Here is a 72089-nt window from a genome sequence, read left to right on the forward strand (position 1 = left end):
GCTCATGGCAAACTGCCATTCTTATTCCTGTATTTAAAAAAGGTAGCCGCTTGGATCCTAATAATTACAGGCTTTTATCCATGTAAGATATCTCTGGTAAGCTGTTTGCCTCACTGCTACTCAGTGAGCTGCAGAAATGGGTAGACAATTCCAAAATACTCAGCAGATTTCAATGCGGGATTAGGCAGGTTTTTTCCACCTCACATAACCTTCTGGTTATGGATATACTTTGTACACGGGCACTTAGCAAGGGGCAGCCCCCATTGTACGCTTTGTATATCGACTTTAAGGCCGCATTTGACTCCATCCCTCGAGGGAGACTATGGACCAAGCTAGACAAATTGGGATGTCCGACAGGCTTGTTATATTATCTAAAACTACTCCATCACAATACTACGGCGTGCCTTAGATTGAATCAGGAAGGAAACTTAACTCGCAATGTGATTCAAGACAGTGGGGTAAAGCAGGGATGCGTCACAGCACCCCTCATTTACAATCTTTATGTGTACGACATCCCTGCAGCCCTGGCCGAGGTTGACAATTACCCTCCTATAGTTGGCGAAGCATCATGTACAGTATTAGCATATGCGGATGATTTGATTATCTTTGATAATACCATATGTGGCTTAAGGCGCTCCGCTACCTCTCTATGGGATTATGCCAGAATAAATGGCTTAACCATCAACCTGGACAAGACAAAAGTACTAAGATTCACGATAAAAAGAGCAACATGCGTGAATCTGATGGTACATGGAAATCCTTTACCCTATGCTCCATCCTATCGTTATTTGGGAGTTGACATTGAGCCCCTAGGCGATTATTTACTCTGTAGACAGGGGCGAATCACAAGAGCTATGCAAGTCACCTCACTAACTTCCTCGTTTACAAATAAGCAGGGCGGTTTCACCTTGTGGGGGACGCGTCATCTTTATATCCAAGTATTTGCACCCATGATCGTCTATGGTCTCGAGTCACTGCATACTATGCATCTAGGGTGGTTACAAGTACTGGAGGGCAAGTTCTGGAGATGTATCTTGGGGTTAGCCCCGGGGGACCGATGGCTCTGATCAGACTTGAACTGGGTCTTCCCTCTTTCAAAACTATGGTATTGAGGAAAAGAAAAAACCTTAAGATGATAGGTGACTCTGCCAACCCCCTACTATCCGTGATCCAGCAGGAGGTGACCAAAAAATATTCTACCTCACCCCTCTATAAAGATATGGCTAAATTTCTCATAGACATTGGATGGATACATAGAGGGACTATGGTCACAAAGGAAACCTTACATGCATTAGGTAAAAAAGTAGAACTATGGGACTCGCTAGAGAACTTTGCCCACATAAGTAATCTTAAGACATATCACTTTGTTAAATATCGATTGTATAACTTCATGAAGCCTCAAGCTGACTTATCCCTCTGCCCCTCCAGAAGACTTAGACGCTTCATCATCCTGTTCAGATTAGAGCAATTGCCCACCTTGTATAGCAGAGGGGCTTGGGAGAAAATCCCGGTGGATAAGCGCATATGTCGTCTCTGTAAACCCCCAGATTGTCTAGAGACAGCTAGACACCTTCTCACTGAATGCCAGACACTGAGAGACACAATTTTACGCCATTTGGGCGACTTTGTACATGATTGTGCAACAATACGCGATATGTCTTTTTGGCTCTATTGCACCAATACCAGCAACATGCACTTATTTATTGCACTCTATAACATCTGGCAACAAGTTGAACTTGGACTGAATGGTGGGTTGGAATTATCCCGAGATTGAGGAGTACAAGGGAATATATAGAGTACCTCAGTGGAGATGGAAATTAGTTAGCTATGTAGTTTATGCAATGGTTCTTTTCAGTTGTAGTTTTTATATTGATATTCATTCATGGTTTTATTTGTATATTTGTTTATATTTTTGAATTGAGTATAATGTTTTGTGATTTGAAATGTGTAAAAAATTGTATGTGTAAAGTTAGTTTTGAAGTGGATGAATTACATCTGGCACCTTGCTGGAGGTAAATCCTCCACTTCAAGGTCAAACTATGAAGTTGCACTGCTGTAAAACTGGCAGCACTTCTGGTACTGCCAATAAAAGTGGTGTTCACAGAACACATCCACACATTAATTGCGTCGCCAAACTCGCAGTGGGGCCCAGTGCAATTTTGTAGAACTATTTGTCTCAACTGCTACTATTATCTTCCACTCAAAAATATTTCTATTGAACAAGATAAACCAACTGCTATGCTGTTAACATTAATTTGAAAATGTTGCTGTACATAGACCAACGTTTATTCATCTAAAGAGATAACAAATGGAACATTCATTTCCCAGGAAAAGGTAATAGGCTATGTATGTATTTAGTCCCCCTGGTATTTTAGTTTGTAATCAAATTGCAAATCTAGCCTCTAATTGAAATTGTAAATATATATATTCATTATTTACTTAATTATTACAAGAAGAAAGTATATATTTACCTGAAGACGGAATACATACATTCCAAAATGCCTAGTGATTACGAGAGTAACAATAGAAGACGCATCAGTTTGATGCCCTCTTGTTGTTTTGTAATACTGTCAATTAAGCATATTAATGGCTAAAAATGCAATAGCTTAACAATATTATGTATTAAATTCAAGGTTTAAACAGTTCACATGTGATGTCACATACCTTACCACTCCACTTCCTTGACCTCAATGTTCCCCTCCATCCTGTCCATATAAGATGCGCAGTCATGGACATACTCCCCCAGCACTGCTGGTTCTACTATGAAGGTGGCTGGGTTTACCACACTACACCAAACAACCTCAATGGGTTGTCAATATTATCTCATAACCCAAAGCCCTCTGTGTGGTCAGGGTAGATTTTGACTTTTCCAATATGGCAAAAAGTGAGTGCTCCACGTACAGATCTACTGGACACCTCATTGTGATTGCTGCTGGCTTTTCTATGGCAAACGCTGCAGCCGCAAGTGCTTGCTTGCAGGTGAAGTGTCCCTGCATCACTGGGTCTAAGAGACTGCTGTACTGGGCCTGGGGCTTATGCCGCTGTGGTTTCTTCTGTGTGAGGAATGCCATCATCACTGAGCCATTTGAATTGGAGAACAGATACAACTTTTCCTTGTAATTGGGTGTTGTCAACACTGGTACGTGGGCCAGTGCCTTTTGAGGTTGGAAACATTTTCGTTCATATCTGAAGTTTGTCTAGGGAGGCCTACACATCTGACAAGAAGCCCTTAACTAATATATGGTAAAATAAAGGTATGTATTCACTGCAGTCTTTCTGTGTCTCCAATGTCCAAGGATCCCGGATCTGTTGTATATACTCTGCAGAGTCCTCATCCGGTTTCATACTACAGGCCATTACAGCCGCCAGATCTGAACTATGCTCCCATATTGTGCCCTCTCACTCCCCTATTATGACTGAGAATACACTTTTCATGTCCCCTATTGCTAGCTTTACCCCCGCTGTCTCTTTCTCAGGAGCATATATCCACATGCTAAGGGAGGGCAAGCTACAAATGAGATTGTCTCAGTTCATTGTCTGCCATGGTACATATTGCGCATCTCCCCTCCATTTCTGTAATAGTGGCAACTGTGTTGCCCATGACCCTGCTTCGAATCCCCCTCTCTTTGCCTGTGGCTTTCCTGTCTTTGTATTTCCCCTCCGGTGGCGGCAGATCGTGGACCAGTTTCTACTTGGCTCCCCCTTGTCTCCCTTCCTCCTTTGCTTTCATCCCTTCCCCTTTCCTTTCCACTGCCCAGAGGTTGTCATCCGCCGTACTGGCCTCCCTCTTCTTCTTCATCGGTGACAATGATGTAATCGTCCCACATTTCCGTCTCCTCCACCCCCTTCTCGTTCTCATTATCCAATTTAAATGTTATCCTCCCTGATGTCCACCCTTGCCCTTTGTCAGTGTCCCCCCATTTCTTTTCCTTCCTCCTCACCTCCTCTATGACCCTCTGCGCCTCATGAAACAAAGCATCCACCTGTTGACGTGTGCTCTTTTCTAGTTCCGCCAGATACTTCCTATCTCCTCTATTCTGTAATTGCCCCTGCCCACTCCCCCTGTTGCTTTTTTTCCCCTTCTCTATCTGTGGACGCTCGATGTGGGTTTGTGTACCCTGCGATAGGTTTTAAGTCTGGGTACGCTCCGTAAAGGGGGGTCTGGGCACTGAGTGGTCTGGTCATATTGTTGTCCTGGCCGCCCTGCTTCATGGGCTCTTCCCTTTTCTCTTTGTAGAGCTTCCAAAGATCTGCAATATTTTTTCTGTTCTTAAGTTTAGAACCATTGTACTTCGTTAACAGGTAGTAGAACATGTGTTCTATAATCGTACTGTTGAATGTTCCCTCTCCTGGTCAAGCATGGAACCACTGTCCTGCAGTGTCCTGGGCCCATTGAAAATTATATTTTAAGATTTTATTGCAATATTGAGGTAACCTATCACACAAATTATCTAGGGACTGTCCCGAAAAGCCATTATACTTCCCTATTTTTGTGTCCCCTCCTGTTTATGTTATAGCACAACAAAATGGGTGATGGCTGGGAGGTTTTGAATTAATCCTAACCTCTGGCATTGCTCTGGGTAACCCTCCGGACCATCGTTCTTCACCTGCCAAGCAATTGCAAAAGAGGAAAGACCAAATGCAAATCAGGCTTGGTCCATCCTCAAAAAGGGCAGTCCAGACTAAACTGATTGGTCACATCCCTACTGCACGAGACCACAAGCATCACACAACCTGTTTCGGTCTCGTTGGGGATCATCAGTGAGGAGTATTTTGGGTCTCTAGGCCCTGCAGGCATGGGACCACCTCTGGGCATACCCGTCCCACTCAGGGTAACTAGAGCAAAACAAAAGCAGTGATGGCTTGCAGTTTTTGAATTATCGTAACCTATGGCATTGCTCTGGGCAACCTTCCAGACCATCGTTCTTCGCCTGCCAAGCCATTACAAAAGAGGAAAGGCCATATGCAAATCAGGCTTGGTCCAACCCCAAAAAGGGCACTTCAGCCCGAACTGATTGGTCACATTCCTCCTGCACAAGACCGCAAGCATCCACAAACATGTTTTGGCCTTGTTGGGCCTCATCAGTGAGGAGTAATTTGGGTCTCTAGGCCAAGCAGGCAATGGACACACGTCTGGGAATACCCGTACCACTCGGGGTGACTATAGCAAAACAAAAGGGGTGATGGCTGGAAGGTTTTGAATTAATCTTAACCAATGCATTTATCTGGGCAACCCTCCAGACCATCGTTCTTCACCTGCCAAGCCATCACAAAAGAGGAAAGACCACATGCAAATCAGGCTTGGTGCAACCACAAAAAGGCAGTCTGGCCCAAACTGATTGGTCACATCCCTTCCACACGAGACCACAAGCATCCCAAACAGGTTTTGGCCTCCTTGGGCCTCATCAGTGAAGAGTATTTCAGGTCTCTAGGCCCTGCAGGCATGGGACCACGTCTGGGCATACCCATCCCACTCAGGGTAACTAGAGCAAAATAAAAGGGGTGATGGCTGGAAGGTTTTGAATTATCGTAAACTATGGCATTGCTCTGGGCAACCTTCCAGACCATTGTTCTTCGCCTGCCAAGCCATTACAAAAGAGGAAAGACCATATGCAAATCAGGATTGGCCCAACTCCAAAAAGGGCAGTCCAGTCCAAAGTGATTGATCACATCCCGTCTGTACGAGACCACAAGCATCCCCAAATTTGTTTTGTCCTCGTTAGGCCTCATCAGTGAGGAGTAGTTTGGGTCTATAGACCCAGCAGGCATGAGACCTACGTCTGAACATACCCGTCCCACTTGGGGTGACGATAGAAAAAAAAAAGGAGTCATGGCTGGAAGTTTTTGAATTAATCTTAACCTCTGGCATCGCTCTGGCCAACCCACCAAACCATCTTTCCTTACCTGCCAAGCCATTAAAAAAGAGGAAAGACCTTATGCAAATCAGGCTTGGTCCAACTCCAAAAAGGGCAGTCCAGTCCAAACTGATTGATCACATCCCCTCTGTACGAGACCACAAGCATCCCCAAATTTTTTTTGTCCTCGTTAGGCCTCATCAGTGAGGAGCAGTTTGGGTCTCTGGCCCTGTATGCACTGACCCACATCTGGGCTTCCCCTTCCCACTCAGAGTGACTATAGCATAACAAAAGGGGTGATGGCTGGAAGGTTTTGAATTAACCTTAACGTCTGTCATTGCTCTGAGCAACCCTCCAGACCATGGTTCTTCGCCTGCCAAGCTAATACAAAAGAGAAAGACCATAGGCAAATCAGGATTGGCCCAACTCCAAAAAGGGCAGTCCAGTCCAAACTGATTGGTCACATTCCTTCTGCATGAGACCGCATGCATCCCCAAACATGTTTCGGCCTTTTTGGGCCTCTAGGCCCAGCAGGCACCGGACCCACGTCTGGGAATACCCGTCCCACTCATGGTGACTATAGCAAAACAAAAGGGGTGATAGCTAGAAGGTTTTGAATTAATCTTAACCTCTGGCATCGCTCTGGCCAACCCATCAAACCATCTTTCCTTGTCCTGCCAAGCCATTAAAAAAGAGGAAAGACCATATGCAAATCAGGCTTGGTACAACCACAAAAAGATAGTCCAGCCCAAACTGATTGGTCACATCCCTTCCGCACGAGACCACAAGCATCCGCAAACAGGTTTTGGCCTCAATGGGCCTCATCAGTGAAGAGTATTTCGGGTCTCTAGGCCCTGCAGGCATGGGACCACCTCTGGGCATACCCATCCCACTCAGGGTAACTAGAGAAAAACAAAAGGGGTGATGGCTGGAAGGTTTTGAATTATCGTAACCTATGGCATTGCTCTGGGCAACCTTCCAGACCATTGTTCTTTGCCTGCCAAGCCATTACAAAAGAGGAAAGACCATATGCAAATCAGGCTTGGTCCAACCTCAAAAAAGAGGACTTCAACTCAAACTGATTGTTCACATCCCTTCTGCACGAGACCACAAGCATCCCCAGACATGTTTCAGCCTTGTTGGGCCTCATCAGTGAGGAGTAGTTTGGGTCTCTAGACGCAGCATGCACAGACCCACATCTGGGCATACCCTTCCCACTCTGAGTGACTATAGCATAACAAAAGGGGTGAATTAACCTTAACCTCTGGCATTGCTCTGGGCAACCCTCCAGACCACGGTTCTTCGCCTGCCAAGCTAATACTAAAGAGGAAAGACCATAGGCAAATTAGGATTGGCCCACCTCCAAAAAGGGCAGTCCCGTCAAACTGATTTGTCACATCCCTTCTGCATGAGACCACATGCATCCCCAAACATGTTTCGGCCTTGTTGGGCCTCTAGGCTCAGCAGGCACGGGACCCACGTCTGGGCATACCCGTCCCACTCAGGGGGACTATAGCAAAACAAAGGGGTCATGGCTGGAAGGTTTTGAATTCATCTTAACCTATGGCATTGCTCTGGGCAACCATCCAGACCATCGTTCTTCGCCTACCAAGCCATCACAAAAGGGGAAAGACCATATGCAAATCATGCTTGGTGCAACCCCAAAAAGGCAGTCCAGCCCAAACTGATTGGTCACATCCCTTCTGCACGAGACCACAAGCATCCCCTTGTTGGGCCTCATCAGTGAGGGGTAGTTTGGGTCTCTAGACCCAGCAGGCACGGGACCCACGTCTGAGCATACCCGTCCCACTCAGGGTGACTATAGCAAAACAAAAGGGGTGATGGCTAGAAGGTTTTGAATTAATCTTAACCTCTGGAATCGCTGTGGCCAACCCATCAAACCATCTTTCTTCACCTGCCAAGCCATTACAAAAGAGGAAAGACCTTATGTAAATCAGGCTTGGTCCAACGCCAAAAGGACAGCCCAGCCCAATCTGATTGGTCACATCCCTTCTGCACATGACCGCAAGCATCCCCAAACATGTTTCGGCCTCGTTGGGCCTCGTCAGTAAGGAGTAGTTTGGGTCTCTATGCCCAGCAGGCACGGGACCCATGTCTGGGCATACCCGTCCCACTCGGGGTGACTATAGCAAAAGAAAAATGGTGATGGCTGGAAGGTTATGAATGAATCTTAACCTCTGGCATTGCACTGGGCAACCCTCCAGACCATCGTTCTTTGTCTGCCAAGCCATTACAAAATAGGGAAGACCATTGCTCTTGGACACTTCTCTCTCCCCGTTTATCCCTGTGGCCCCTTCTCTACTTTTAAAATTGCCCTTGTACCCATTACATGAAACTCCCCACTCATACCTTCACTCCCACTCACTTCTCAAACATGCATATTTACCCTTTTGTCTCCTTGCACCCTATTCACAGCCACTGGCCCTTCACAGGCCTGCCCACTCACACCTACCATGCACACCAGCCTCTTCCTCAAATCTGCCCATTAGTTCAGTGTTAGTATACTATCGGCCCTTTCCCCAGGTCCACCTATCCCTATGTTAGTGTGCAAATGCCAGACCAATGCCAGACTACGGTGACCGCTGCTGTGCAAAGCACAGTTTTATATACACCTCACTTTGGGTACCGACCATTCCACCTTCGCTGACCCCACATAAATCAACTAATACTAAACACAAAGGTTTTACCACAATGAACCCCACCACATGCAGTATTCTACTGCAAAACTCCTGTCTAATGGGGTCTGCCACTGTCTAGGCACTATTCTGCTCTAATGCAGACGTGCCTACCACACATTAACTCCCTATCGGGTGAATGGAACTAAAATCTACAACTACTAAGGCCAATTGTCCTACCACCTTGAGAATGCGTCTTTAACACTGTAAAAGAAAAATATCTGCCCCTCCTCTGTGGGCATGCAACCACGGTACAGCTCGTTTATGCTAGGGTACAGTCACGTGTACTAGACATCCTCGAGCCTTCTCGACACCAAGCTTTCGCTACTGGCTCTCTCCGGCACCTGGGCACGGGCAGTGCTAGGGACCAGGCAGACCTTCGTGAACTCAGCGTCTGCAGACCTCCTCAGTGGTGCGCATAGTACTGGTATGAGGTTGCCAGACCCGTGCCTCCCAGGAGTGCAGATCGTATTCCCTCAGCTGGCTGAGGGAACTGAGGATCTCGCTGGAGCCTCCAAAATGTATCAGAGGTCCTCCAATGGCAGATAGTCACTTGAATACCAAAAGCAATCCAAAAAGGAGCGTACACCAAGCAAGAAGTAACACTATTATTACACTCCTTCTACACCAGCTAGTGGCAGAGGGTGCCTGGCCCCCTTTGTACACTGAGGCTCGACTTGGGTGTAAAGGCCTTTCTTTTATTTCACACAGAACGTGAGTTAGTCAGCAGTCGGTCCTCACTGTTTAGCCATAGTGGGAGCGGATTGGCTCTGGTAATACTGCTTCTGCCAATATATGCAGATGCAGCAGAAAACACAGCGGTTGAGTGCAGCGTGATAGAGCCCATTGTGCTGAAGTTGCCCCTACATCAAGCCCGTCTGTGCCCATCTGGGTCGTGGGTGGGGCTAGCAGGTGGAACATCTGGTTGGTAAGCATTACTCTAGGGAAGCTCTGCTAAGGCTACAGCCTTTTAATACACTGCTGCCTTACTATTGTGATACTGTTCTGCTACTTGATAGCATCAATGTGCATGCAGAGGTTTTACTGAATGTCTTTTTAACGAATTTGCGCTCATTGGTTGCTCAGGGCTTATTTGTGCATGAACTTTTGGCTGATGGCCTGTTGAATGTACGTTTTTGGACTGAGACATGGCTGACGTAAACGTCTGCCCCGGCCCTTTCCTTGGATTTGTAAATTGGCAACAACATCATTCATCGATCAGAATTCTGTCGATCCTGGTGGGGGGGGGTTGCAGTCTTTTATAGAACAGCTTTGCAGTTTTCTGCGATCCAGTTGGACCATAAGCTGCAGATGGAAGCGCATTTGACTGGTACACAATATCTGCGTCAGTGGCCTGGCACTTTTTGGTAGCCTACCGGCCACCTGGCCCATATGTAGCTTTCCTTAATCCGTTTTTGGATCTGATAGCGGCTCTCCAGGTGAAGTTCGGGAACCTAGTGGTAGTGGGAGATCTCAATATGAGGTTTAACACACCTTTGAATTCTACACTAGCTTAAATTTAAGATTTGGGATTTACTCAATCTATTTCTGCACCTACACATGTTCTAGGTCGTATCCTTGACTTTTTGTTTTTTTCAATTGCGGCCAGTATAACTGTCACCTCAATTGAGCAGGTGACCTGGTCTGATCACACCCTAATATATTTTACAGTATAGGCTTCTGCAGCTATGGCTAAAATGAACCCATTGAAGTCCCTGAGGTGGAACTAGTGAAAAGTTGATTCTCAGAGGCAGCAGTTCTGCTAATATCAATTTGTCTGCACTTTCTTATATCTGCAGTGAGGCAGCGGATCAGGTTGCTCTGCTCAAACTCATACAAGCACGGAGGCACACCTCTGAGCCATGTTATATGGCTCAATTGAAAACCACCCGATCTTACGGCAGGGGTCCGACCGACTCAGGCCTTGTGTAATTCCCTCTCTGTCTTCTTCATTGCCAAGGTGGAAGATATTTGGAAAATCATTTCTATGGTGAATCCGGGTAGGGCCGTTCCATCGCCCCTGATGGATCAGAGGGCAGTGTTAAGGTATTGGGCACATTTCTAAAATGTTCTGACGAAGATGTGGCACAGGCGATCTCACGACTTAAATCTGCTACCCCTTCAGATGTGATCCCGTTGGCCGCTCTTAAGGAGATTATGCCTGGTATGATTCTGCTGGTTACTGAAGCTATGAATCACGCCTGTTAGTCAGGCTCTATTCAAAAGGAATTGAAACAGGCTACCGTTATTTGCCTCCTGAAGAAACCATCACTGGATGCATCAGTTTTGGCTAATTTCTGTCCCTTCTGCCTTCTTCCTTTCTTTATGAAACTGTTTGAAGCTCTGGTTTCTCCTCTGCTTTCCTCTTTTTTGGAAACATCTTTATTCTTTGACTCCTTTAAATCTGGATCCCATATGGGGCGGGGCATGGAGAGTGTCCTGGTGCCTGTGGTCAACGATCTGACCATGCTGGTTGACCGTGGTGGAGTGGGGGCCCTGATTTTATTCAATCTATCAGTGGCCTTCGACATTGTCGACCACTCAATCCTGCTATCTCGGATAGCAGCAGCAGGCCTCTCCAGGCACATCCTTTCTCTCTGATAATAGCCAATCAATGTTCCTGTCACCCTTCTTGTCTTCCTCATGTGAACTTAGTTGTGGTGCTCCCCAGAGCTCAGCCTTGTCCCCCATGCTCTTCAATGTTTATGTTCAGCCACTACTTTGCCTCAAGTCGCTGCCACTGGTACCGCTATTACTCCTATGCCGACAACACCCAGATTCTGGTCCAATTAGATCTGGACTGAGCAGGGGTATCATCAAGGTTATGTGACTGTCTCACGGTGGTGGGGGGCTGGATGAGTACAAACTGGCTGTAGCTGAATGGGGACAAGACTGAAGTCCTGGTGGTGGGTTTCCCTTCTGGCTCTGCTCTGTGGACATCTTGATTTTGGCCCCTCATGCTTGGTGATCTTCCAACTCCTGTGACAGTGGTCAGGAATTTGGAGGTATTTTTGTCATCCTCATTGTCTATCACTCCTCAGGTGAGCGCGGTATGCAAGATGGGGCACTGTTAGCTTAGGGTACTTCAGAAGGTGCTCCCCTTTCTTCCATACATTTTGCAGCCACTGGTTGTGCCATCTCTTATCACCAGTTGCATTGATTATTGTAAGGCTCTCTATCTAGCGCAGCCTCTTGGCTCTATTCACCGACTACAGATGCTGCAAAAGCTGGCAGCTCGGGTAGCCACTAATTCTCCATATGCAGTTCATGTTAGCCCGGTTCTCTGGGCTTTACACTGGCTTCCAGCGGCTCAGAGAGTCAATTTAAGTCCTTGGTACACTGGGCCTTTTATGGCCAGGGGGCTGAATATCTTAGGGAAAAATTCTGTTGTTACTCTCCTGGCCGCTCCCTCTGCTCCAGTGGAGCCAATTTGTTGGTGATGCCTAAAATCTGTCTATCCCAGGTTGGAGGTCGAGCTTTTTCTTATGCGGCTGCAAAATTGTGGAATGCACTTCCCCCCTCTTTAAGCGGGACCGAGAACCATCTTTGTTTTAGTCAGGCTTTGAAAACTCTTTTGTTTTAGTGTATTGTGGAGAGGCTTTCATCTGGAATCCTTGTGCCTGCCATTTGGTGAACGTGCACCCTACAAATAGCCTTAACATAACATAACAGCTAGTCAAGAACAAATCAAACAACACAGTGGAACAGAACTGATTGATAGGAGCTGACAAAACCGGCCACTGCGGTCAAATTATTTATACTGTTATATGTTATTTGCATAGTCAGAAACACTTGCAAGCATTGTGGCAAAATATTAGACATCCTACAAAGGTGATTGGCGAGACTACGTCAGTCCCTTACAGCTAAACACAGGTTGATGAAAAATGATTGGATCAAACAGTCCTGACCCCTTTGTTCATTGCCACCCCTGTGACGTCACAAACCTTCCCGCTCCATCCAAAATATTACTTTTTTATTAGCAATACGTAATCGTGCTGACCTCCAGAACTTTATTATCCTGCCATCGGTCAGCACACATGAAAAACACAAGACACCCTGAGCTTGTCGGAAGGGAGACATTCACACGGCATTCGCCAATGGGGTGTTTTGCCGGCATCTGCGAGGATGCAAAACATTGTTGCGTCTGAGGGACACCAAAACTCACCTGCTGATTGGCTGCCTCCTGTCTTGTCCCTTCGACCCACAGCCTTCTTCCCAGGCCCATCTGTTAAGAGGCAATTTGAAACCCCTGGCCCCACTGTGGCTGTACCTCCCAGAGCATGCATTTATGTGTTTCATTTTCTCTTTTCCCAGTGACTCCGCCGACCTTGTATGTATCTGCTGGTCCACTTTCCCATTGACTGCCATCTCCTGGTAACAGCTGCAAAGTACTTGTGAATTTCATATCTGCCCGCTATGCAGGGCCTATCAGTGTGACCCAAAGTAGTTTATTTACCTGTGAATTCTCACCTCACGAGTGCTGTTAAGTATTATGCTACTCTTTCTACCTCTCGCTTCTGTCCCAAGTACCCTTGTCCTCATGTGTCCCCCTTGAGTGTTCTCACCCCTGTCTTGCTCCAGACTTCTCGAGCTGCACGTGCGCACGCAGCACATATATTATACATTGCAGCTGACAGCGATGTCGATTCCCCCTCTATGGATACCCCATTCCCGCAACCATCATTCCGGCAGCTGGTAAGTGTGCCCCCTTGACAGCGCTGAATCAGCAGCTTCCCAGCATTGTTATTGATGAATATAAATTTCAACCCAATGTCAATGTCTTATCAAGTAATGCTTTTCCTTTTTCTGATCTTAAAGGTTATTACAGATGTATTTATTTGTTAAAACACATTTTGGAGGAGAATGTATTCCCTCAAGAGTGACTGGGTAGCTCTTCGATTATTTGATGAGCTGATTGTTTCAAGTTTTTTCAGTCTTTGTATGCAGGGGCTTACCCAGAGCACCAGAAACTATGGTAAATCTCAGGAATGTTCTCCTTTTTTGAATGTTACACTAGAAACGTATTTGAGTAGCTCACACCCAGCCCCCATTTACACATTTTATTTTGTCATCCCATTCCTGAATTTCACTTTAGTATGTTTTCGCTGCTTCCACTTCCTTTCTTTTGTTTTTCTCTCTTTATGTAGACCATCCTTATTTCTACTAAAACATCACATTGTGTAGTGTTTGTATCCCTAAAAACTTGTTGCTCACCTTCATTTATAAATTCCACCTCTGAGGAGTATGGTTTTGATTCCCAAGTCATTGCTATAGTTATTATTTTTGATTCTTTTGAGGATGGTGTTGATTCCCTATAGTTAATGCTTTAGTTGGCTCTTCCACTGCATCTGCTTCATTTTTGGTAACGATGTCCTGTAGAATAATAATTTTCAATATTGCTGGAACTTTATCCTTTAGCATTGGCAAAGTTCTTCTTCAGGTTTTTGTAGATTTATTGTTTTCTACAAAAAAATGTCACCATAGTCGTATCTTCCTATGCATCCATCTATTGCTTGATTTTGTTAACTTTGTCAGATAAATTAACAGGTCTGATTGTTGCATGTCTAATCAATATGGGGCTGCTGTTGGTACTATTGTTCAAAGGAACATTGTCTAGCATTTCAATGCTGGACTGCCCAGGTGTGTGTTACAAGACTGATATGGAAATTAATATTTCTTCTTTGTGATAGGAACAGTGTGATAAAACATGGTTGAAGACCCTCGTGAATGGGACACGTGCCATAGAACATGTTATTTTAGCTGTGTGCATCCTTAGTAGAGGGGCTCCCACAGTATTGTATATGATATATCTAGTATCGTGCCTGCAAATTGCAGTGACACAGTAGAACTCTGGAGTGGACTAAAGGAGAGTGGAATGGGCAACACATCAGTACACGGACACTTAGTTGTAGCTAAGAACAATTATTTATTAAATGAAATATACATATATATATATATATATATATATATATATATATATATATATATATATATATATATACATCTATTATTTTATTATTTTTATTTATTTTATTTATTTGTTTTGGTTTTTACAAACCTTTACAAAAATGTATCACACATAAGAACCATTTTAATTAAAAACCTATGAACAATAATATTACCATACCTTACAATACTCTATGCGAGGTTTAGATTAGGAATTTTGCCCATCGCTGCCTTTATGCACACCTGGAAGGGCTCATATTCTGAAAAATGCCCAATGAGCGGTCCTGGCAAGGAGACAGTCTCACATTACCTTCTCCTCTGCAAGGTAACCCTGCGGCTAAGACAAATGTATTTCAGGCCTGTCCTGCTAGAGGCCGTTATCCACACACTTGTTAATAACACACTTGTGTTATTTACACATATGTTAATTTTCTAGTACTATTTTGAAATCACCAAGTCTCCTAGGCTGCGAGCATAGTTCTCCTAGCATTTGTTTTTATCTGATTTTTAAGTTTTACTAACACTGCTTGTAGGGGACATTTGCCAGCCCAACAGAAATCCCTTGCATCACAAAACTGCATTTTCAGCAGTTACCAATAAATGGCTGTGCTGTGTCTGCTGAGCACATATGGGCGAGAGTTCAACACAGCCCCCGAGAAGGGCTGCATTTTATTTTCTTCATGTGAATTCAAAGAAAAGAATTCAAAGGCAGAATGGCTCAGAGCTGCTGGTCTGTCATCTCAAAAACTCAAACTGCACAAGGAAATGTCCTGTATTTAAAACGACCTCGCACTGATGCTACTTTCATCTTTAAACATCACACAGTTTTGTTCTAGTAAAACACAGCCATGTCCATCTATTTCATGTTGAACACCATAAAATGAGGGCCATCCCTCCCTGAACAACACTGTTTTATCAAAATAAAGTCTGTGAAGAGCAGGGAATTTCATTTCAGTCTGCAAGGCAAGCATTCACTTTGGAAACAAATTAACCCATGCAAAGTACTTCAAAAGAAAGCTTTCTCTTTCTTGCTATATGTTAATTACACATAAACCATTTTCCAAGTATATCCCTGTGCTTAGAAATTGACCTGATCTGTAAAAGCCTTTCAGAAAATGAATGCCAAAGAAAACCGCATCTTGTGAAATCCCAATGTAAAATGAACACCTGTAAATTTGTTTTTTTGCAAAGCAGGAAAATGACACTTTGAAAGCTAAATGTGCAATTATCCCAAATACTCGCACAGAAACAGTATTTTATGTACGGAACTGGGGTAGTTTAAATGTATATTATATTTATTTACAAAAAGACATGGGTTCTGGGGAAGAAAGAGAGAAAAGGGAAGAAAAAAAACATTTGAAAACAGCAGAAACCAGTTTGGCAAGGCAGGCACTTCAAAGGTGCCAGCCCCCATGGGAAAGGAAGCCCCTTTACAAATATGAAAGGGCCAGCGGTGTGGAAAGTCACAACCTCGTCATACTGGTTGGCATTTTTGCAGCAGGGGACAATGGATCAAGGGGAACTAGCCCTGTTACAGAAGTGTGAATTCCTTTAACACCTCTCCTCAGCTTCTCCTGCCTGGGATCAAAGGGTGCTATGGTAACTCTGTGGTTCAGAACTGACACAGAGGGGGCAGGGTGGCTGTGGAGATTTGAAGGACCACCCTATAGTGACAAATGCCATCCATTTTTACATTAAGACATTTATTTCAATGCTCCGAAAAAGCAGTAATGCGAAATGATGACAGTTTTTATGGGATTTTTAGATACACAGAATGAGACTGGGTGTGTTTTATAGCCCCTGGAGACCTGGAATGGCAGAGAAATTGTATTTCGGTGTGAATCATAAATGGTACAGACATGAAACTTGAGGAAATTATGCCCAACACTATTATGCATATATGGAACCAGTTGCAGAATTTTGAGTGTTTTTTTCCCGTAAAACAGTAAAAGTGTGCCCAAAGGGCAATGCAGCATTATACAGTCTTGGCGTTTGACCCAGCATATTCCTTGCGAAATATCTGATTTGTATAATGGTGACTATTGTAAATATGAAGTTGTATTCCATAACTCTTTTTGTGACAAATGTGGTCTGTGGAACAAAAGGGGTCATAAAATGCATACACTTAAGTGGAGGTCACTTCCTACAGTCCAATCAGCTCGGAGGGAGGTGGCAACACAAATAGCCGGAACTATCCCATCCAATAGGTATGCCCAGGTTACTTCCGCCCACATATTACAAATTCTCTGATGTCATCCTGCTTACATAAGAGGGAGGCATAGGGAGAGTGAGGACATTCAACATCCAAAATCCACCGTGCAAGACTCAAGACTCCAGACCAGGTTCAGAGGTAGCTGATCAAGACCTATCCATAACCTCCTATCCAGGCAGAACCACTTATCCAGAACCAAATCCCATAAAAATCCCAACAATTCAGGCAGAAAGGAGGAGAGTGTCATGATGCCTACCCCCGGAGCACCAGGCCAGGCCCAGCAGGCATCATGCCCCCGGATAAAAGCCCAGCGGCCCCTTATAGGGGCCGTTGGTGCCAGGTTTATGTTGGACATCAGTCCTGGCGTCATAGGCGCCAGGCTCATAAAGGAAGGTGTTTTGTACACTTACCTGATGCAGACCATGCTGCAAGATTCAGGCCTCCCTGAGACCTGAAAGGGACTATTTTTTCATTGGGACTATTTTGCCACTCGGGCGTGGCCAGGGAAGGATACTTACCTGGAACTACTTTGGGGGCTATTTAAGCCACGCCCAGACAGTAGCTCACGCTTCGCGTTGTTCTACATCGAAGCAGCTGAACGCTCACCGTGTCTGCTCCTGCATCTGGTCTGCAGCCACGCCCGCCTCGATCCTGGAATACCTGTAAGGAAAAAAGAGAAGAGAAAGGTGAAAACCAAGAATTTTATCAAACTTCTTACCTGCATCCGGAACCTTCATGCCAGCGTTCCTGAGAAAAGACTTTCATTTAAAAGCACTGCTTTGCTCGCTGCAGCGCCGCGCTTCACTCACCTGTCCTCGGGAGTTCTTCTGGCTCCACCGCGACTGCCTGCTCCGGTCGCCACATCTCTGCGCCGAGGGGAGAGAAGAAGAGACAAAAGGTGAGCAGAAGCAACATATGAGGAAAGCCTAATTTTCCGCCATAACACTTACCGGTCTTCTGTTGGTGGACCATTCCTCATTTCGGGTCGGCGCCGCTTCGTTGGCAGGTACCGCACCCCGGCCCCTATGGGGAAAGGACAAAAGACATTACTGGATATAAAGACATTAAGAGGGATTGCCCCCATCGCTAACTCACCTGAGTTTACCATCGGCAATTCAATCCCTCAACGCATCGCCTTCATTCTGCACCTGAAATAAAGGACAGATCACAGGTTAGGAAGGCAACAGAAAAGGAGGCTCAACACTTGAACTTTTGTAATCTTCATACTTACGGCGTTCCGCTCGGAAAAGTCAAGTGGATTTTGCCAGCGCCATTCTGAAAACCAGTGAAGTAACTGGACAAACACACGCCCCTGCACCAGAAGCAGGATGGAGAGTTCATCCTTTCAAACCATAAGGTGAGCTTCAACCGGGGATTTCGGAGGAAGTTAGAGAAGAACGAAGGGGGAAGGGGGAGCAAGCACACTGTTCTGCAGACTGTTGATCCCCTTTCTCATCTGCAGAAGGATATTCCTACAGGCCAGACAAGCAAGATTTAAGGGTCCTGTTCAGTCGGTGTTCGGAGTTCTGCGCATCACGCTCGAAGAGGCCACAGCAACCCAGACTAGACTAGCGCCTGCGTGGGAGTCAGGTGAGCGTTACAGAACGCGAAGCCTTCCTACAAATTCCCACCCAGGCACTATGGAAACTTCTGAGACTGATCAGTTGGCCCAACTACTGGGGGAATTACGGGCCGAAGTACACGCCGCTCATCAAGAGACTAATGCTCTCAGGAGGGAAGTGATTGTATCGAAGGAAAGAACTGATGACCTGGCTAGACAGTTTTTGCAAGGTCAAGCTGGACACACTCCTCTACCCGGTTCCGGGGGGAACTCCGCTCCTGTGGTTCCCAGTAATCCTGTGCAGATTAATCTACCTGGAGACATGCCGCTGGCCCCACCCGAACGCTTTGCTGGGGACACCAAACGATTTGCCGTATTCATGAATCAGTGTCGTTTGCACTTCCTATGCAGACCTGGGGCCTTCCCTAATGACCAGACCAAGGTAGCCTTTGTATTGTCATATCTCAGCGGCTGTGCTGCCGATTGGTCAGTTCCACTGGTTACTCAAGATGACCCGATTCTCCGTGATTTTCAAGGATTTCAAGCAAGCATGGAAAGGTTATTTGCTCGACACTCTCAGGGGCAGGCTCTGGATGACAAACTCCTATCCCTGCAACAGGGCAATCAGGACCTCCTATCCTACATTGCAACCTTTAATAGACTAATTGTGGAAACTGGGTGGCCAGAGGATAAAAGAATCACGTTATTTTATCGAGGTCTACGCGGAGAACTTAAAGATGTCCTGGCCCAAGTTGTAAATCCGCTCCAAGAATGCACAGAATATATAGACCTAGTGGTCCAATTGGATCACAGACTTCAAAACAGAAAAGCAGATCGGTCCACGTTTGAGACCCGGTGTTGGTCAAGACCCACGCTAACCCCAAGGGTGCTGATGTCTCTGAGCCTATGGAAATTGGAGGGGTTAAAGGACCTTTAACTCAAAAAGAACGTGAAAGAAGACGGCAGATGGAATTATGTCTTTATTGTGGGTCCTCTGGACACTTTCTACGAGATTGCCCGGCAAAACCGACCAAGAAGGTGGTAGGAGCCGCTGATAAAAACCATGAAGACTCTGTTTTGGGAAACGACCACGCCCGACAAGCGTAGGGGTCCGCTTGCCGAGCTTGAAAACTAACTCTCAGACCTGGCATTTCATTGTGCCAATGGTCCTCGTAGATCCGGAACAGCCTAAGCGGTTGCATGCAATAAAGGCATACATCGATAGTGGGGCTATAGGAAATTATGTGGATCGTGAATTGGTCTCTAGGATTAACCTCCCTCTGCGTCCTAAAACCAGCAAAGATGTCATCACCACAGTCGATGGAACCGAAATTGCCTCTGGACCGGTAACACATTCCACTGCTGAGGTGACACTTATAGGTCAGGACGGCCATTGGGAGGCAGTTGTGTTTGATGTAATCAAGGCTCCATAGTTTCAGGTTATTCTCGGAATCCCTTGGTTAGAGACACATAATCCTCAAATTGATTGGCGAGCGAAGAGAATAACCTTCCCGGATTGTGCACAAACCTGCTACCCAGAAAATCTGAAGATTAGTCTAGCGTCTGTAACCTCTGTCTCCATGCAACTACCTCCAGAATACCAAGACTTTCAGGACGTCTTCCAAAAGGAACAGGCCAACACGTTACCTCCCCACAGATCGTACGATTGCCAAATCGATCTAGTGCCCGGTGCACAACCCCCTTGTAGCAGGATTTATGCCCTTACTGAACCTGAGAATCTGCATTTGAGACAATATTTAGATCAATACCTAGCCAATGGTTTCTTTCGCCCGTCAAAGTCTCCGGCATCCTCGACTTTGTTCTTCGTGCCCAAAAAAGAAGGCGACCTTAGAACTTGTATCGACTACCGCGCATTGAACCAGATAACTGTTAAAAACTGTCACCCTCTGCCTCTGATCCCTGAACTCCTTGACCAGGTGAAGGACGCTTCCGTATACACCAAGTTAGATCTCCGGGGGGCTTATCATCTGGTGCGAGTAAAAGAATGCAACGAATGGAAAACGGCCTTCCGTACAAAATATGGATTATTCGAATACCAGGTGATGCCTTTCGGGTTGTGCAACGCGCCTGCTGCCTTCCAATTCTTCATGAACGATGTCCTTCGGGAACTCATCGATGTTTGTGTTGTCGTATATATCGATGACATTCTTGTGTACTCCTCTTCGGAATCTGATCACAGAAAGCATGTCAGGGCCCTCCTTGAGAAATTGCGCCAGCACAAACTGTTTGCAAAGCTGGAAAAGTGCGTTTTCCATACCACTGAGGTTGAGTTTCTTGGATTCATCCTGACACCTAAAGGGGTCCGAATGGACTCACGAAAAGTGGATGCCATCCTCAAATGGCCATCACCTAGTTCGGTGAAAGGTGTCCAAAGCATGCTTGGTTTTGCTAATTTTTATCGCAGATTCATCCCGCAATTTTCACGTGTGGTACAACCCATCACTGCACTCTTGCGAAAAAATAAACGCTTCGAATGGACCGAGGAAGCCGAACAGGCCTTTCAGGAATTGAAAGCTAAATTCACGTCCGCACCTATTTTGAAGCACCCGCGTCCCGATCTCCCTTATATAGTCGAAACCGACGCGTCCAGCTTAGCCATGGGAGCTGTCCTGTCTCAGAGAGACCCTGAAACCAACTGCACCCCGTAGCATTTTGGTCCAGAAAGTTTTCACCGCCTGAGGTAAATTATGCAATCACCGACAAGGAATTATTAGCCATTAAGTCCGCCTTTAAGGCTTGGCGGCATTATCTTCTTGGCGCCAGGCATACCATCACCGTGATCACTGATCACCGAAACTTACAATATTTAAAAACTGCCAAGGCTCAATCGTCATGTCAGCTCCGATGGGCTTTGTTCTTTGCTGAGTTCGATTTTGTAATCACTTACCGCCCCGGCTGTAGGAATGGCAAAGCGGACGCGCTATCACGAATAGGAATGGGAGGAATAGACACAAACTCAGAACCTGTGCCGATAATTCCCGAACAAAGAATTTTGGGGATAACCTCTTTACAAACCCTTGAAGACATTCAAGCATGGGTAAAAAAACTCCTGGACTCTACAGCCTTGCAGGATTGGATCCAAAGGGGGTTTTACTTTTCGGTCAACGATGGCCTACCTTACTTCCAAGGACGCTTATTTCTGCCAGAAAAGGAATTGCAAGAACTGGTTATTTCCCATCATCATGATACCCTGATGGAAGGACATCCTGGCATTGCCAAAACTGAGGAAAAAATTAAACGACAATTATGGTGGCCTTCCTGGCGAAAGGATATTAAATCTTTCGTGATGTCCTGTGGAGTTTGCGCCCAAAACAAAGGCCGAAAGACAAAACCCGCCGGTCTTCTTCAGCCTTTAGACATTCCACCAGCACCTTGGCACACCTTGTCACTAGATCTTATCACGGACCTGCCCCCTTGTAATGGATACAATACTATTCTGGTTGTGGTGGATTTATTTTCCAAGATGGCCCATTTTATTCCGTTGAAAGGATTACCTTCAGCTTCTGTCCTAGCCAAGGAACTCCTCGAAAATATAATCCGTTTGCATGGATTCCCGTCCATACCTGTCTCCGACCGAGGAAGCCAGTTTATTTCTCATTTTTGGAGAAAGTGTTGTCAACTGGCACAAATCGACGTAAGACTCTCAACCAGCCACCACCCACAGACCGATGGTCAGACGGAGAGAACAAACCAGACCCTTGAACAATACCTATGATGTATGTTGCACCAATCGGAGGGTAATTGGAAGGATATTTTATGGGTGGCCGAATATGCATACAATAACTCGGTACACTCTGGAACTGGACAAAGCCCCTTTTATACCCTATATGGACATCACTCTCGTACTTCAGACCTGGACTCACCTCTGAGCCTTGAAATGCCCGCAGTGGACCATTTGCATTCCACAATAACTCAAGCCTTCAAGGATGCAACTGCACATTTGCAACAAGCGAAAGGGAAATACAAAAAGAATGCAGATCTGCATCGGAGTGAGGCGCCTCCATACCAAATAGGGGATCAAGTATGGTTGGTACCAAACACTTATTGCTCAAGGGACCTCAAACTTTAAATCCAAGGTATTTGGGCCCTTACTCGATCAAAGCTATAATTAACCCAATGGCAGTGAAGCTCGATCTACCAGCTAACATGCGGATTCACCCCGTTTTTCATGTGTCACTTTTGAAACCAGTGCAACCAGGAACCAGATTAATAAAGCCACCAGAACCAATCAAGATAGATGGGGAGCCTGAATTCGAAGTTTAGAACATTTTGGATTCTAAGATCTCAAAATCAAAACTTTTCTATCTAATTGATTGGAAAGGGTACGGGCCTCAGGAAAGGTCTTGGGAACCCAGCCACCACGTACATGTGCCTCGGCTGGTAAAAAGGTTCCATCGGAATTTCCCAAACAAACCGAAACCTCCAGAGGCAACGACCTTGGGAGGGGCCTTGGGGGGGGAGTGCTGTCATGATGCCTACCCCCGGAGCACCAGGCCAGGCCCAGCACCCCTGGGAGCAGGCATCATGCCCCCGGGCAAAAGCCTAGCGGCCCCTTATAGGGGCTCTTTGGACTCTGTCCTGGCGCCGTTGGTGCCAGGCTCATGTTGGACATCAGTCCTGGCGCCATAGGCGCCAGGCTCATAAAGGAAGGTGTTTTGTGCACTTACCTGATGCAGACCATGCTGCAAGATTCAGGCCTCCATGAGACCTGAAAGGGACTATTTTTTCATTGGGACTATTTTGCCACTCGGGCGTGGCCAGGGAAGGATACTTACCTGGAACTACTTTGGGGGCTATATAAGCCACACCCAGACAGTAGCTCACGCTTCGCGTTGTTCTGCATCGAAGCAGCTGAATGCTCACCGTGTCTGCTCCTGCATCTGGTCTCCAGCCACACCCGCCTCGATCTTGGAATACCTGTAAGGAAAGAAGAGAAGAGAAAGGTGAAAACCATGAATTTTATCAAACTTCTTACCTGCATCCGGAACCTTCACGCCAGCGTTCCTGAGAAAAGACTTTCATTTAAAAGCACTGCGTTGCTCGCTGCAGCGCCGCGCTTCAATCACCTGTCCTCAGGAGTTCTTCTGGCTCCACCGCGACTGTCTGCTCCGGTCGCCACATCTCTGCGCCTAGGGGAGAGAAGAAGAGACAAAAGGTGAGCAGAAGGAACATATGAGGAAAGCCTAATTTTCCGCCATAACACTTACCGGTCTTCTGTTGGTGGACCATTCCTCATTTCGGGTCGGTGCCGCTTTGTTGGCAGGTACCGCACCCCGGCCCCTATGGGAAAGGACAAAAGACATTACTGGATATAAAGACATTAAGAGGGGTTGCCCCCATCGCTAACTCACCTGAGTTTACCATCGGCAATTAAATCCCCCAACGCATCGCCTTCATTCTGCACCTGAAATAAAGGACAGATCACAGGTTAGGAAGGCAACAGAAAAGGAGCCTCAACACTTGAACTTTTGTAATCTTCATACTTACGGCGTTCCGCTCGGAAAAGTCAAGTGGATTTTGCCAGCGCCATTCTGAAAACCAGTGAAGTAACTGGACAAACACGCCCCTGCACCAGAAGCAGGATGTAGAGTTCATCCTTTCAAACCATAAGGTGAGCTTCAACCGGGGATTTCGGAGGAAGTTAGAGAAGAACGAAGGGGGAAAGCGGGGAGCAAGCACACTATTGTGCAGACTGTTAATCCCCTTTCTCATCTGCAGGAGGATATTCCTACGGGCCAGACAAGCAAGATTTAAGGGTCCTGTTCAGTCGGTGTTCCGAGTTCTGCGCATCACGCTCGAAGAGGCCACAGCAACCCAGACTAGACCAGCGCCTCCGTGGGAGTCAGGTGAGCGTTACAGAGAGGCTGCTGATCCCTTGGGGAGAATCCAGCAACTAGACCCTCTGCCCAGCTGATGCATCCCGCAGTCCACAGTGACCACAGCCTTGTTGCCCAGCCGTTCCAATAAAGGAGAGCCCAGCCGCTGTCCAGAGACCTGGTTAGCTGTCCAAACTGCACAACTCAAGTGCATTTTGTAAGTATCACCCTCCCCAGTACCAACAACTGCTATACCCGCTCTGTTATCTTGCATTCTGTCCAAATCCTATAAACATCCTATGAGAAACCCTAGTAATCCCACAATGTGTTAGCGTAATTCTTTTCAAATTTTTTCCGCTATCTGTGTGATTCCCTAGTACCATTTTGAGATAAAGTAATTAATTCCCATATAAACAGGAATACAGCACAACATGGTTAACATTGTAGATTAACCTTCTTGCATGCAGTGTTTTTCTTTAATAATCTAGCCACTAAAATATAGTCTCAGTAGAACAAATCATTTTGTTAACATAACTGATTTTTGCCCATGTTTGTGCCTTTATTATAAAATCCGATTTTCATTCACATAAAGAAACCCATACTGTCACCCCATAAAAGTCATCCATTCACTTCAGTATCCTATCTGTTATGTGCCTTTCGACCCCATCAGAAAAAAACAATTTCCGATTTTGACTGTTTAGTTTAATTCCATAGCTGTTTGCTTGTTTTCAATCCATGAAAAATAAGAAAGTGTAATTATGCCACGTGTGATTTTTGCTGCATTGCTTTCCTTCCCAAGGTCGATTTTCATACCTGTATTCATGTTGATTTAGTTTCCTGCCAAGTAGCTTGTAAACTTCCTTGCCTTTTTAGTACAGCCACAATAATTACTGTCCTATCCATTCTACCGCACTTGTAAACTGACCTCTAACTATACAGTGAATTCCGAGTAGTATTTTGCTCCTTTTTTAAGGTTTTCATTTCGTTTTGGTCTCCCATTCTGGGGTGGTAGGTTAAATTTCAAATCTGATTGTTCCCTCTAATTTCTGACCCCTTGCTACTCCTTTCCACCAACACAAAACTTGGTCAGCAGGTGTTTGGGGAAGTGTTGCAGGGGGAATGCATAACAGTTGTGCCATCTAAAAGTATGACAAAGAGTGATCTTGCTTTGATCTCCATTTTGAACTCCTGTAACTGATGTTATAAAGTTAAAGTAATTGTATCATAACATTTTGCTGTGCATTATCACCACACTGGTGATTGCTGTTCTAAAATTGATTTGTTTGATTTTGCATTTGTATTTTAAAAATAAATACATTTTTCATTATAACACACCGTCCTGGTTCATGGTCCATTGCGACATGGGGTGTTTGTCAAGGGGTGTGCGAGACAGGTTGGGTGCCTTCTCAAAGCAGAATCCGAAATCAATAAAATTACAAGCTTTTTTATTGTACGCCACATTCCTTGCCAGTGGAAAGAGTCCTGGTCTGGAGTGTGCCGTGTCTTTAAATCTGCTACATACTTCTTGTGTACAAATGTGAGTTATGGACGGTCCCTCACTTTTTAATGTTCTTTAATGTAATATTATGTATTTTATGATGTTTTGAACCTGATGACTTTTTGTCTAATAAAGGTTGTTCAACAACAATACCTTACAAGACATTACAGTACATAAGACACCTTTAAAATCAGATTAATACTACTTTGTGTTTTCGTAGAAACAATTCAAGAAATAATATATTATGTAAAAACAGCTAAAGAAATTTACATATTTCTTCTAAGAATCTAAGCACCATCAAATCTAATGAGACACATATATTATGCATGATTTTCAACCAAAACAAATCAAGAGACACCCAATAGACACAGGGCACATGTTAACTAAAATATTCTATCTTCTGCGATCTAAGAGCTAAACAATGAAGAATCAAATGCTGAAAGGTTTCCTTTTCATTTAAGCAATTACAATAATGACAATGATCCATAACTTTGATTATACTTCTAATAGACAGAATTTCATTAGTAGGCAATACGTGAAACCTGAATCTCATGAAATTGTTTCTCATCATTCTGTTCAGAAAATGTTTCAGATAAGGTTCCAATTGAGATGATTAGAGCATGGAGACGAGATCTTGAGACTATGGGCCTCATTACAGGTCGGGCGGTCCGGAAATAACAGTGGCGGTAAAACCGCAGCCACTGTTAATTCCCGACCGCCCGATCCAGAGTCCTGCAGGTGGGAGGTGATGTTCCCGCCAGTCCTATAGGACTCAATCGGAATGGGGATTTACCGAATTCCGCCTCCGGAATTCCCGGGACACCAGGGTCGTAATGCCCTGGTATTTCCGGGAGTCACGGAGGCGGAATGGTAATACGAGTCCGGCGGTAACCAGGCAGTTTTACTGCCTCGGTTACCGCCGGACTCGTAATGAGGCCCTATTTGATTAGCAGAAGCTCAATCATTTCCTTTAATCAAATTTACATGTATTATACATTATTAGATTCAATTAAAAAACTTTGTTAAGGGACATTATGTTTAAGTTGTGCTACTAAAAACCTATCAAATTCAGTGAAGAAATGTTGTTAAAGGGACGTTATGGTTACAAGTAAAACTGAAAAACCCCTGAAATTCACCAGTTATGGCAAGCTAAGCAACCATAACTCGCGCCACCACTGTGCACTGCTAAGAATAACACCCATGGCATCAATGATGAAATCACACATATGATTGATGACATCACTGATGACATCACATGTCTAGCCCCTTCTTTTTTTGTTCACTGACATATCTAGGCCAGGTGAGTTTATTCACTGACAGCCAAAAACTTAAAATTCAAAAGGTATTACATTTGTAGACGTTGCTGTTCTCACATGTTCTTACAGTACTTTCCTTAGAATTCAATCGCATCTTATGATGCACAAGCATAAGGGAAGATGCAGGCCTGAAACACATCAATCATTTCGATCAAATTGCACCTCATTTATAAACCTTTACATTATATTGGGACCCCCTCTAATTTTGCCCCCTCTTGACATATCCCACCAAACTTTTTTTTTAGGTCAGGAATAAAATTGCAAAATTTCACGCAGTTTTATTAGATGGCGCCAAAGTTATAAGCCATCCAACACTGCTTTTCACCAACTCTGTAATGCTGAGGTGTCTGTTCGCGGACTTTCGCTGTGAAAACACCTGTTTTTGTTGCTTATTGCAGCCATATCCCATCCCATCCGCATCACCCCTCACCTCCCCAGAGATTATATGATAAGTTTGACAAGGGCAATGTTGTTTTTGTTAATATTTTTTACTGGTCGCTGTCTGCGAATCCAAGATGGCGGGCCTTTCCAAAAATCTGACGCACTTCACGCTTTTCACCATCCAATCAGCGGGTGCATCCCATGTCTGCGGACACCATGTTGCCCTCTAGGCCAATCGGTGTCCTGTCCCCGGAGTGAACAGGGAAGTATATCCGCGGAGCGGACATAGATATCACAAATTTTTTGGGACCTACTTTTTGCTCGTTTTAAAATAAATGACTGGACGGATTCCACCAGCTCTTGCCGCAAATTTGGTGAAAATCCGTCCAGTAGTTTGGGCTGTAGGCATGAGCAACGTTTTTTCTCCATTCAGTCCATGGGAAAAAGACATTTTGGCACCCCCTATAACTTTGCCCCCATGAACCTCACCTAACTGTGTAAAAATATTCAGAGTGGGCCACATACTTTTATTTGCAAAGATTGGTGAGGATTCGTCCATGGGGAGCTAAGTTATAAGCCGCCCAAAAAGTGCTCTTCCTATGGGTTTAGCAACTAAACCATAACTACATGGCCACTACCGCAGGCCATGTAATATCTGTCTCTCTCCAACCGTCTTCCTCTCACTCATTTCACTCTCTGTTATCCTGCTCCAGAGTTATATCATGTCACTGCATTCTGCAGGTATGATACTACACATCCCCCTTCCTTAACACAGGCTCTACTTTCGACTTTCATGACTGAGTATAGTCATTTAGATATCTCGGTCTTTGGTAACATGGTCCAAATCTTGATGTTGCAGGTGAAATGTCTGTCCCATCTGACAAGGAAAATCCACCACTGCCTCCTTTGTTCCCACTCGCAGCCTTTCTTCCACTCATGACCTCATCATGCCTCAATCTCTCAACCATCACTATTTCTGTTCCATACACTTCGATCCTTCGTCTTCATGGCATGTTTGCAAACTTCTATCACTTCAATTGGTCTAGACCACTGACAACCATCTCCTCTCAACAAAGCAGGCAATTTGATTCTGACCCAGCCTCCCACTTGCGGGGAACTGAATTTCTTGAAATGTCTATTATCTTGCAGCATTTTGTTTTTTTATCTGCCTCGCTCTGATATTGCCCTTCACATCATCCAACACCACTCCCATAACGGTCACATCACCCATCCAACCTGGAAATGACTTGGTACTGGCGAAACTGCATTTGTGCTGTGCTGCGTGAATCTATGAGCTACAACCGTCCTTTTCACAGCTTCCTTCTGATCTCTCCCATTAGAACACGCCCATCTAATGGCCGGTTTGATTACTGTGTTATATAATCTCCACAACTCCATTTGTTTGGGTATGATATATGGCACTGGTCTTGTTGACAATGGCCCTAACCTTAAGGTATCCTCCCATTTCCCTCGACTTGAATTGAGAACCATTGTCGGTAAAATTACTTTGGGATAACCTTCACACCCACACAACTCTTCCAAAAACTCAATCACTCTTCTAGTTGTAACATGCAGAGTCATTATCAACTCAACCCATCTAGTTGGCATATCAGCAACTACAATGCATTATGTCTGGCATCCGCCACTCCATATAGTTCCAATCACATCAATCGCCATGTTCTCTCATGGCCTCCCTGGTATATCTGTGAGAGCCATTGGACATTGCTCACTCAGACACACTTTGTCAGAGTTGGTACAAAGGATACAATTCCTAATGATTCTTTGGGTGTCAAATGTCGGCCGCTGTTCATTATTCTGTGCTTAGTCTTCACTATTCCTTGATGGCCTTCATGTCCAAGATGTATCACTTTCTCCTTTGTTCCTTCTGGCGGTATGAGCTTATCTCCTCTCATAACAATGCCATCACGAACACAGTTAATTTTTTATGTTCCAGAAACCTTCCATTGCTAATCTTTGTACAGTCTCTTTATTTAATACTCATTCCTTTAAATCCTTGCTGGTGATACTTATTTGGTTTCTTTCACCATTTCTTCACACCATTCCTGCTTTGAAATTGATGATTCCGATATTTTGCAAATTACATCTTGATCTTCATCATCACACTTGGTCTCTACATTTGTTGTCATCCAAGATAGACAATCTGCAGCATAGTTTCTTACTCCAGGGTGTATGTCACTGTAAAATCCAATTCCTGTAATCTGGACACCCATCTTCTTATTCTACCTGATACTTTGTCCAGGCCCTTCGTAGAAAATACTTCAACCAGTGGCTTGTGATCAGTGTGCAACTCTAACTGGTCCCCCAGACAAAGCTTCTGAATTTGTCTGCAGCCCATCTCATAGCTAGAGCCTCTTTCTCTATGGTCGAATACCCCTTCTCCGGATATTTCAACACTTGTGATGCAAATGCTATCACATGCTCTTTTCCTTCTTTAAATTGCATTAGAACTGCTCCAATTTCAGCATTACATCCATCTGTCATAATCACTACATATCTTGCCCTCTTGCAGTTTTGTAAGGCTGCCGCAACTGCTAACTCTCTCTTTATGTATAGAAATTAATTCTCGCTGCTGTCATCCCATGCAACTTTTTTGTTATTTTCATCATTCATCTCAAGGCAACAGTGTGATCAGCAAATCCTCGAATAAACTTTGAATAGTATTGTGCCATACCTAAACATTTTCTGACCTGAGCCGCCAGGGGGTGCACAGATATGTTGAAGCATTTCCGTCAGTCTCTTCTGCAGCCGTAAAAGGGATTTGACCCCCCTTTACCTCCCAGGAGTGACCATACGACCCCCCCACATCCTGCCTAAGCCCCTGGAGCACTGAACGGGACAACTCCGGAGTCTCTAGCCACCGTACAGACAGAGATGCACACTTGGTTAGAAGAGGCAGAGCTCATGGGTGCCGAAGCTCACGCTTCGGCTCCACACCATCATCAAAGCCTGACTCCTGTAAGCTGTGAGGGGTCTGATGATTCCCCCAGCCACCACCCACATGCCATTTTGACCAGATGGGGAAGGTGCACAATCCTGAGCACCCGGTGGCGCGAAGAAGCTCAGGACTATAACTACCCCGGTCTCCAACTTGCCGCCCCCTTCCTTCTGGGCCTAAAGACTACTAAACCCGCCACTAAGAGGGCCTTCTCGTGAGGACAGACATAGAGGAGCGTTGTGCTGGGGAGGTTTATCCTCCGGCCCCCCCTCCCTTCCCTCACAGCTCTCACCAACACATTCTCCCCTCACCGAAGAACAGAGAGCGGGAGGCACTGGTGTAGCAGGGCCTGCTCCTGCGGCGGATTGGGAGCTCCAGCCCCCCCACACCCTCCCATCAAGACTGAAAAGACATTTGGGGATGACAGGGAACCAGAGGGATCTGAGGAGAGAAAGAACTCCCAGCTCCCAAGAGACCCCCCAGTGGTCTGCCGCCTGGAGACTGGGATGTTACTTTAGCAGGAGGTAGCCTGCCCTCCCTCACCAGACACTTACTGGGGTGAGCAAGGACACCCTCCACGGAGTCTGAACCTGAATACCCTCTTGAAAATCTACACAGGCCTACGACCCCCCACCCAGGCCCAAGGGGTGCAGCAGGCCAATCCTGCATCAACCCTCAAGTGCATTGCCGACCAGTAAGTTTAAGACCGACCCCGCAGTCCCTCATTGTGGAGCGGGCCCTGCTTTACCCAATGCAGTGCCGGTCGTGGATCTCCAACCTGCAAAGAAGAATGAAGATTCATTAGAAGTTGTGCGTAGCCAGCACTCCCCTGCTTATACTGGATACTCACCTCTGGTGGTCCGGGCTTCTCATCAGTAGACCGCTCCGACTTTGCCTCCTGGTCTACAACCGGCTCACCCTGCCTCTTACCTGCAACTGCAGGCCATCTGCACCCCGCACCACCCCAGCTCTGCATCGCCTGAGAGAAGAGAGAGAGACAACATTAATTCAATGAACACAGGTAACCATTCAGCGCACATGTAAAGCGCTAACAAGAACAATAAAAGAAAACACGCAACGCAGTTGCAATGCAACAACAAGCATACCAGACCCACGTTCTGGCAATCCTAACCATGGCACCACACCGTAACCAACTAACCCCCCGACAGAACGGCAGAGATGCTTACCTGAATAGGACACGCCGCAAACAGCTGACGTTAACACAGCTCACCTGTGGACAGCTGTGCACACCAGAGACGAGGGAGAGAGTCGACTGAATCCCAGAAAGCCAATGGTTTTACTGAAAGGCGCTGCATCCACGGCAACAGAAAATTCAGGAAGTTGACCCCGACATCCCTGTTATCTTTCAACGATTAACTTTGCCTTTCACAAAGCTGGTGGAATCCTGGGGCCTTGCAACTCCCCCGGCACCCCTGATAGTAGGAGTATTGGTGATGAGACCCTGCGGGTATGGGTCCCTGATTCGCTTGGGTGGATCCTTGGCCCATGCGCTGCTTTGGAACTGGGCCCTGTCAGAGGTCGTTTCGGGGTCCTGGAATTGAGGCTAGGGTCCCGAGAATTGTTTTATTACTGGAGGGGAACTAAATGTGGTTTGCTGTCTGATATATTGGGGGGAAAGGTTATGGGTGATGGTCAGTAGTCTTCTTTGAGCAAATTGGGGGGGCTCAAAGGCGGTATTGACTTCATGAGGAGCCCGGAGGTGGTAGAGACTGGTGGCCTGGCCCAGCTGCAACTGCTATGTCGCAGGCAGTCCAGGCTCTCAGGGGCTGAGGGGGGCGAGTTGGGAGGTTTATTTTTGTTTATACTGTTTCTTTTTTCATAAGCTACCAGGCCGTAATCCGACCTACAAGGAGATCCGCGTAATTGCACTGAGTCTGAGCCAAACGCACCAGGGTGGGGGCAAATATAAAAGAGGTGACCCAGGAGGGATCATGAGAAGGGTTCGTCTACCCGATGGATGATGCAAAACAAGCTCTGGCGTTGGGTTCGCTAAACATACGCTGTCTGAATTCTCCCCATAAAAGATCTCTACTACTGAGGGAATTCAACAGGTTAAAATTGAATTTCTTATTTCTACAAGAGACCCACTGGGTGAGGAGGTGTGAGCCTTCCCTGAGAGCAAGATCCATAAAGAATGTGTTCCAGGCATCGAGCTCAGTTAAGAAAAGAGGAGTAGCGCTCTTGTTGTCTCCCAGGGCACACTTTACCCCGAAGGCACAACACAAAGACCTGGAGGGCCGCTATTTGATGGTCAAGGGGGAGATTAGGGGAACCACAGTTACAGTGATCTCTATCTATTGTACGAATGAGGCCCAGGACCACTATTGGGAAGGGATAAAAGCTAAAATTATCTCATTTGCGGAGGGGGCCTTGATTGTAGGTGGCGATTTTAATATGGTCTTGCATCCCGAAAGTGACAGGAAGACAGAGGTTGGCCGCCCGCTTCCAAAGGGTTAATGAGGAATTAAGGATCTCGGACATTCACATGTCACAGCAGGGCCACGGCCCCCTATTTACATTCTTTTCTAAATCTCACGCCACGTTCTCGAGAATCGCCTATATCCTGGTCGATTCCTCCTTGCGTGAGTGAATAGCTGAGTTCACGGTGGAGGTTTTTCCGTGGTCAGACCACGACCTGTTTAAGATCCGAATAGGGGTGCCCCTGAAATCCTCAGATAGTCCGAGGTGGTTGTGCAATGATTTGTTGTTGCAAGATAAAGAGTTGTCCCAGACCCTCCTCACTGCAAAAAAAAAAAAACATTTTGAATTCAAGGATAACAGGGAGGTAGGGGGGCGTGGCCAAGAGGGCCATGTGAAGAGACGTATGCTGAGGGAGCTCCTCTAATCCGGCATTGATCCTGTGGCAGAAGTGCTTTGATAAATGCTTGTGTTGCCTAAAATCCCATGGGTGGGTCTATGAATGGTGCGGCCGTGCTTTCTGAAGTTTGCTGACATAGAAGTGGAGCCGCGACAAAGATAATCACGAAAGAAAGAACCGTGAGTCGGACGGACAGAGGGAGCAAGATGGCCGCCCGACATCGCGGACAAAGGAATCGGCTGATTACGGTGTGAAGAGGCTGTAGCGAACTGGAGGGTTGTGGCGGTGCCCCTGATGAGAGCCCATGTGTTCGACATGGTTTGAACACTTGCAGCGTGACGGAATGTTTCTGCCTGCCCTGCGGCACTCCTGCTGCATACGCCGATCAGAGATGCCCGAAAATATGCATATGTACTCTGGTGGCGGTCGGAGCGTGGGAGGCTTGTCAAGACTTTCTGTGATCTGAACGGGCCAAGTGAAATAAGAGTTGTGTAATGCTGGAGGCAGGACCGGCCCTGTGACGGTGGAAAAGAAATGGTGGACGCCCGCAGACAAAGGCGGACATTGTAATGAAGGGCTGCGAGTGGGCAATGAAGGCGGTGCTGCACAAGTGAGACGGGCGAACCAAGTCGCAAACTGCAACTGTATCCACAGTGGGGAACAGTTGTACTCCGGCTTCCTTTAGAGCCATGTGTACTGTAGTGACTTGGCATTACGCGACGAGGCCGTGTTACATTGTTGCGTGCGTCAGACAAGATCCCGGCAGAGCAAAGCCGACAAAGGATTCTTTACAGCGTACCAGAGGACACTGTATTAGACAGCCCTGACATACGATCCGACTCCATACCATCGCGGATAAGGAGGGCATGGGAGACCGACACGAACAAAGGAAGTGTTCGAGCCAATGCTGGCTAATGAAGTAGACAAACACGCATAACAGGAGCTCCCTGGACCACGGGGGTAAGGGATCACCTGTACACAGGCAGTGTGCTATTGTGAGCTGCGCCATAATAACATCTGGGACAGTGTCCCATGATTAGGGGCAGTGCTGCGCATAGTTACTGGCACGGACTACGGCAGTATGAAACTGCGTGATTGAACTGGTGCAGGTCAATTGGAAGGCATGCAAAATAGTGCTGGGGTAATCCTAAACATAACTGGGGTACTTCAGGGGGTACAATTGCCTCGATGATGCATGGGTCTTGTTCGTGATCCAGATGAGTGTCGAAAGATACCCTTGTGAGGGACTTGTTTACCTACGTGGGAGAGCACAATCCATTGCAGCACGCTGGGAATAGGCTTGGGACGCTGATGTGGGGATCGCCTCAGGTGCGGATGATAGCAGCGGGCCACCCATCTGGGACTGTGCAAACAACAGTGAGTCCTCGCTGCATTTAGGGTAAAGGCGATGGTGGATGCTAGACATTGTAGACTATAAGTGAAAGTGGGCGTGTCAGCGACTCTAGCGGAAGGAAACTACAGATACATTGCACATTGGTGTGTATGGTGGCCGAGAGAGTGTGGCACGGAGGAGGCTAGTGGTGTTCTTGAGGTTCTGTGGCCCCTCATGCGGAGGTAGGGCATTGGATGTTGGAACGGAGAGTATGCCCTTCTGATTGCAGAATAACAGAGGTGGGTGGACCCACAACACATAACTATTGCGCCATGTCTAATAAGCCGCCACGACAAAAGGTGAAGCAACCTACGCTAGATGAATTTGCCAGAACTCCGATGGGCCCAGAAAGTGCCGTAAGTAAAGACAAGCCGCCCGCACGTGGCATGGCTGCTGTGGGTCCAAATCAGGAGGTTCTGGCTGCAATAGTGGACTTAAAAGCAGATTTGAAAGCGGCCTGGGAGGCCAAGCTCGAATTAGTTGTGGCTGAATTGAAAACTGTGTTGGACCTTAAAGTCGGTGAAGTGCAGGAGGAAGTGAACCTACTCCGGCAGGATGTGAGGTCCCTGTCGGAGCGCACAGAGAGCCTGGAGAAAGAGGGGAACTTGAACACAGCAGACTGTGCCGCACATAAATCAGATCTACATGCCCTAGTGCAGAGAGTGGTAAATCTGGAGAGCAGAGCGGAGGAAACGGAGGGACGCAACCGAAGGAATGACGTCCGCATCGTGGGTATACCGGAGGGTACAGAGGGCTGCAACCCCACATAGTTCATAGAAAATATGTTGTTACAGGAGATCACCGGTGGAGCCCTATCTCAGGGATTCGCTGTGGAACGAGCGCATAGGGCTTTGTTGAGGAGGCCGCCGCCAGGCAACCCGCCCAGGCCAGTGATCGCTAAGATCCTTAATTATCGGGACCGGGAAAGGATTCTGGAACATTTTCGCAAAGGTGGAACAATCAAGCGAGGAGAGGCAAACATAACAGTTTACCCGGACTATACCTTGATGGTACAGAGGAGCCGAATGAACTTCGGGGCGGTTAAGAGGAGATTGAGGGAGGCGAAATTGAAGGTTTTTCATAAAGACAGAATTTTATTCTTCGACACCCCAGAGGATGCCATTGGATGGCTTGATGCGCAGGGTTGCCCTCAGGAAGCGGACGCCCAGGCCGAAGAAGGAGATGGGAGAGATAAGTAATGAGTGCTGGGGGCACAGTGAGATTGTGCGGTTTAAGACTATGGGACTGGATTATAGGTATTGAAGTCACCTGTTGGTAGACGGGCCTGGAGTAGCATAGATAATGCACTATTTGCACTGCGGCTGCTGCTTTAGTAGGGAGCCCTCGAGGGCTAGTCCTCACACCCCCATTTTGTATTATTAGTTAAGTGGCCGTTAGGGCGACTTCACCCTACTGAGCTCTGAGTGTATTAGACAGGGCTAGATGTGGGGGTGCCTGAGATCCAGGGATGGAGCTGGGCAACAGTTGGGGCGGAAGTTGTTGGGGGAGGGGTGGGAGGTCTGAGGGGAGGGCGGTGGGGAGTTTGGGGTATATATAGTTTATGGGAATTTGAGTTTACACGCGAGCCTACAAGGGGAAGTCATAGTATTGTATCTGTGTTGCGCAGGCGGATGGGGCGGGCCAAGAAGGAGGGAGGTGGGTATCAATGAGCAATGGGAGAACTTAAAATAGTGACGTGGAATGTCAGGGAACTCAATAGCTACTTAAAGAGGAACAAGGTTATGCTGTATTTGAAAAGACAGAAGATAGATATTTCATTGTTGCAAGAAACGCACTTGACACAGGAAAAACTGGAACTGGTGAGGAGAAAGTGGAAAGCATATGCTAGGGGTGTGCTGGTCTGGGTGGCGCCGTATGTCCCCTTCCAACTGATACAGGAAAAGGTGGGTACTGAGGGGTGTTTGGTCATAGTGAGATGGGTGGTGGAGAATAAAGAGGTGTGCATAGTAAACACGTACGTCCCTAACCAAAACACAGCGGAGTACTTCCGGACCATGTGCACCAGCCTGAGCTGGTGCGTGGGTGGCGCGGTGATCTGAGGCGGGATTTTAATTGTGTGCTGAACCCCGCAGTAGACAGGTCGGATTACAAGATGGTCAGGCCGGCCCCAGCAGCTAGGGCACTGCAATCGTTGTTAGACGACTTTGGATTGGTAGATGTGTGGAGAACTAAACACCCTAATGAGAGGCAGTATTCACACTATTCGGCCCCACAACAGTTGTACACCAGACTTGATTATGTTTTTGCCACGTCGGATGTGGTGATTGAGATCACTAATGTAGAATGTAAGGCGAGGGTCCTGTCGGATCACTCGACTCTGATCGTGGGATGGCAATACTGCAGCCCTAGGGCACGGATCCCGACGTGGCACCTCCATGCGGAGGCGCTTAAAGACCCAGCTTTTCGGGAGGATGTGAGAGATGAAATCATCAGTTATTTTGAGGTGAATACAGGCAGCGTTGACTTGGCAGGGACATTGTGGGAGGCCTTCAAGGTGGTGATACGGGGTGTGGCCATTGCTAAATCTAAAGGCTTGCAGGATGGGGTTCTGGCCGATCTACAAATAGTGGAAGGAGAATTAGAGAGAGAACTAAAAAGTGAATGTATAGACACCAAGCTGGTGCTTTCGCTACAGCAACAGTGTATGGAACTCTGGGAAAGGCTTTGTAACCTTAATTGCAGAAAGTACTTTGAGAGACAACATGCGGGGGGAGACAAAACGGCCCGACTTTTGGCATGGCTATATAAAAGTGAGACCCCAAAGCCCCTGATTAGGACAATCACCAGAGAAGATGGGGAGGTGACAGGGAGTCAACAGAGAATTTGCGGATTACTATAGAAAAGTATATGAAGATAGAGGGGGAGACAGCCGGGAGGAAATGCTGGAAACTCTGCAAGACATTGAATTGCCCAAGATAAGTGTAGAGGAAAGAGAGGAACTAGATGCACCGATTACATTGGAGGAGCTGGAGGAGGTTGTTAGACAACTACCTACTAGTAAGACCATGGGAACAGATGGACTACCTAGTGAATTTTATAAAGCATATGGGTTGGAGGTGATCCCCCCCGATGTTGGAAATGCTCAACGAGGCGTTTGAGGTGGGACGGTTGCCGGAGTCGCTCAGAGAGGCGGTCATAATACCACTCCCTAAACCAAATAAACCTGGGCATAGCTGCGGATCGTATAGGCCGTTGTCGATGCTGAACCAGGACAGCAAGATATTAACGGCTGTCCTGGCGAACAGACTGCGGAAGGTAATTGGCAAACTGATACACCCAGACCAAACGGGCTATGTTCCAGACAGGAATATTACTCACAACCACAGACGTCTCCATCGGGTGATTGAATGGGGCTGCGACAATGAAGGAGAGATGGCTATCATGTCCTTGGACGCGGTGAAAGCATTCGACTCGGTTAGATGGGCGTGGCTGCTGACGGCTCTGGGGGAGTATGGAATGGGACCGGGATACATTAAGTGGGCGGAGATGCTGTATAGTACACCATTAGCCAGGGTACGAACAGGAAGAGTAATATCTGAGAGATGGCAACTTAGCAGGGGCACCAGACAGGGGTTCCCCTGGTCCCCAATGTTATACATTCTAGCTCTGGAGCCTCTGGCACTATACCTGAGGCAGCAATACGATGAGATAGGTATCGAGGTCGGAGGGGAACGGCACCTGATAACCCTGTATGCAGATGATTTGTTATTGTATTTGAGATATCCGGAAGAAAATCTTCAGTATATTCTGGAGGTGATGGAAAGGTATGCGAGGTTGTCCGGTATAGCGGTGAATCCCCAAAAATCTAGCATTTTCCCGCTGGGCAGTTATAAAGGGATCCCTGTGGAAAGGTTGCCGGTGTTGCAGGTGCCGTGGACTGTGGTCTCTTTCCCCTACCTTGGCATAGATGTGTGTCATACAGCGGAGGAGGAACATAGGGGTAATACTGAGAGGGCAGTTGAGAAAATCCGCAAATGTATGAGATTTTGGGAGAAGTTGCCCTTAGCAATGATGGGGCGGGGAGCGATACTTAAGATGGTAGTCCTGCCTAGGTTCTTGCATTTTTTTAGTAACATCCCGTATATGATTCCTAAGAGGTTTTTTGTCCAATTGAATGGTGTGTGTAGGGACTTTCTGTGGCTCGGAATAGAATAGCGCTCTGGAAATTGCAGAACTTTCACGAAAAAGGGGCTGTCAAGTTACCTAATTTTGAGGCTTACTACATAGCAAGTCAATTACAGTTTGTGGCCAAATGGCTCGCTGATGAAGCGACCCCAGAATTTAGATTGTTCGGGCATGATTGTGCCCCGTATTACTTGAAAGAAATTATTTGGTTGCCTGAGTCAGAAATAAAGGAGTACCCGGGGATGATGAGGCTTGGGTGGAAAATGTGGCGACGAGCATGTGTAATAATGGGGGATCTGCTCCCGTGTTCCCCGCAGGTACCTCTAGTTGCTTTGGCGGGAAGAGATGAGCAACTGAGGGCGATTATTAGAACCTATTGGGAGTCGGTGGGACTGGTAACGCTGGGTGATATATGGCAGGAGGGGACTATCAGTGAGTTTGAAGGACTTGGAGAGGAAGTGGGATTACATGGGGGCCGATATGTTACGTACCATAGGTTGGTGCTTAAGATTAGGATAATGTGGCCTGAGACGGTGCTGGCGGAGGAACCGGACGCCGTAGTGGGGATGATATATGATCCAACTGAGGGGGGACACGAGATCTCTAGATTGTATGAGATGGTAATGACTAAGGTTGGGAAAGAATTGACACATTTGAGATTAGACTGGGAAACAGAAGTGGGAGCCCAAATGGAGGATGGGATGTGGGAGCGGGCTTTGGGATACCATAAGAAAGTATCTAGGAATGCTAGATTGCAGCAGATACAGCTGTACGTAACGCATAGGGCGTATATGAACCCGTTGAGGATATCTAAATTCCGGAATGCCGGGAGACAGGCATGCCCTAAGTGCGATGAGGAGAATGCTGATATGACACATATGTTTTGGGTGTGCTCAGTGATCGAGTGTTTCTGGAGAGAAGTCGCACAAAAGCTAGTAGTGAAAGGGGTCACGCTTGCCGTTGACACGGCCTGGGCCTGCCTGTTGGGAGGGTTTCCTAGGCCACGAAAGCTGAAGCATGTGGGGAAATTGAAAGACTTGGCATATGTGCTTGCAAAACGCAGGCTAGCCATGGGTTGGAAAAAGTGTCATAAACCACAGGTGGAGGTATGGTGGAAAGAATTACAGAAATGGGCAGAGGCTGAGACGGTGGTGTGGCAAGAGGCAAGTTGCATGTCTTGGGAGGAAGAAGTGGGTTCCCTGATGGCATGGAAAACATTAATATCTGGCTTATTCGGGACAATGACAGACTCAGAGGAATCTGAGGAAAATGACGCCCAGCTATGTGCGGCAGATACTGGATGTGAAGGACAAACAGGCTCGTGAAGGGGGGTTGGAACAGGGGTGCAGTGAACAAAGACCAATTGATGTTAATGTAATGATTGTGGATTGCACTGCGTGTTTTGTTTGTATTGTTGGTTGTGTTGAAAAACTATTAAAAATTAAAAAAAAACATTTTAAAAAAAAAGGATAACAGGGGGGAAGGTGTGGTGGGAGTCTGGGAAGCATTTAAAGCTATGATAAGGGGAGTTCTCATTGGGATGTGAGCAAGGAGAAAGAGAGAAAGGGAGAAAGAAGAAAATCTCTTTAGAGAGAAAATTGAAGCTATTCAGCCGGGGGGCAAATTGAAATCCTAAATGTTGCTGAGTAGGTGGGCAGAACTCCAGCAATATAAAGCAAAATTGGAGGCTCTTCTGGTCGGCCAAACGGAATGGAAGCTGTCCTTCCTGAAACAAAGGTATATGGAGAAAGGAGAAAAGGCCAACAATATCTTGGCTTGGAGGCTGAGGGAGCTTAGGAACAGTCGAAGAGTAGACACATTGCACTCCCCCGAGGGCACCAAACTCCTTGACGATTCCCTGATAGCGGAGGAATTCCGATAGTACTATGAGGGGCTGTACAATTCCAATATGAGGGTAACGGGTCCGACGGCCAACAAATTCCTTGACTCCCTCTCAATCCCACACCTCCCTCTGGAAAAGGCAGACTCCCTGGAAGTGCCTATCTCCGCCCAGGAAGTGATGGATACCATCAGTGGAATGAAAGGGGGCACCACACTGGGAGACAATGTGTTTACGGTAACCTTCTATAAATCCTTCTGCTCCACCCTAGCCCCGTTCATGGCCAAGTTATTTAACGCAGTCCTGGAGACAGGACTCCTGTCCCAATCGGCCCTAATCGTAGTTATACCCAAAGAGGGAAAATACCCCACACAGTGCCAGCCCTACATCTCCCTCCTGAACACCGATGTGAAAATCTTGGTGAAGCTCCTGGCCAGTAGGTTGGCCCAGCACCTCCCCTTGCTGGTCCATGGGGACCAGGTAGGGTTCATCCCGGGCAGACAGGGGGTGGATAATATTAGAAAGAGCATAGACTTAATGCATGAATCCACAAGCAAGGGACTGGAGGCGTATCTCATATCCTTAGACTCAGAAAAGGCTTTCGACTGAGTCAAGTGACGCTATATGGGCAAGGTCCTGCAAAGGATGGGCCAAGGCGATACATTTCAAGGGTGGATCACAACTCTTACAATGGCCCCCCTGCAAGAGTAGCAGTCAACTGCTCTATTTCCTCCTCCTCCCACCTCTCCAGAGGGACTAGACAGGGCTGCCCCATCTACCCCCTTTTGTATGCCCTGGAGATGGAGCCCTTAGCCATTGCCATCAAGTTGGACCAGAGGATCACGGGAATCCAATGTGGAGCTCATGACTTAAAACTCTCACTATTTGCCAACAACATTTGCTGCTACATAACCAATTTACCTGACTTTCACCCACACCTCCTGGACCAGATACAAATGTTTGGTGGATTCTCTGGCTTGAAAATACACCTCTCCAAGTCATGTGTAATGCCCATGAGGGCAGAAGACCAGGGAATATCAGGAAGGAAGACAATGGGGGGAAATGAGAATCGAGCAAAAATCCTCCCCGTAACTGGGAATTCACCTACCTAGGGATTTGGGAACCTTGTTTGATCTTATCTACACCCCGATCCTTGACAAAATAAAAGCAGACCTACTACACTGGGCCCCGCTTACCCTCTCATGGTTCGGCCGAATGGTGTCGGTTAAAATGAATTTCCTCCCTCGCCTCTTGTATCTCTTTTCGACCCACCCCAGCTGCATAGCAGACTCCTTCTTTTCGACCCTTCATGGCATGGACCAACAGTTAATTTGGAAAGGGAGAAGACAGAGGGTTAAACATGCAACCTTGACCTTCTCTAGAGACCTTGGGGGTTTTGGCCTTCCAGACTTTAGGCTATACCACAAAGCGGCTTAGCTCCGGGTAATGATGGAACTCCTGAGGGACAAGATGGGCACCTACTGGACATACATAGAGGATACCCACACACACCTTAGGAAAGTACAAGACCTTCTGTGGTCACCCCTCAAGGAAATACCCCAGCATGTTAGATCCCAACCTACATTGTCAGTCCTCTGGTAGTCATGGAAGCGCAACAAGGCTAACACACCCCTATCCTCCTGAGCTCCCTGCGGGGTGCCCTTATTGACCTGGGTAACAAGGGGCTGTGTAACACACAGCAGTGGTCTGACATGGGCCTTGAGAGGGCCGCCCAATTGTTTAGGCAGAATAGCTTCATTGAATATGCAACCTTAGTGGAAGCCATGGGTGCAAAACCTCTGTCGATCTTTGAATACTTGCGAGTCAAGGGTTTCCTGACTAATCCCAAATGGTGTAAGTACCTCTCCCGCCCCCTCACCCCCTTCAAGAAAATAATCGCAGAGTCTACCACAAGGAAGGAGGCTCTGTCAAAAATCTAGTGTTGATTGCAGCAGAGCTAGAGAGGAGACAACACTTCTGGGAGGAAAAGGTGGTGGTGGCAATGGATGAGGAAGCCTGGGGTTCAGTTTGTAAGGTAACGCTTTCTGGCTCACTCTACACAGCAGCGATGGAGCACAATTTTAAGATTCTGCGCACTTGGCACTTGCCCCCTGTTAGACTGTCTAAAATGTTTGTGGGGGTATCACCTCTTTGCCCCAGGGAACGTGGCCAGCAGGGAACGTGGTACCATATGTGGTGGGAGCGTTGTCCATCCAAACCTATTGGGCCGAACTCTTGAGCTGCATCAAGGACATGGTGGGTGTCTCCCTAGATTTGTGCCCTATTGAACTTCTCCTTGGCATCCCCTCTCCCGACTCTGAATTAAGTAGCTTCCCAAAAGTGGTGGAAGCCATGCTAAGGGCCAGAAGGATAGCCTTGGCCCAGAAATGGAAACAAACATCTGTTCCGACCAAAAAGGAGTGGCTCATTAAATTGTGGGTCATTTTTATGTATGAAAAACTCTCTGCGATCATTATTGATAAAATGGAAGCGTCTTTGTTGGATTGGAATGTGGTCTTGTTAAATGAAGGTTGTGGTGCCCTTGAACTTTAACAGGTGGTCTCCGTAAGGCCTGGGATGCTCCTTGGGCCGAAGACATTAGCTGGGTCTGACGTGATGCTCAAACACTGTGCGTAGAACCTGTTGCACCAGTCAAGACTTATATGTTTGGACTCAATAATATTGTTCCACAGGTCCCCAACAATCAGTTGGGCTTGGTAGCTATAGTGCAGGGGGAGGGACGGGGCGGGGGATGGGGGTACACAGTTTTGAGTAAATTGGTTTTTAAAATTGTAATACAATGTTTTGTCTTATGGAAATGTTCAATAAAAATCAATGTGGAAAAAGAAATGTTCTGACATGCTCCTTGCAATTTGGTGTGACCATTTGTTCTATTGCACTAATCAGATCCCTCTTGGGTGAAATAACTTCCTTAGAGATCACATGCCCTAAATATTGAATCTGCTTCCTGTTAATATTTTATTTTCTCACTGCTGTGAGTCATTCCCACATCATGCAGCTTCTTGACGACTTTTTCCAGTCTTCTATCATGTTATTCTTTTTTATCTGCATACTGTAAAATGTTGTCTTGGAAGAAAATGACACCCTCTTCTCCATCAAATATTTTGTACATTATTTTCTGAATCACCAACGCTGCAGATATAAGATCCATTGGCAGTTATAAATGCAGTAAGGTGCCTGGATTCCTATGCAACTTAACTTGATGGTAGGCTGATGGAAGGTCAAGTGTCGAAAATACCTTCGCCGGACCCATCGTTGAAATCAATTCTTCAATGTTCGGTAGAGGATGCCTTTCTGGGATCACACATTTGTTGTGTTCTCTTAGGTCAACACAAATTCTGACCTTTCATGTGCTCTTCTTTACCACAACTAGAGGTGAAACTCAATCAGATGCATCAATGTTCTCTATGATTCCCTGTTCTTCTAGCTTCTTCAATTCCAACTTCACTTCCTCTCTCATTGATAGTGGAATACTGCATATTTTCTGAGCTACTGGTTTGCAACCCTGTTTAAGTATTGTACAATGCGTGAACGCTTTCAAGCAACCTATCTCATCTTTAAATACGTCACTTTGTAACTTTTGGGTACTTTTTTCTGGGCTCTCAACCATAAAAAAACTTACTCCACCACATTCGGATCCAGTTAAACCTTCAGCAACTTTTGGTGTGTCCAGCTCAGGAGTGGAGATGCTCTTTTCTTTGACACATATATGTACGCCTTTCAGCCTGTCTTCATTTGAACCCCAAAGTTGCTTTGAATAATTTATCCAGGTCAATTTTCGCTCCACCATAGGGTCTCGGATTAATGTCCACTTCATGTAAATACTTGGGTCCAGATTTCCTCTATTCCACCTCCAGAATCAGCATATATTTATCTCCTGAATCAACCATCATCTCAACTGGTACACCATTAACATGAATGAGAGTTTTTGGACTAACTACATCTCCTTCTTCACTCTCTATTGCTGAAACACACTCCTCACCTTCATCACTGTCTTCATTTCCAATCCAGTTCGTGAAGGTATTTTTGTTTCTACAGCACTTATCCAGATGCCCCTTCCATTACAAATTCTGCAAATCATTCTAAGCGCAGGGCAGATCAGACTATTGGCCCAATGGGAGGCACTTTCACAACTGTAGCATGTTCATGAAGTAGTTTGCCCCTTAACCTTTGTCTGCCTCACCCTCATTGAAATTCCATGGCAGAACCCCTTCTGCTGTCTCTATTTGTTATATCTCTGTTTTCACTGTTGTATCTATATTACCTGTTTTACTGTTCCATCTGCAATTGATTCCCCACTGGGTTGCGGTGTGCTATCGGGGGAAGTTTTAACTGTAATCTGTTTCAACTCTGCCTTCTAAAGTCTTCAAACATTTCTCAGTGTTCAACCTCCTTAGCCATGCGTAGGACAGTCTCCTGGGGCAGATTTTCTTCCACCCATAGTTTTTCTCGCACTTTACTGCTACGGCATTCTGACATAAATTGACCCTCAATCTTTCCTCTAGCTGTTGATTGAATTTGCACGTCCTATCTAGCTTTCGCAGAGCCGTACTGTTCTACGCTTTCTCCCTCCTCCTGCATCCATTTGCCAAATTTGTATCACTCTAGAATAGTGCTCAGTTTTTTTCTCATAGTGTTTGCTCATCCTCTTTATACAGTTCTCATATTCATTCATATCCCCTCTTCCATCAGCCGTCAAATCAGGCAGGTCCCAGACAATGTAAAAATAAAGATTGTTTTCTCTCCAAACCATAATTTGTGCCACACACTACATTAACATAATGTTCAAATGCATGAAGCCATCTTTTCCATGGTAAAACGGGTTCGCCAACGTCTGCCAGAAACATTGCCGGTGGAAGTACACTATACATGTCCATGTCTCCTGTATCCCTTTGGGTGGCCGTGGTGAGTGTACTCCAATAATGTGGTTGAACTGTTCTGATAAATGTCCAGCGCTAAATCTGATCCAGTATCACTAATAATGTTGCTCAATAGAATGAGCAAGATTGAGGAATAAAAATGAGAATATATATATATATATATATTTACATTACAGGGCCTGCAGTAGTGGCCATGTAGTTATGGTTAAGTTGATCAACTCATAGGAAGAGCGCTTTTTGGGCGGCTAATAACCTTGCCCCCCCATGACAAATTGTTACCAAACTTTGCAAGCAAAGTATATGGCCCGTCTGAAATTTTCTGGCAAGTTTGGTGAGGTTTCATCAAGGGGGGCAAAGTTGTAGGGGGGTCCCAAAATGTTTTCCATAGACGCAATGGAAAAATTTTCTTTGCTCACGTCTATATCCCAAAGCGCTGGATGGATTTTCACCAAATTAGTGCAGGAGTGGTGGCTTGGTCCCGAAAGCATGCTTTTGTAAATCTGGTGTAAATCCGACCAGTAGTTTTTTTTAAAACGGCCCAAAAGTAGGTATCTGGTATCTGGGTTCGGTCCACAGACTCCCTGTTCAGTCCGCGGACGGGCATCCGATTGGCCTGGAGGGCGACGTGATGGTCGCATGCCCACTGATAGGATTGTGAAAAGCGAGAAGTGCACCAGATTTTTGGAAACGCCCGCCAAGTTGGATTGGCGGACATCCACCGCTGTCCGCGAACATTGCAGTAAAAACCTATTAAAAAACACAACATTGCACTTGTCAAACCCATCAAACAATCTCTGGGGAGGTGGGGGGTGATGAAGATGGGATGGGATGGGATATCGGATATGGGATAAAACGGGTGGTTTTCATCTGTGAAGTCCGCAAGGAGTCCGGATGTTCAGGTACAGTCCTATGATGTTCGCAAACACTTCCGATGTTCAGGGGCATCTATGCCTATTTCTGCATTACTGGGTTGGTAAAAAGCAGTTATTGCATGGCTTATAACTTTGGCGCCACTCAATGAAATTGCATGAAATTTTTGAAGTTTATTCTAGACCTGATTCTGAATGGCATTGGAAAGTGTGGAGCTATTTTGTCAAGAGGGAACAAAATTAGAGGGGGGGGCAAAATATTGCAAAGGCTTATAAATGTGGTGCCATTTGACGAATCTGCACAAAAGTTCGCAAAACGATTTTCAATATAGATATAAATGTTTTTGTAAAGTTTGGTGGGATGCTGTGAAGAGGGGGCAAAATTAGAGGGGGTTCCCAAAATATTGTAAAGGCTTATAAATGTGGTGCCATTTGACAAATCTGCTCAAAAGTTTTCAAACAAATTTTAGATCTAGATAAACATGTATTTGTAAAGTTTGGTGGGATTTTGTCAAGAGGGGGTTAAATTAGAGAGGGGTCTCAAAATTTTTAGATGGTTTATAACTTTGTTGCCGTTTGACAAAAGTTGACAAAAGTTTTCAGAAAGATTATAGACCCAACCTTGAATGTTTGTGTAAAGTCGGAATGGATTTTATCAAGTGGGGGCTAAGTTATATGACTTTTGTATGCACATACATTTAGTCACTTTTGAAAAAAATAAAACATGGGTGGATTTCTTGAAAACTCATGTGTGCAGCACTGGCAAGGATCTTAAAGCATGGTTTTGCAAATGTGCCTGTGTTTTATTTTTTGACAAGTGTCATAATGTATGTACAAAAAATTGTGATATACCTTTGGTGACTGAGGTATAGCCTGTGGCCATGGGCAGTGGTCAGATTGTCTGGGTCATGGCATAAGGTCATGACCCGGACACTCTGGCCAGGAGCACGAGGGACGACAAATGGGGTTAAAGTGGCCATGTTCACCTGGGACTGGATGTGAGGTAAAGTTATTTCAAAGTGGAATAGGTTTGAAAGGGAAAAGAAATGTGCTTGTGGTAAAATGATCATAGGGTTCTCTCTTCGCCTTTTGCAGGCTGCCATGGAAAGGGAAGAGGGGTTCTGTACGAAGCAACACCTTCGCTTTCCATGGTATCCATCTTGGAAAAGGATTTTCCTTCCTACAGTGGGACGCCACAGGCGTCCTGGTGTTGAAAGAAAAGTCCTTTTTTTTCTAGCACCCCGGGTTTCCGCATGGGTGATGTCATCTTTCATGTCCTGGGTATTAGTCTTAGCAGTGCACGGTGGTCACATGAGTTACGGTTGCTTAGCTTACCATAACTTGCACATTACTGAGGTTTTTCGGTTTTACTTGTAACCATAACGTCCCTTTAACTACGTTTTTTCATTGAATTTCATAAGTTATTAGTGCAGCTTAACTATAATGTCCCTTTAACAAAGTTTTTTCAGTGAATTTCATGGGTTTTTACCAGTGGATGTTTTTTTCCTACAACTTGCTAATATCATACTTACTGAAGTCTCACCTTAGGGTCTGGAAGGATGAGTTCTCCATCCTGCTTCTGATGCAGGGGCGCGTTGCAACCCAGTTACTTCACTGGATTGAGGTTTGATGGGAGTTCAAAATAAGCTTGACTATTCAGGTGAGGCGCTGTAAGAGTTCTGTTGCAAGTTCAAAACTTCAAGCTTAATAATAATGTTCATTGTCTTATTGCAGCAAGCGCTAATGCTTATGTCTTTTTCCCCTTAGGGGCCGGGGTTCGGAATGCCGGAGATATGGCGCCGGGAAGCGGCAGGACCCGAAATGAAATGGGAATGACCCAACAGGTAAGTCTTAGAAGGAAACTGAGCTTTTCCTATTTCCCTTCCTTCTCTCACCTTGTTTTCTTGTCTTTTCTCTCTAGGCTCTGGGAAGTGGGTGCGGATCCGGATGATCGCTGCTGAAGATGGAGGCGCCCAGGAAAGGTGGGTGAAATGCAGCACTGCAGCGATCGAAGCGAAATGCATTTAAAATGATGTCTTCCCTTTCAGCATCGTCGGTGTGATGTCCCCGTGATGCAGCTTTAGCAGGTAAGGTCTTCTTTCTCTCCAATTCTCTCTTATCTCCCTTTGCAGGCGACCCAGGATGCTGACAGGCGTGGCTGAAGTCCAGATGCAGGAGCTGACACGGTGAGCGTCCAGCTGCGAGGAGCAGAACAACGCGAAGCGTGAGTTGCTGATCGGGCGTGGTTTAAATAGCTTTGGAAGAAGTTCCAGGCATGTATCCTTCCACCGATCAGGTATGTATCCTTCCCCGACCACACCCAGGTGGAAAGTAGTCCCACAGTTAAAGTAGTTCCATTCAGGCCTCAAGAGGGCCTGGATGTAGCAGCATGGTCCGCATCAGGTAAGTGCACATTAAAACACTTGAACACATGTCTAGCTTTATGAGCCTGGCGCCTAAGGCGCCAGGACAGGGGTCCAACATGAGCCTGGCGCCCAAGGCGCCAGGACTGTGTCCAAAGGGCCCCAGCTTGGGCCCGCTGGCACTTCCCTGGGGGGAATGATGCCTGCCTCTGGGGTTGCTGGGTCGGACCTCGCTCCTTGGAGGTAGGCATCATGACAGTACCCCATCTCAAGGCCCCTCCCAAGGTTGTTCCCTCCGGGGGTTTTGGCTTGTTCGGAAATCTCCGGTGGAACCTTTGTATTAATCGAGGTGCGTGAACATGGTTACTAGGCTCCCACGATCTCTCCTAAGGTCCATATCCCTTGCAGTCAACAAGATAGAAGAGTTTTGACTTTAACACCTTGGAGTCTAAAATGTCTTTAACTTCGAATTCTAATTCCCCTTCAATTTGAACTGGGTCTGGAGGCTTGGACAGTCGGGTCCCTGGTTGTACTGGCTTCAAAAGTGATGCATGAAAAACTGGATGAATACGCATGTTAGACGGTAAATCCAGTTTAAAGGCCACGGGATTAATTATAGCCTTGATGGGATAAGGTCCTATGAATCTGGGATTGAAGGTTTGCGGGCCCTTGAGGGGTAAATGTTTCCTTGCTAGCCATACCAGGTCTCCTACTTGGTAAGGAGGAGTTTTACTTCGGTGCAAATCAGCATTTTATTTATACTTTTTCTTGGCTTGCTGTAAATGAGTTGCAGCTTCTTTGAAAGCTCGGGTTATTGTGGAATGCAGATGATTTACTGCGGGCATTTCCAGGGTCAGAGGTGGATCTAGGTCAGAGGTCCGAGGATGGTGACCATACAAAGTATAAAAAGGAGTTTGTCCGGTTCCAGAATGCACTGAATTGTTGTATTCATATTCTGCGATCCAAAGGATGTCTTTCCAATTTAACTCGGATTGGTGTAACATGCACCGAAGATATTGCTCGAGAGTCTGATTGGTTCTCTCGGTTTGTTCGTCGGTCTGGGGGTGGTGGCTGGTGGATAACCGCACATCTATTTGTGCTAGTTGGCAACATTTCTTCCAAAAATGGGAGATTGACTTCCACGATCCGAGACTAATATGGAAGGAAAACCATGTATGCGAACTATATTCTCCAGAAATTCCTTGGCCAAGGTGGAAGCTGAAGGCAAACCTTTTAAAGGGATAAAGTGGGCCATTTTGGAGAATAGATCCACAATTACAAGGATAGTGTTGTAACCAGCACAAGGAGGCAGGTCAGTTATAAAGTCCATTGACAAGGTGTGCCATGGTGCCGGTGGAATATCTAAGGGTTGAAGTAGGCCGGCTGGCCTTTTCTTTTGACCCTTGTTTTGGGCACAAATTCTGCAAGACAATACAAAAGACTTTATGTCTTTTCTCCAAGAAGGCCACCAGAAGTGGCGTTTGATTTTTTCCTCCGTTTTAGCGATACCAGGGTGTCCTTCCATTAATGATTCATGATGATGGGCAATAACAAGTTCTTGCAATTCTTTACTTGGCAGAAACAACCGCTCCTGGAAGTAGGGTAAATCATCCTTAACGGTGTAATGAGGACCCTTTTGACTCCATTCCAGTAAGGCTGAAGAGTTTAGAAGCTGTTTTACTTGCGTTTGGATGTCCTCAATAGTTTGCAATGAAGTTAGGCCTAAGATTCTTTGTTCAGGTATGATTGGCACAGGTTCTAAACTCGAATTGGGTTCTTCCATGCCAATCCGGGATAAGGCGTCCGCTTTACCATTCTTGCAGCCAGGGCGATAGGTAATTACGAAATCAAATTCCGCAAAGAATAGAGCCCATCGGAGTTGTTGTGAAGATTGAGCTTTGGCCGTCTTTAAATATTGTACATTTCTGTGGTCCGTAATTACGGTGATGGTGTGTCTTGCCCCGAGAAGGTAGTGACGCCAAGCCTTGAAAGCAGATTTAATAGCCAGTAACTCCTTGTCGGTAATTGCGTAGTTGATTTCAGGAGGAGAACATTTCCTGGACCAAAAGGCCACAGGGTGTAGTTGGTTAGTTTCTGGGTCTCTTTGCGACTGGACAGCTCCCATGGCCGAACTGGATGCGTCGGTTTCCACAATGTAAGGGAGATCTGGGTGCGGGTGCTTCAATACAGGTGCAGAGGTGAATTTGGTTTTCAGGTCCTGAAAGGCTTGTTCGGCCTCAAGAGTCCATTCAAAGCGTTTGTTTTTCTTTAGGAGAGCTGTGATGGGTTGGACTGTTCGGGAAAATTCCGGAATGAATCTTCGATAGAGATTGGCGAAGCCAAGCATGCTCTGAACTCCCTTCACCGAGCTAGGAGATGGCCATTTGAGGATGGCGTCCACCTTTCGCGAGTCCATTCGGACTCCTTGAGGTGTCAGGATGAATCCGAGAAACTCAACTTCTGTGGTATGAAAAACACATTTTTCGAGCTTTGCAAATAGTCTGTGCTGGCGCAATTTCTCAAGAACTGCCCTAACATGTTTTCTGTGATCGGATTCTGAAGAAGAGTACACCAGGATGTCGTCAATATAAACAATGACACAGACATCGGTAAGTTCCCGAAGAACATCATTCATAAGGTACTGAAAGGCGGCAGGTGCATTGCACAAACCGAAGGGCATCACCTGATATTTGAAGAGCCCAAATTTGGTGCGGGATGCAGTCTTCCATTCGTCGCCTTCTTTTATACGCACCAGGTGATAAGCTCCTCGGAGATCTAACTTGGTGTACACACAAGCGTCTTTCACCTGGTCGATAAGCTCAGGGATCAGGGGCAGAGGATAACGATTCTTAATCGTTATTTGATTTAGGGCGCGATAGTCTATACATGTTCTAAGGTCGCCCTCTTTTTTCGGCACGAAGAACAGAGCTGAGGAGACAGGAGACTTGGACGGGCGAATAAAACCATTGGCTAGGTACTGATCTAAATACTGACGCAAATGCAGGTTCTCAGGTTCCGTAAGAGCATAAATCCTACTACAAGGTAGTTGAGCATTGGGTACCAGATCGATTTGGCAATCATAAGACCGATGGGGAGGTAACGTGTTAGCCTGTTCCTTCTGAAAAACGTCTTGGAATTCTTGGTATTCTGACGGTAGCTGTACAGGGGTGGAAGTTGCTGAGGCTAGACCCATAATTGGATTTTTTGGATAACAAGTTGGTTCACAATCAGGAAAACTTATCTTCTTTGCTCGCCAGTCGATTCTGGGATTATGTGTTTCTAACCAAGGAATTCCAAGAATTACTTGAAATTGTGGGGCCTTGATCACATCAAACACGATTGCTTCCCGATGTCCATCCTGACCCACCAGTGTCATTTCAACAGTGGAATGTGTTACAGGCCCTGAGGCAATTTCGGTTCCATCTACTGTAGTAATGACATCTTGGGTTACTTTCGTGCGGAGAGGGAGCTTAATCCTGGAAGCCAATTCATGGTCTATGTAGTTTCCAATAGCTCCACTGTCGATGTATGCTTTTACAGCATGCAACTGCTGAGGCTGTTTTGGGTCCACGAGCACCATTGGCATGACAAAATGCGAGGTCAAAGAGTTTGTTTTCAAGCTCGGCAAGCGGACCCCTACGCTTGTCGGGCTAGGTCGTTTCCCGAATCAGGTGTCAATAAATCGTTATCAGTGGCTCCAACCACCTTCTTAGGTGGTTTAACCGGACAATTTCGAAGAAAGTGACCGGAAGTCCCGCAGTACAGACAAAGTTGCATTTGCCGCCTTCTCTCTCGTTCCTTCTGGGTTAATTGTCCTTTAACACCGCCGATTTGCATAGGTTCGGATATGTCGGTACTCTTGGAGTTAGCGCGGGTTTTGATCGGTACTCGGGTTTCGTACTTGAACCGATCTGCTTTTCTATTTTGAAGTCTGTGATCAAGTTGAACCACCAAGTCTATGTAGTCTACGCAGACCTGGGGTGGATCTACTATCTGAGCTAGAACATCCTTAAGCTCTCCGCGCAGGCCTCAATGAAACAATGTGATCCTTTTGTTTTCTGGCCATCCAGTTTCCACAACCAGTCTATTAAAGGTGGCAACGTAGGACAGGAGATCCTGATTACCTTGTCGTAAGGATAGCAGTTCGTTATCAAGGGCCTGTCCTTGAGAGTGTCGAACAAACAATCTTTCCATGCTGGCCTGGAAGCCCTGAAAATCCTGGAGAATGGGATCATCCTGATTTACCAATGGAATAGACCAATCGGCAGCACTGCCACTGAGGTAAGATAGTATAAAGGCTACCTTGGTCTGGTCGTTAGGGAAGGCCCCGGGTCTGCATAGAAAGTGTAAATGACATTGGTTCATAAAGACAGCATATTTCTTGGGATCCCCCGCAAAACGTTCAGGCGGGGCCAAAGGCATGTGTTCAGGTAGATTGATTTGTACCGGGTTATTCAAACCCATTGATGTGGAAGTACCTCCGGAATTAGGTAAAGGAGTGTGCCCTGCCTGGGCCTGCAATAACCTTTTGGCCAGGTCATCAGTTCTTTCCTTGGATAGGATCAGTTCTCTTTTGAGAGCGTTGGTCTCCTGGCGGGCTGAGTGCACTTCTGCCCGTAATTCCCCCAAAAGCTGGGCCAGCTGATGTGTCTCGGAAGTCTCCATAGCGCCCGGGTGGGAAATTGTGGGTAGGCTTTGCGTTCTGTCACGCTCACCTGATTCCCACGGAGGCGCAGGTCTGGCTTCGAGTGCTGATGCTTCTTCAATGGTGAAGCGCAGGACTCTGATGATGGACAGGAAGGGCCCCTCTACTCTGGCTTTTCTGGCTCGCAGGAATATTCCCCTGTGTGTGAAAAGGGAGTATTACCTACTGACGGAATAATGTTCAAGCCTCCCACACCCTTCCAACCCTCCTCGATACCCTTCCACGATTCCCCGTGAAGTCTCACCTTAGGGTCTGGAAGGATGAGTTCTCCATCCTGCTTCTGATGCAGGGGCGCGTTGACACCCAGTTACTTCACTGGATTGAGGTTTGATGGGAGCTCAAAATAAGCTTGACTATTCAGGTGAGGCGCTGTAAGAGTTCTGTTACAAGTTCAAAAGTTCAAGCTTAATAATAATGTTCATTGTCTTATTGCAGCAAGCGCTAATGCTTATGTCTTTTTCCCCTTAGGGGCCGGGGTTCGGAATGCCGGAGATATGGCGCCGACCCGAAGTGTAAGTTCTGGGTGAGCGTTCAGGTAATGTCTTTGCATTCGCTCATTCAATGTCTTTGTCTTTTTTCCCCATTGGGGCCGGGGTCCGGAATGCCAGGAAGCGGCAGGACCCGAAATGAAATGGGAATGACCCAACAGTTAAGTCTTAGAAGGAAACTGAGCTTTTCCTATTTCCCTTCCTTCTCTCACCTTGTTTTCTTGTCTTTTCTCTCTAGGCTCTGGGAAGTGGGTGCGGATCCGGATGATCGCTGCTGAAGATGGAGGCGCCCAGCAGAGGTGGGTGAAATGCAGCGCTGCAGCGATTGAAGCGAAATGCATTTAAAATGATGTCTTCCCTTTCAGGATCGTCGGTGTGATGTCCCCGTGATGCAGCTTTAGCAGGTAAGGTCTTCTTTCTCCCCAATTCTCTCTTATCTCCCTTTGCAGGCGACCCAGGATGCTGACAGGCGTGGCTGAAGTCCAGATGCAGGAGCTGACACGGTGAGCGTCCAGCTGCGAGGAGCAGAACAACGTGAAGCGTGAGTTGCTGATCGGGCGTGGTTTAAATAGCTTTGGAAGACGTTCCAGGCATGTATCCTTCCACCGATCAGGTATGTATCCTTCCCCGACCACACCCAGGTGGAAAGTAGTCCCACAGGTAAAGTAGTTCCATTCAGGCCTCAAGAGGGCCTGGATGTAGCAGCATGGTCTGCATCAGGTAAGTGCACATTAAAACACTTGAACACATGTCTAGCTTTATGAGCCTGGCGCCTAAGGCGCCAGGACAGGGGTCCAACATGAGCCTGGCGCCTAAGGCGCCAGGACTGTGTCCAAAGGACCCCAGCTTGGGCCCGCTGCACTTCCCTGGGGGGAATGATGCCTGCCTCTGGGGTTGCTGGGTCGGACCTGGCTCCTTGGAGGTAGGCATCATGACATAAAGCTACCAAAGTGAAATGCACTGAGTGCAACTGTGTAATCAGTCACACACTACCTGGACAGTACTCGTATGGGACCACCTTCATGCACCGCCACACCAAATCAACCACCGCAATGCTCTCAGAAAGGTTGTTCCTTTATGTAGCAAGTAGTAGGCTGTCTTCATCCACCTAATCTTCCTCAACCAATACTGCAACCACAAAGCCTACTTCTGTGGGACACAAAATCCCACCAGCTACCTTGAAAGCAATAAAAGAGGCTGTTGATCCATATCTTTTGAAGACAACAGTCCTCTGCATATACTGCAACACACCACTCTGCAGGGGGAAGCAATTTCGAAGTGCTTTTGAAGCTGCAATCAAGGAGCAAGTGAAACACTGCCCCCTACCTTAGAAGTAACACACGCGCAACATCTTCCCCTGACCACAAGCCCCTCCATATTAGTGCTTGGTGCCACTTCCCTCATTTCCCTCCCCACCTTATGTTCTAACCTCTCCTGCAAAACTAAAATACATCACAAAACAACAAAAGCAAGATTCCTTTAGGAACCACCTATCACAGTAAAAAAATAGAACTAAAAAATAATCTTATAGACTTCATTTTGGTAAAGTACATAGACTCAATACAATTTTCAAACATTTCCATTAGCATTTTGTGTTATTCTAATGGGAATTATGTGGCGTTCATCGCCCGTTTCAGAATGGCAACATTGTTATAAGCCATCTAAAAATGTTGAGACCCCCTCTCATTTAGCCCCCTCTTTAGAAAATCCCACTAAACTTTACAAATACATGTATATCTAGATCTAAAATCTTTTAGCAAACATTTGTGTAGATTTTTCAAATGGCACCACATTTATGCTTTCGAAGCTGCTGTCCGGGAGCACGAGAAACACGGTCCCCTACCTAAATAAGGCCCACCCAACATCTTCCCCTCTCCACCTGCCCTTTCGTACCAAAAAAAGGTGCAGTGCCCTGCGCAGCCTCCAATGTCCATGGACAGCGCGGTAGTCAGCGGACATCTAAGAAAGTAGCGGTCGCAGCATCTACACCATTGCACTCTTTTGTGTGAGAAAGTGGTGGATCTGAAAAGAGCCTTTTTAGTATTTTTTGGTTTTAAAAGTGTTTTTCAAGTTTTAAAGTAGGCAACACCTACTGCTAAATGCTTGCTATATTTCCAAAAAGTGTTTCAAAGCATTTTGGAAATTTTGTAAAAAAAAGCTGATTACCAGCATCAGCCAGATATACTCCAACTCTGCAGTGTCAAATTTAATATTTTCATTATGGAAAAGACATCATGCCAACATCTCCCAAAAATGCACACACAGCCTTGTTGACATTGCGCTTCGCCTTCTCCATTTGTGGACCAAATGACCTTGAGCGCATCCACATCTGTCTCTGGGCAATGCGTGAAAAAATCAGTCTAGGATTTGGGAACATTTCCTTCAATTTGCCAAATGTCTCCTTCATTGCAAACTGCAGTGAAATTCCAGCGACACACCCTAAACTGTTCCCTCCACAATGAACAATGATAATATCTGGATGTTGCAGTGTCACCAAATTGACACAAAATGGGAGTAAGTCCACCCACTTCATGCTGTGCACTCCATACCACTCACATCCACATGATTAAATCCAAGATGTTCAGCCACTCCAAACTTCTCTGCATGCACTTGCAACCAATGGATCCATGAGTACCCCAAAATCAAAACACTCTGCGTCCTGAAAGACACAGCAATAGCCATAGCCATAGCCATCTGTACTCCTTTCAGCAAACAAACCTTCTGCCACACTGTCCCCTTGCATACCACACCCAAGAAACCTTATTGGCCAATCCCCTCGGCTCCACAGTCCCATTTCCATGCCTACGATCCTCAAAAGCCCCAGATGTAGCATGTGCTGTCCGCTGACTACCTTGGTTTCCGTGGACAGTTTCTTCCAACTCAAGGGGTTGGGGAGGGAAATTAAACCCAAGGTAAGGTATTTACTTTTTAGTGGTGGCTCTGAAAAGAGCCTATTTCTTTTTAAAGGGCTTGTAAACAAGCACCTTTTTATCTTTTTTCAGGCTTTTCTCTTGTTTTTTTCCTTACAGGCTTACATGAACCTCTTCAAATCATTCCTTACATTATAAATGAAAATGGCATTTCCAATGGTTTACAAATGAATGCCATCTGCAGCAAAATTCTTCACAGTCTGAGAATTAATGTTCTCATTCTCAAAAGAGAACATCCCAACAATACACAAAAAAGAACATATGCTTCTTTTCACAAGACACCTTCCTGCATCTTGCTGAGGACAGAATTCATTGGGGGCAGTTCCATAGTGCTCTTGGTGGTATGCGAGAAAATACCACCTTTGCACATGGAAAAAGCAGCATTAGTGCCTTCACCAATTCCTTCAGTGCACTCTCCAAACTTACTTCACTTATGTACCCCAAATGCAGTCCTCCACAGTGCACCACAAGAACATCTGAAGTATTAAAAAGTGCCATATCTCAACAAAGTGCAAGCGCACCTTTCAAAGTGCGGGCAGACACACCACACCACAAAGCCTCCACTCCCTCAAATCCAAAGTTGGCAGAAATGCCACTTGTCTCTGCATAACTCTGCAGATCAGTCACAAAGCAATCTCCCGCCATCCACACACTGACTCTCTCCATCTCTGCAACAACAGCCATCTTCACTACACACAGCAATTAAACAAACTATTACCCTCTCTTCCTATAAAGCACAACCAGAACACAATGATTGGCTAATCTCCACAGTCCCCTTTCCATGCCAGGCATCCTGAAAAGACTGAGATGTGGCAAGACCTGTCTGCCGACTACCGTGGTGTCTACGGACCCCTTATCATATCCTTCTTCCCTTTTCACTTCACTCTTTGCAGTACTTCCTCATTGGCTACTGTTAAGCAGTCAAACACCCATCCACCAATCACATCGAAAAACTCTACATCTAACTCTCTCATCTCAGTTCAACACTTAAGATGTACTGTTGAACACTCAGAGTACTGGTCTCCTGTTACCCCAAGCTTCTCCATCACAAACTGCTTTGATAACTTGCCAAGATTTCTACTTCCAGATTCATCCGCATCTGCATCTATCAACACAAAGTACTGGTATGCATATATTTTTAAAATTTCATTTCCAACTCTTTTATAAATGCATGTCAACAGGGTTCCTACCACTTACACTGCATTAACCTATTCAATAATCATACTCTCATTTGTCCCACCTCCTGACATCAAATGGCACACACTTACAATGCTCTGTAGTTGCTAACTTTTCTTTAATGTAGATTTTCATAACACTTTCAAAACAGATATTTGCAATTACAGTAGCACTGTCTGTGTCTTTTTTTGTAAAACAAAAGAAAACCACATTTGAAACCTTTCCACAGCATGTTAAAGTGCCAGATCATGTGTAAAACATCAATATATTACCAGGACATGCATGCTTACCCATACCACACTAATATTCAAACTGTTATTTTCTTCTTTCATTAGGTCACTTTTAAAACCACCTCTCCCACTAACAAAGCTGTTCTAAAACTACCACAATGCATACGCAAAACAAAAAACAAAAATTGCATGTTTGTTACTAAAGCATGGCATCTACATGGAATGAAAAATGACAAAATCCAATGCATCTAAAACTATTCATTTCAGCACAATTGCAAGGAAAACAAATAAATGCATGTGTGCATTTACAACAGTGCTGTGTGCAGTTTTTAATAAACAAATTAAACAAAATGGACACCATTTCTTCAACATATTGCAATGGTACTCAGTGTGTGCAATTTCATTAACTTTCCCACACATGCATACTTGCTACCTAACATTCTCCTTTCTAATCTGTGCATGCTTCTTGGCTTCTCGATTTTTCTCTGCATACTGGGCCTTGCAGTGCACCATTTCTAATACAATTAGTGCAACAACAAGTCCCACACTTTCAAAACTCCAGCCCAGTAGCACATACTTATCATGGGACCACAGGCCGGATTACCAACACTGCCGGTGCTCCCATGTCCCCATTTCCATACAGCGCTATGCAACTCCACACAAATAAAGACTAACATTTTCCACCACCTGCCTTTCCAGGCCAACATGACCTGTAATGTCCTAGTGACACTGGGAAGCTAGCTGCCAAACAATTATTAGGAATCTGGTGGCACCCCGTCTGCAGCAACAGCAGTGTTACAAGCATACTCGTAATCATGTGCAATGTTACTAATTCTTCTTCCCAACAACTCCTCCTAGAGTGCAAAATAATGTCTTCTTGTACTACAATTACTTTGCCATTACCACACATACCCACCAATTTTCTTCTTTCCCAATTGCAGTGAAGAACAGCCTCCTGAAAGAGAACAGCCTCTCCCATAGAAGACAAGAACCAGAAGAATACTACTCTCCACATCCTACAAAGTAAGTGCACTAGCATAATAGTATTCTTTCTGTTACTTATACAGCGCAGTGTAGCCATATACTAGCCTACTAAATTATTTCCAAACCAACAGCATTTACTACACTCTTACTGGTTGCACCTCAGCAGGTACACTATTTCTATTCTCATCTGAACACCAGTATCATAACACCCAACAGTATCATAAAAAACATTGTAATGTCGTTACTTATTCATGCACAGTAGACTATCTTACGCACTAAACCAAGCCCTTCACACATCTACACACACAGCCACTCTTACAACTTTCCCAACCAGAACTAACTGGCCATTGCACAATCACACAGCCCTCTACTTATGTCTGCCCTCATATTCACACCCTCATTCACAATGCACGCAAATACATTGCACAACGTTCAAACCCACACTTTCCTTTTTTCTCCAACAGACAGAACAGAATCCCTCCTAAAAAGCAACTCCATAGAAAACAACGAAAGAATAGAGCAGATAAAACTAAAAGCATGCAAAATACTCCTCCACCTCTTGCAGTATTTATAGCAAATGTCCAAACCGAAATGCTAATACAGTCAGTCAACAAAACCGAACCAGCTAGCACTAAAAAAACTAGGCCCGCTCTTACAAAAAGTAAAAATATAAACAAATATATAGAGAAGAATACATCTACTAATAGCAGCAGCACTACATCTACCATTCTTAATGTAGCCACATTTAAGCATTCCAAAAAATCTATTTAACAAAAAACTTTCCACCATAGAGTACTTCAACATCGTATTATAAACAACAGAAAAGTCACGCTAACCCCTTAAAAATTACAGCAGAATAATAATCCTGGAAACCCATTCACAGCGCAATGCTCCTCAAAAGAAAATAGTTTATATTCATTTTAACCAGAATGAAACCACTAACAAAATGAATCAGTAAACTACAAAAGTGTACTTCTAAAAATGCGCAATGTCAACTTCTTTGCAGGTGAATGGACTCCAGTAACTTTAGAGAAGAGTAGCAAAAACCTTACAAATGGAAATCTTCTAATAGACACGTACAAAAAAGAAATAGTAACATTTAAAAGCACATCTGCTGAAGTACCAAACCAAGTATGTGGTGTTGTCGCAGAACTTTTTATAAAAAGAACACCAAAACAGTAGATATAAATGACAAAATAGAAGACAATGACGAATCCAATGGTTCTAATTAGCTCTATATCTTATAGCAGAAAAGAAATACAAAATTACTAACCCCTCAATACTTCGCACATACTGCAATGCAAAGCTTTACAATAACCAAATACCTTCACAGGCTATCACTAATAATTTGGAAATATTCCCACCCAAAACCTCTCAAATAGCTTAATTTGTATTAGAGCATTATAATCCAAACAGTACACACATTTCAAGCTATAATACACCTTCAACCCAAACAACCAAATTGCCTCCTTCTGAATTAGTAAAAAGGCATTTATGGCAAAGTTGTTAATTTGCCATTAGATCTTAAAGAAATTGTAGACACTCCAGGAGTGCAACGGCCAATAGCTCAATCTTTGATTATCCTAGTGAATGGTGTACCAACGAAAGACAACAAAATCTGGCAACAACTATTAGACTTAAACAAAGTTAGAAAAGCCCTAGAATATCTTAAAGAGAACAATGAGTACCAGAAAGAAATAAACATTGAACAAAACCTAAGAGAAACCGCCGAAATAATTAAGGATTCTTAACAACTAGCCAATTTGAACTTGTAGATCCTATTACAGCATCCAAGATTTTAGAGCAGTATACCATTCACCCACTGCACTCGAAAGACACCATAGATGATGCACTAGAAACATATCAAATGCATCAATGATCTCCAATCAGCATATGGGGAAAATGTTAAGAAGCGCAAGCCTTTCCTCTACTCTTTTCTACAGGAAAAGGGGGAAGATATGATGAAAGATGCACACAATTAACAGCATCAGAATACCGCTCTTTACGAATGAATTCTGTAGAGCCCAGATTCAAACAAAACATTGAATATATATTCCACCTCCTCTTTGCTATGCGTGATACAAAAGAATACTGGTCCCGACATCACGCTGATGTACGGTGTATGCTAAGGAACCTTGGCCCAGCCACATGGTTTGTCACTTTGAGTTGTGCAGAATGTGCATGAGAGGACTTGCATGACTTCCTACACATAGCAAACTAAAACAAAGAAGGGATAGACATAAAAAAAACCAGGAGAACTACTCTCTCTTGACCCTGTAAATGTATAAAAATACTTTCACCACCGATTTATTGCCATGCTGCACTTCATCTATAACAAAACCATTCCCCTCAGAGAAATGGAATACTTCTTCAATCCAGAGGAGCATCACACATCCACATGCTTTCGTGGCTAAAAGGTGCTCCTAAATTTGGTCATGACAGTGATGTCACTGTTTTGCAGTTTATTCACGTATATTGTGAGCTGCGACATCCCTTCAGATAGCAGACATAGTGAGCTACATACACACATTTTACGCTTCCAAAAACATAAGTGTGGCAAATATTGCCGATGCAGATATAAAAACAAAGGTAAATACTATACCAAATGCCATTTTGGTTTCCCTAGACCAGCTTCAGCAAAAGGACAAGTAAACATCTTCATGTTTTCTATTAGACACAGTGTGAAAGGCAAATTGTCTAAAAACACATACTAGTGTAGAGGAGGAGCCAGGTACCCCTACTCCAACCTCCCCGCCAATATTAAATGTCTATTGGAAACCAGAGTATGAAACATACACAAAGCAGTTGAACAGGCAAAGAGCAGAGTATGGACTCTGTGCAGTACCAGTGAGAGTACCCATACCTAAGAAGATCTGGGAGTTAAGGTACCCATTGAGAAAACCATACCTGCATGCAAGAAAATATGATGGCCATTTGAATGAGATTCCTGAAGAAGCAGAGCAGATACATGGCAAAGGTGAATGGTGACGTCACACAGAATCAAGCTGCAGAGATGCAGAGACCAGAGTATGCAGATATCATATAAGGCATCAAGAAAGTATCTTGGATAAATGTGTTAAGGATTTCAATCAGGCATCACACATCAGACCAGGACTCTCTCCCTTAGCCTTGAAAGTAGCCCTCAATTGGAATGCTTTTACTTTATTATACAAATACCCCCGGTCACAATGGACCATGAAGCAGGCCGGTTGGTGGGAATGCAATATTTATTTATTTTAAAATTCAAATGAAATCACACAATTATTATATTGGGCAGCAATCACCAATGGGGTGACAATTACAATGTAAACTGAATAAATACACTTGGTTAACCTCCTACTATAACATATCCAAAGCACAGGTGAATAGGAGCGGTTTTGCAATACGGGTAGATAGCACCCGTGTTACGATTTCCCCCTGCAATGTTCCCTCAAACCCCAATTAATCGAATTCCGAGTGGATAGAAAGAAGCATTTTAAAACCCTTTTGCAATTGCAGTAAATGACTATTGGAATTTGGCAAATAATTAATTAATGCACAGTTAAATCAATGAAGCAAATATGATTTATCACAATGTAAGGAATGTAGAAACACTAGCAACTATAAGTCACACTATCAACCAAAACATACAGCTCATAAAGCAAGTTGAAAGGAAGAACACAATGCAGCCAAAATCACATGTGGAAAAGTTGCATTTTTCTCTTTTTCAGTTTTAAATGTCAAAAAAGTTTTTTAAGAAAAACGCATGAAATACACAGAATCGGAATGTGGATTTTAGGCTGGGTGATAGATGAACATCACAAGGGCACTATGGAAGTGAAAGAGTGACTAAAGCTGAAGAATTGGGTTAGATTTCCAAGGTGGAATGAGGTTCGGTTTAGGTAAAATAAAGCAGTTAAGAAGAAGCAAAGGCGAATTTTGCTTAAACTAAATTATCTAGGCTGTATTGTTAATGAAAGACATGGTACATTCCAAGGTTGATTCGCGACGTCAACCTTTTCACCCCGCGTTCAACTTTATGTGGAAATCAATTTGATTATCCAAAATATGACTAAGGACTTATGATCTATGCAAGACAGAAATTAATAGAAAAGTGGCGCTAACGCTTGTAGATCAATGACAAGATGCACAGAGAATTCTAGCAGTTTTAAACAAGGACTCAGGGTATGGAAAGGATTACTTGAAAAGTGGAACAAAGACAAAGTATCAAAAAGTCAAGCGCTTTTCCATATGGCTGAACATTTTTGGTGACTCCCAGATCAGGCCTGACACAGCCTGTCATTCAAGGATAATGCTTTCTTTTGCTGGCACAATTTGAATATGGATGGGCACAGCAGGATCTCCCTGAATCAGAAGTGTGGAAGGGTGAACAGATGGGAAAGAGCATCAAGGCGCCAACATTTTAAACGCCAAATATTTCCTTTTTCAAGGGGGAATCTTGAGCTAGCAGCAAAGCAGTGCTGCTTTTCCATTTTCTTCTTGGGTGCATGTAAGAAACACACTGAGGCCGATTCATGGAATTAATGTGTGCTGAAATTGTCAGCGCAAGCGTGCGAAAGCGTGCGAATAGCAGTGCCAGTGCGAAAATTGCAGCGAAACCTGCGCACAGCGGTTCATGGAAGTCCATGTGCGTGGAAATCACAGGATGTGGCCAAATTTCTGCGTGGCGCACGCTGGCGCACACGTCTCCAAACAGCATGCGCTAAGCGCAAAGCGAAATCGCACATAGCGCGGCACACACAACAAAAGTAGGAGGAACAGGGGGCGTGACACGCGGAATGGGGAACAACTCGTGAAAATGTGGGCGTCACAGGGGAAGTACAGGAGGCAAGTGCGTGGAACGCCCACCCGCACCTTCAAAACACGTATTCATGGAATCGAACGGGGCTAAGGCATGCACCAAAAAAGACGCGCTAATCAGGAAACACATACGCCAGCAGGAAGCAGGCGTACGTGGACCCGTGCAGCATAAAAGTGCGCACAAACAACAAACAAGCACAGACGCCAGGATGAATATACCGTTCCTAGCAGCAGTGGTCGTGGGATACCGCAGGAGGAGGAGGAGGATAGTCAGGCCCAGAATTTTTACACCGAGAACCAGTCTTTTTGGGATGCCTGATGACCAGGTGTATGGGAGGTACAGGTTTCCACCTCACATAATACTCAACCTGGTCAGTGAGTGGGAGGATGACCTCACATCACCCACCCTGTGCTCCCAAGCACTCAGCCCCCTGCATACGGTCCTCAATGTACTGCACTTCTTGGCCACTGGATCATTTCAACGGACAACTGCTATAGTAGGGGGGGTGTCACAAGCCGCGCAGTCACGCTGCCTAAACCAGGTCTTGGCCATCATGATTGAACGCCCATCAGTCCGCAGGCACATATACCTGCCCAGAACACCTGCAGAAAGGCAGGCTGTCGTCCAGGATTTTTACGGGGTGGCACACTTCCCCAAAGTGCTAAGTGCCATTGACTGCACCCATGTGGCTCTACGTTCCCCCATAGGGCATCAGAGCACATCTATAGAAACCGCAAGCACTGGCATTCCATCAACGTCCAGGTAGTATGTGATGCCAAGGGAATCATCACCCCAGTATATGCCAACTATCCAGGGGCCACCCACGACAGTTTCATTTACAGAATGTCAACCCTAAACCGGGACCTAGAAACTGGGCGGCATGGCGATACATGGCTGCTCGGTTAGTATAAATGCCACAGCACATGCATGCATGTCAGATACTGAGTAATGTCACAACCCCACTAATGATACCCATCACCACCTCCCCAGGGGACAGTGCCTACCCTCTGAGCACCCATAGGATGACGCCAATTTGGAACCCCACCATGCCACCCGAGGTAAGATACAACACAGCCCACATTGCAACCCGGGGCATAGTGGAGCGCACATTCGGAGTGCTCAAGTCACGCTTTCGCTCCCTTGACCGTTCTGGCGGGCAGCTGTTATACGCTCCCCCAGTAGTGTGCAGGATCATAGTGGCAGCAACACGCCGGGGCCTGCCCGTAGACATGGTGGTGCCCCCACATCCCCAACCACCTGCACGCCCACTGCGCATGGGAGGGGAAAGGGCACGGGGTGAGGCAGCCCGTACGCAGCTGGTGGCTAATTACTTCACCTAAAATCACACCCCTGTGGAGTAGACACAGCCCTGGCACATACCATCTGACAATCAATGATGATGACATAAGGGACAGTCAACTGTCACAACCATACCAGCCTGAGATTGGTCACCTGGAAGTGTTACATTGTGTGCATCCCTACCTACACAAACACCACCAATGATGTGTCATCAAAAGACACACGTCTATGCTGCAAAAATCATTTCCCACTTGCAAAATACAACATGACAACAGTGCCATGTCACCCAACCCCTCCCCAGCACCGCCACCCAACACACCATGACATGTCATGCTATGTGAGAGCAAACAAAGCAATCCCCAAAACATGACACAAGTGTCAAAGTACAGTATCCCTAATGGAAACTGCCCACACACAATATGCTTCCAGTAATGTAGAACTAACAACACACATGACCAAATACTTACCAGCAATACAATGCAGCTACACAACCTCAAACATAGCATAAACATGACAGTACTAAGTTAAAGTAGTGGTAGTCTTACAACCTGATCATGCCAGCACATCGGCCACTTCCAACTGCACAGTGCTGCTGCCACGCAAATGTCCAAGTGCACTGCTTACATCATGAATTCCATCTCCAAAGTAGACGGCCTTGTGAAGACATGAGGAATTAACCTGCAAATTAGTTGAAAGACATGGATGCACAAACACGTAGCAATACACCATGCAGTGTACCATTCAACAACAATATCCACTAGGAATGTATAGATAGTATTGACTACAGACTGCCCACACAGCTCATGGGAGTCCTACGTCACAGTGTAAGTCAATGTCACTTGGGCACACCCTTTGCAAGCCCATGGAAACGGGAAGCAGGAGGGGTGTGTGTCTCACGAACCCAAGCATCTAACCCAAACTCAGGACAAGCCTGTATGTGCCCAGCCGGAATACAGTGGATGCCCACGGGAGCCACACAAGGCAACACACTGTAAAAAAACAAAAATAAAATCAAAAATCAAAAATGTCCATGTGGGGGATGGGGGGGGGACACCACCCAGGAGGTCCGAGGACAGGGTGCGCACCAACACCCACCTGTGTGGATGTTGGGAAAAAAAAACACCTCCATGGGCTCATGAACTACAGGCCTATGCAAATGTGAGAGAACTGCTGCTGTCGCTCTCATCACCCTCTGCTGCTGCCACAGGAGGTGGTGCTGCCACAGGAGGTGGTGGTGCTATGGGAGGCAGCCCACGCAAAGCCCTGGTATGGTCCTCCATGGCAGCAAGTATGCGGGTGTGGAAGGTCTCGTTCTGGAGGATTATAGTGCAGAGATCCCCATGCAGCACCTGACGTGATGCCCGCATCTCCTCCCGAGTTGCCTGCATCTCAGCTGAGAGCAAACGTGTGAGCCGCTCCAGCTGCTGTTCTGTCCTCAAGTTAGTGGAAGCCTCAAGGTTAACAAGAGTCTCCATGAGGTGATGGAGTTCTACCCTCAGGGCTTCCCTGTGGCCCTGTGACTCTATTGATATCGATTGGCGTAGAGTCTCCAGTGCCGCCCGTCTGTCCCTGTTGGACGCCAACATGTCCTCCCTGTGTGATTGGCAAATGGAGTCTGTTGCCTACTGTAGTTTCTCCATCTGCCTTTCAGGGGGGACAATGGAAGTGGCCACCCTCTCCATTGCTTGAGCCATCATCTCAACTGATGCTGCCTGTTGGGTTGCCATACTGTAAATGGATTGTTCCCATGCGGTATTGCCTGGTGGCGTACGGCCACCGCATCGGCGGGCACCACACCTGTTTGGGGCAAGGCGATCTGTGCCTTGCTGTGCCAGTACTGCCTGAGGCTGCAGGACTGCATTCCCCCTCTGATCTGCTGGCCCAGGAACAGGATCAGATGTTGTGGAGTGTGACCCTGTATCCGTAACTGCCAAAGGCAGACTTACCAATACTGACATCCCAATAGAGGGTTCTACCCCTGGTACAGGTGGGTTGGACAGAACAGAATCCCTGCCAGAAACACTTACCTGCGACGCCACATAGGTCTCATAATCCGAATCAGCACCTGAATAGAGGTCTGGGGAGGTGCACCCAGAGGCACCCCTCAACAGAATGGTCTGCAGCAAGATTGGGTTCTCAGCACCACCACACCACATCGCCCACTGGTGCCCGGTCGTGCCTGAGATTCCTCCTGGGTCTGCACCATCTCCTCAACCTCAACAGCATCAAGTGCGTCATCCCCTGCAAAAACATGAAAGACAAAAAATGGAAACAGGCATTAGCACCATAGCACACAAATAGGCCTGACAATCTACAGAACCAGTACATGATTTACACATGTCCCGCATGACTATAACCCTCCCATGCATGCACTGTCACTGAGTTGGAAGGGGAGGCAAAAGGCAGACACTGATGACACCAAGATGGAAGAGCAACACATTTGCTGCATGCTGGGTAGCACTGCCATCACACATTGGCCTGTGAGTGGCATGTCCAATACACATACATGACACATGCCATCACACAGATGGCATGTACCATAGCCATGGTGCATTCCACAAGTACATCCATATGTCAGTGAATGAATACTGTCAGCCATCCATGTGAGATGGACATGATGAGATCAAACATGCTACATAGTGTGACAAAATAGGCATGTGACACACACTGCAACACATCCAGTGTACAAAAATACAGTGATTGCAGGCCGATGTACACATCAATGATTGGTCACTTCAACATGACAGGAAAGAACTATCATGTTCCACATTCAAACAGGCCCCAACAAATCCTGTGATCAGGCCAATACTCAATTAGCCGGAATGGTCAAATCATTCATCTAACAAGGTAACACATGTGGGCCAATGTGGGGTTCATCAATGACAGAAGCATGTCACAATTGTGACAATAGGGCTAGGGAATGCGTAGCAAAAGTGGGAGAATTGTAACAATCAGCCCAAAAGAACACTGAAAAATACAAACAATGTTGTTGCAAGATGCCACTTCAAGAGCAACTGCAGTAATGTTGAGCAAAATTACTAATGTGGGCAGAGGGGATACTGTCACACCCAAATCCAAGGCCGCTGAATGTTTTGGATGAAGCACATGGGTGACCCATACCACTCAGGCACACACACCCTCACCTGGCACTCAATCCGAACCCATCACCCAAACAACATACACATGCATTACACACACATGCATGGGCACTCACTGGACAATGCATCATAATCAGGTAGTCCTCCGACACCTTGGATCTGTTCCTCTGTGACGAAGGCCCAAGCAACAGACTCATGTTCAGTGAGTTCATTGTCCTCTTGTGGAGACCCACCCCCAGTCACCAGAGTAGCAGCATGATTTGAGGCCAGCTTGTTCTTTGCTGTGCGTTTCAGGTCATTCCACCGCTTGTAGCAATCATCAGCTGAGCGCCTCACATATCCAAGGGAACTTATGCGGTCGGCGATGGTCTGCCAGTGTGCCTTATGTTGACCAGGTGTGGTCTTGCACCCTGCAGTCACCAGCATTTTGTGGCTATGTGCCGACACATAGCCCACAAGTGCATCAAGTTCTGGTTCATTAAAGCAAGGCTTCCTTGAGGTTCCGGACTGTGTAGCCGCGTCTGGGGTCTCAGCCTGTCGTGCCAGAGCACGCTTCTTCCTCTTCTTTAAAGGTGGAGCAGAGCCGAGGGGTTTACAGTCAGTAGGGGCACAATCACCGGTGGACTGGGTAGTAGGAGTGTGGGAATGCACAATGACCATAGGTCTTGATGCAGGCATTGGTTGCAGGGTAATGTTGGCAGGGGGAACATCAGTTTGATGGACCTGGACTGAAACTGTCCTGGCTGGGAGAGTCAGAGCTGGGGAGGATGGAGCTGCAGTTGCCCCTGCAGCCTCCCCACCCTGCATACTTGGGGCAGCAGATGACATAGCTGCCCCAGATCCACGTGGATTGGTGACAACAACTTGTACCGCCACACGTGGCCTAGACTTGCTGACCTGGAAGTCAGCCAGGGAGTCATCCTGTGCCAGGTCAGATGCCACAATGGGCTGGTCCAACAGGGGCTGAGCTTGGATGGTGTCAGCCACGTTTCCCTCAACCATGGGGGGGGCATGGGTGTCCCTGATTGTTCCTCCACACATGGGGGCATAGAGGCACCCTGCAAATCCCGGCCATGTCCCCTACTGCGCCCACAAAGCCCACCTCTTGAGGGTCGGCCACCTTTGCCTCCCTTACCGCTTGGTCACCTCCCAACCATGGCACTGATGTTGTTGTGCGTATGGGAGTTGCAGTAAACTATTGTCCTGGGCAATTGGGGGTCAAAGGGGTAGGATACTAGATGGAATTCGTACCCTAGTGCTCTAACAAGGCTGTCTGTGACCCCTGGGGGAAGATGACGGGTCACACAACGCACAGGAAGCCCAAAATCAAAAATAAACTTGCACGCAACCCCTCATAGACCACGTGCGTGAAAAAATGAACCCGCACTACGCTGTGGCACCCAGCAACACAAACATAAGCGTACGCGTAATACATGCAGCCTACAATGACCTCTGAAGGGGAACGCGACACACGGGGCAAGCACAGTTGCTAAGTACATGCAGAACTCACCGTCTGCCTGGAAAAAGAACGTGAAAAAGACGCGCGTGTGCGCGTTGGCAACACCCCCGCCAAAAGAAGAATTGTACGCTGTCTGAGGAGACAGGACAAAAGGAGAAGTGAACTCTGTTTGAGGAAACAGGCCCAACAAAAAATCAGAAAAGATCTGTCAGAGGTAACAGGGAGTACAAACTAGAAACGCTGTGAAGTAATCGCATGTGAACCGACAAGAAGTACAGATTTCACCCACTCGCTCTCTACGAAAAGCACGCACAAGGAAATGGTGTCCTACACGCAGCTTTTAAACCGGCCCACACGTACACGTCAGAGACGCGTGTACGCGGGCGCTTTCCTCCAATTACACGTGATGACACTCGGACGTGCAGTTTTTCCACGTGTGCTCTGTCATCACGTGCTATGAGGGAAACGCCTGCGTGCGTAATGTAACTTACACGCTTATGCGCTAAGGGCCTTTGCTCCAATGGAATCGCGTGCGTGTGCTGACGCACTTACGCGCTAAGGCCCTTTCCTCGAATTACACGCTGATGTTCAAGAAATTCACGTGCCAAAACACTCCGTATCAAGCTGGCCACGCGAAAACACACGGAAGACCACGCTCCTGCCCTGAATGCCGAATTACTGCCCCCCAGAGACCCGAGCACGCTCCCACCTGCCATATGCTGCTGCCTGACTGCCTGCTGCCCACGTGCCCTGCCATTTGCTGCCTGCTTGTCAGCCACGGGTGTAGTTGCTGTGACCACCCCTGCTGGAACCGAAGACTCCCGACTGGGATTCCATCGCTCCACAGCCCAGCCCCAGGACCCAGTTGCCCACCCACTCCTGCCTCTGGGGTTGCCATGTCCAGCACTACTCCATCTGGCATCACTGGCAACCCCCCATCCAGAGAGGCAGAGGGCCACCAGCTTCAGTGCCACCTAAGTTGGTGTCCTGGCGGAGCAAGTCCTGGGGCAGTATGATGCCCTCTTTGGAAGTTTGCGCGCTGACAAGGAAGGACAGACCAGAATCTGGATGGACATTGTGACTGCCATCAACACGGAGGGGGTGGCAGTCTGCGACTTACAACATGTCAAGAAGCGCTGGGATGACTTCAGGTCCAGGACCCTCAACACGGCACGGCGCCTCGCTAAGGCAGTGGATGCCAAGGGGCGCTGGGGCCAGCTGTCAGAGCATCAAATGAGGGTCCTGGAACGCATATGCCCAGCGCTCTATGTCCAGATCCTTGAGAGGCAGACCTGTCTGGAGTCGAGCGGTAAGTGTACATTCATGTTGATGGTATGCTGTGCGTGTCGTTTTGTGCCAGTAGTGTGCAGGTTGCACATGTGTTTATGTAGGGATGTGTATGAACATGGGCGTGTGGCTGCCACATGTGAGTCCTCTCAGGTGTGAGACACATTGGTGGTGTATGTGTTGGTGAGCATGCTGGGCATATGCAGGTGTGGGAGCACACAGGTTTCAATCTCTCCGTATCTACATTGGCATGGTTGTGGCACGGATGGTGGTTCATAATTCATGTATCTGCACTGTGTACATGTGCATGTATGTGTATTTCACAAGTGTGCAAATGTGATGCATCATGGATGCACGTGACACTGATATGGACAAGGATGAATGGCAGATGTGACATGTATGGCGATCTCTTCACAGAAACAGTTGCAGGAGATGTAGACATGCAAGTGTGGTGGCGTGTGTGCATGTCTAGTGCACTCCCTGTGTTTCATGTGATGTCTGGCTCACCTTTGGCTGCTCATGCTGTTGTATGTGTATGGATGTTGCTGGCCGTTGTGATATGGCTGTGGAATAGCTCATGTGTGTGAGTTGAAATGACATGTGTGTTGGGGATTGCGATGCAATGTCTGAAGTTTGACACTGCCACTCATGTGGAACTGTTATGTGTGTATCAGTCCATTGTACAGTGCCCTGATGCCTGTCTCCTATCTCTCCCTGTCTGCAGCGTCAACTGATGAAGAGGGCGGAGAGTGTGCTGTGGATCACAGCGGCAGGGATCGCACCGCCAGCCGGAGATGCAAGAACCGGCTCCCCTCCCAGGTTGTGATCTCGTCGGGGAGAGAGGAGTCTGGTGCCGCGTCCCAGGCCGCAGCTGCCGAGGGTAGGTCCAAGAGGCGGAGGTTGGAGTTCGACTCCTCGGCAGCAGAAGAGGCAGCTGAGACCCCACAGGGTCTGACGGAGGAAGATGGCACGGAGTCATCCAGGTTGGTGGGGGGTTTGGTGGAGGAGGAGGCCGTGCAAGGG

This window comes from Ambystoma mexicanum, chromosome 5q (genome assembly GCF_040938575.1).
Source record: "Ambystoma mexicanum isolate Mex_15411 chromosome 5q, UKY_AmexF1_1, whole genome shotgun sequence".
Classification (NCBI taxonomy): domain Eukaryota; kingdom Metazoa; phylum Chordata; class Amphibia; order Caudata; family Ambystomatidae; genus Ambystoma; species Ambystoma mexicanum.